The following is a 72,089-nucleotide window of genomic DNA, read 5'->3' as shown; positions in this document are numbered from 1 at the left end:
TGCTCCACGGTTGGGCAGACCAGTTGAAGTTAATAGTGATCAAATCGAGACATTACTTGAGGACAATCAATGTTATACCATATGGGAGATAGCCAACATACTTTAAAATATCCAAATCAATAAAGTTATTGGTGAAAATAAAAAATGTGTCTTTTATTTTACAGAAAAAACTAAATGGACTTTTTGGACAACCCAATATGTGTACCATATATTAGACAAATGAAAAGTACAGAACAAGATCATGCATATTGCAGAGGAAGGAACTGGGTAGTCACGGTAGACCTCTATGAGAAGGTGACATTCCAGCAAAGATCTGAAGGAAGTGAGGGGGTAAGCCATGCAAATATATGAGCTGGGGACCTTCCAAGCTGAGCTACCGGCCAGTAAAAAATCCCCTCACAAGAGTGTGTCTGCCACTCTGAGGACCATCAAGGGAGCAAGTGTGGTTGGAATGGGTGAGAGAGAAGGGGAGGAGATCCTAGGTAACAGGAATTCCATCTAGGGAGTCTCATGAGCCATTGTAGGGTATTGGAATTAAAAATCTGACTTCCAAAAGAATCATTCTTTGTTGAGGGCAGATTTCGGTGGAGGGCAAGAGTAGAAGCAGGGAAGCCAGTTAGGTGGCCATTGAAGTCATCCAAAGGATAGTGACCGTGGTTTGGACACTAGTGAAAACAGGGAATCAGTGAGAAGGGGCTGGATTCTGGACACATGTGACAGATTGGACACGAGATATGACAGATGCCCAACCTCCCCAGAAGGTAGGTGGACTCACCAAATTTTAAATTTTGGCTCATGGGACATAAGCAGAAGGAGGTGGGCAACTCCTCAAAGGAAAGGGGCGTGCCCTCCACTTGGCCTCTTCCCTCTGCCTTGCTGGCTGACATTCACCTGCTATGCAGGTAGTCATCTTGGATGTTACCACTTCGTTCACCCCAAGGAGGGCAACAATTAGGAAGCCACAGCTGCTGAGTGACCGAGGGAGGTGCTGCCACATCGGCCCCGGTCTGCCAGTACATGACTAATTACATGAGCAAGAGAGAAACTTCTGACATATTTAAGCCACTTAGATCTCTGCAGAGGTCAGGTGTCTGTCTTAGCTAAGATAATGGCCTTGTGGAGATTTTCATCTCATGAGCTTCAGCAAGACTTTATCTTGCAATCTGAGAGTCATGATCAACCCAAGGAAGATATTTTGATGGCAAAAATTAAGCCTTCTAGCCCTGGCCAGTATGGCTCCGTTGGTTGGAGCATCTTCCAGTAACTAAAAGATTGTGGGTTCAATTCCCTGTCAGGGCTCATACCTAGGTTGCAGGTTTGATCCCCAGTTCAGGAGCATTTGATCCCTGGTCTGGGCACATACGAGTTGAGTATTATTCTCTACTCTAGTGTGATCCCTCAGCAGATAGGAACCACACTTTTTGCTCATCCCTGTATCTACATTCCCTGTATCTTCAGTCCAGAGCCTAGCATTCAGAGGCATTTAGCAGAGATATAATTAGTAAATATTATACATCTACAATTGCTTTAATAACTGAAAAATATTTTGCCCGTTTCCTAGGTGTAAAAAAAATACAAAAAATTCAAAAAATTTTAAGGGACTTGTTCCAGGTCACACAGCTCAGAAGAAGTGAAGACAGAGAGCCATGCCCTCTGAACTGACACTGCTTTAGATTTTACCCAAAGGGGAGGCAGGGGTTGGGGGAACGATGGAAAAAGAGTCAAAGAGAAAGCTGAAGGAAATTTTTAAAAGAGAGGAGACAAGCGGTAATAGCACAGGCCCTACCCTTTGGCTGGAATAATATTGTCTGAAGGGAAGGGAACACATGTACACAGCTGAGTTCTTCACTTCCTAGCCCTCAGGCAGAGCATGGCCGATATAGAAGAGACACCTGCGAAGCCTGGGCCTCTCTCAGGAGACAAGAGCACCCGGGAGCAGGCACCTGCGCTCTCAGCTGTCTGAACTCCAGAGCTGCCACGAGTCACTTTCCCACTGCAGCTTCCCGACACAGATGTTCCCTTTGGGTAACAGATCCTTCTGTAAGGGGAGAGCACTTAAGAAAGCCAGACCAGCAAGGCATTAGTTGCTTGTGCTTGCCGGGAACAGAAAGGAGGGTGTTTTTTTTCTCTTAAATGATTCTTGTGTGATTTTAAACCACAATCTGAAGGGGAATTGTTCAGCCCCAGATTTTTATTTTAAATTGTTCTGCAGCTTTAGAGTGTATCTGCCCTACTCATTTGGTGGGGGAGATGTGGGCTGGGTCACATGATCTCAGATATAAAGTGAGCAGGCAAGACCTTGGCATTCTTTTCAAGCTGCAGCTGACAACAATGGACCCCAGAGACCAGAAGTCACAGAGTTCTCGCTTCCCTGGGTGACAGGAAAGGCCCGATTCGCAGTGGTCCTTGTAGCCGCACTTCACAGGGCTTGTGCCCATTTGCAGGAGAGGCTGATGTAAACAAAAACCTGTCACAGATGTCTTGGTCAAAACCAGACATGGTGTGTATCGCGTGTGCCCATAGCCAAGAACAACTGGGGCTACAGTTGCCCAGTATGTACCATATACCAGACACTGAGCTAGGCCTTTCCACTTATTTTATCTTTATTTTATATCATTCATCCTTCCCTCTGAGGCAGGGATCCCTCCGCACCATTACAGATGATGAAACTGAGACTCAGTGAGGACATTTCACATGTCCCCTGCTACTTAACGCAAAGCCAGAATTCCCTCACCTTCATTTTTACTCCATCCTTCACTCCAGCAAATAGCACCTTTTCCATTCAGAGACTCCACCTAAATAAACTCTTTAAGTTAGAGCATGCCATGAGCAGACAAAATGTAAATAAATATGATATTCCTGCAGCAGGAGTATAGGGTATGTGTGTGAGTGTCTGTCTCTGCTCTCTCAGGAGGTACCTTAGAGACTCTGTGTTGTCATCCAAAAGCCCAGGCGGTCTAGGCCTCAGGCCAGGATAGAAAAATGTAGAGCACAAAGACAAGGGGGGAAGGGAGCCCCTGCTCTGCAGCTAATGAGGTGTAACCACTGCACCCCAGGCATCGGAGCCTTCCAAGGTCTCCGGTTCCTTTTATGCCAGACCCAGACTAAGGCTGAAAACCCTAGTGATCATAGTATATTTTTAAAGGCTTAGTTGGATCAGTGAGAAGAATGCCCCGGAATCTTCACTAATGCAGTGAGGTCTGTTTCCAAGACATGGGTCTTAGTGGCCAAGAATCTAACTGAATATCATCTGGGCTGCTTAATAGAGGAAAATCACAGCAAGTTCAAGGTGTCGGTGACTGTGATGGAAATGGGCTCCAGTGAGCATGAAATTAAATCAAATAAAAGCGTGGAAAACCTTGAAAAATCCTTTCCTGTCTTAAATAAAAACCATAGAAAATGTATATGAATAATTCCTTGATGTCCAATTTTTTTTTCTTTCAAAGTAAATTCTTTCAAAGGGTTAGAAGAGTTAGGGGCAGCATGTGGCCTTGCAAACACACTCTCATATGTAAATAATTAATACAAAAGCTATGTTATCAAAATTATTTGTATTATCACGTTTACCTAAACAATGATTTATTTAGAAATGGTCTTTGGTTTTCTTACAAATGTGATAGAATATGATCCGTGGCATGGAGACAATCATACATAAAATACATTGTGGAAAATCTTCACACACTTAAAGTTTTCAAGTCAGTATAAACAAAAAGTTGGTAATAAGATATTTTTGTTGATGCCAAATAGTAGGTCTATTTCATTGTACTATGCAAGGTTCTGAGATGGATGGGGAAATTCTCATTTTATAAGATGGCTTATTGAATATGTCTGAGGTAGCTTTAATTTAATTTAATTTAAGTTTAGTTGGTATAGCATATTATATTTATTTCAGGTGCATGATGCAATGATTCAATACCTGTATACCTTACAATGTGATCACCCTACTAATTTTAGTAATTATCTGTCACCATGCGAACTTACCGCAGTATTATTGACCATCTTCCCCTTTGTCTTTTTCACCCATCCCTTTCCCTTCTGACAACCATCCCTTTGGTCTCTGAGGTAGGCTTTTAAAAGCTATGTCAAAGTGGGTAAAGATAGAGATCTACTCTGTTTAATTCAACAAACATTTGTTAAACACATATCAATCATACGTGTACCAAGAATTATACCAAGTATTAGAAAGAGTCAAAGTTGAACAAGTCAAATTCCTCCCCACCCCCGTGGCTCACAATCAGATGAGGAAAATGAAATTACAGGTATCAATTTTAAGTCTCATATTTTTGTAAATCCCCAGAATCAGGATGCATTTTACAATTGACACTATGTCAAAAAAGAATGGGCAGTGCTTTTTCTTTCTTAATGGCACACAAAAATAATGGAGTAGCTTTGTATCCGTTACAATGAAATTCAGATTTGATAAAAATATGGTAAGTGATACATAAGACAGAACACAGACAGTGCTAACATAAGGAAGTTTAAAGTTCCCTTTCGAGTCGAAATGCACCACCCCTCCCTGGAAGAGTATTTGCTGTTGAAGAACTTAAGTCATAATTGGTAAACAAGGTAGAAGTGGTTATATAAAAGCATTTATAATACTGTGTGTTCATAATAATAAAACAATGTAAATGCACTCCTTACTTTATGTAACTTTAGTAATAATGGATACTAAACCATTTATTTTAATTTACTTTTCTTTACTTCTTGGAAAATTTTCAAGATCCTCCCATTTCCATCACAGTAAGATGGTTGTGAGTTTGTTTTACATACCTGTGGTAATATGCACACAAAGTGCAGCTTTGTTTTCCAGAATTTGGTCTTTCACCCAAACAGTCAAGTTTGCCTTGATTGCATTTTTTAAAGTTATGCCCCAGTCTATGGGCCATTGATTTCCCAGAGACAAAGAACAATGTGGATACTTATGATGGAAACAAACAACACTTTGAGGGGGCATGTTTTCAATATCCTCTGCTTAGTATATCTGACAGGTATTTCTCAGTCAACTTACTACCAGTGTATGGTGCTGTCAGTTTACAACTCTGTGAAGGTGATTGCCATGGCAATGGCTGGAATAAAAGGTGGGTTGAGAAGATGAGAGGCAGTCTACAAGATGTGGCTTTCCTAACATGCACAGAATTAGCCTTGCCCCTCAGACCTCCATGATGCCTAACGGCATTTGTCCCGCTGCTTTGTAATGCTATGTTTCCATATTGAGTATGAACTTCTTATTAGTGGTGACAAGATCGTGTTCACCTCTGTGCCTACTGAAGCCAGCACAGTGACCAACATATAGACTAAAGACCCCTCAATGGAGTGAAAACACACACTTTTAATTAATGGGAAATGTTATGGCAGTTAGTCTGTTTCTCAAACAGTTGATACAACTGTTCAAATGAGACCTTATGATGCAGTGCAAAAAAAAAAAAAAAAAAAAAAAAAAGAGAGAGAGAAATAAATCAGATGGACTAAAAATAAACCAGCAGAGACAAAAATGTGATCTTCCATGATCCTGGAGAAAAAGGATTATTTTAACAAAAACATCAGTTACATTTGGCAGGACTTTTTCCTTGAGAAATCTGACCAAGAAAAGAAACATCACATTTATCATATGCTCAACCACTCAGTATATAATCCTAAGTAAATTTCAGTGAACTCACATTGCTAAAATCTATCTTTAATCTCACTAAATCCCCGCAATGACTTCTGGATTCATTATAAAGAAAACAAAACAACTACAAAACTATTGTCTTTACAATGACACTTAAAGCTCTACACAATATGGTCCTATTACCTGTCTGGCTTCTTCTACCACTGCTCTCCCCTTTGCTCACTAGTCTTCACCACGCTGACCTCCACCAGGCACACGCTGTCTCCTGACATCAGCTTGGCAACTTCCTGATCTTTGCAAGGTCAGCTCAAATATCACCTCTCCAATAACGCCCACCCTGAGGCCCTATTTAAAACCTGTAGCCCTTCACCACTTTGAACTCTTGGGTTTCTTATCCTGGCTCTACTTTTTTCTTTTTCCATAACACTCAATCACCTCCAACAGATATAAAAATAATTAATTATGTCTATTGTTTATTTTTCCCTCCCCTCTGCTAGGATTGAGTTCCCCCAGGGCAGGACATTTTGTCTTCTTTATTTATTGGTGTAACCCCCGAACAGTGTCTGGTACACAGTAGGTGTTCAATAAACACTTACTGAATTGAAATAACTATCTTAAAGCTCAGGAGACAACAATATTTGCTTCATAATGTAAAGGACATGTCATTCATTCATTCTCCAAACACTGGGAACCTCCTAAGCGCTGGGCATGGATAACTTAGACACAGTCTCTATCTCAGGAGGTCCAGGCTGGTGTGGACACGGGCAGGCCACAGTAGGCCAGAGTGACGGGCACTCTGACACAAGCTTGCACCGTGGCTGTAGGATCACAAAGAGGGAGGTGTGTGTGGATGGTCAGGGAAATGTTAAGCAAGGGGACAACACTAAAGCTGATTTTCATGTAGAAAAGGAGCTTCTAGACAATGAGAGGGAGGACACTGGATTGGACTTTGTACACACATATTCTATCATGTATGAGCGAGAGCAATGAGAGTCAGTACAGGTTTACATCTAATTTTAAACAGTCCTTTAGAATCAGTACAGAATGACTTTTGTCCTCAACTTAATTATTTGCCTTCTGCCGCCCCTTATTTCCCCCCCAAGGCATAAGTTAAAATAAATAGGCAGGCAGGAGAACTTCATGTGCCCCTCAGTAATGGGAAGGGACTTTGGGAATTTACTTTTTCCCTTATAGTCTATATTGAGTTGTGGACTTTATTGTCAGGGTTGTAATTCAATTGTTCTTTAAATCTCATACACCCCCCCCACACACACACACTCACACTCATACATATATATATGCATATATATTCACTTAAAATACCTACTGACTGTGTTTATAAAGTATATTTTCTGTTTTTAAAAATACTTTGGATGTATACTTCCTGGTTGATTTGTTCATTCATCCAACACTTATTAAGTGCTTACTATGTAGCAGGCATTGACCTAGATGCTGTGGATATAAAAAACAGAAGTATGTTCCCTGCCTTTAAGAAGCTCTTAATAGTGGGATAGAAAGATGTGTGAAAAAATAAGAATACTGAAGCATTCCATGTGATCTGAGAGAAGGATTTAGGGCAATAGTCACAAACTGTAAGTCAGATGGAGCTCACATAATGGTTTATTTGGTTCAATAATGTTTTTTAAAAGTCTGAATTGGTTTTCATAAATTAAATCTTGATTTCTGACTTCTCTTAAAAGAAAAATTAGAAGATCCGGCAACTCAAAGCCAGAGTTCCAAAATGGCAACAGTATGTTAGAGCTGAATCTAAACCAGCCCTTTCAGAGGGAGGCCTGAGGGAGAGAGGGAGGGAGGGAGGGAGGGAGGGAGGGAGGGAAGAAGGCAGAGTGCTTGAGAGAATGTGGATGGGCTGAGAATGGGAGATGCAGTACTGATTCCAGGCAGAGGGAATATTTTGTCTGGTTTATACTTAGCTAACCAGCTAAATATTTACAAGCCCATGCAAATTCCAACACTCTTATCCTCTTCTTTTGCCCGTGACAACGTTCAATAAATGTGAATAAGAACATGATCAAAGAATTTTATCCCTGGAAAAGATTATTTCATAGGCTACTTTACAAATGGAGAAGCAGGAGTCTAGAGAGGTTGAGTTCATTTGCCTGATGCAATGCTAGCATGAGCCTGTAGTGAACAGATTGCACCAAGGGCTAGAGGGAACAGGAAAACTATGACACAGAACAGTAGAGTGGGCATCTACTGTTTTGCCTACCCAGCATCCATTTCTCGTCTCTCTGGAAACAGTCCCCTTATTTTGCTTGGGGAGCCACCACTCCTCCCTATTTCATGTAGTCCTGGTGGATCTGAGTCCACTCGGCTTCTAGGATGGCATGTCACCCAACCCTGCCCACCACACCCATCCTCCCAAAGCTGTTGAGAAAGAGGCATAATCCTTCCACTGGGGGTTGCTAAGAAGAAAAGATGCAATCCCAAATGATGCTATTAGTACCCAGCCTAAGATGGCATTGTGTAATGAAAAGATAATAAGCTACATTTCCTTGGGTAAATTGTTTAAGTATTCAGGACCTTGGTTACTACATCTGTAAATGAAAACAACAATTCCTTAGCTTACAGGACTGCAAAGAAATAATGTATGTAAAATGCCTGGCACACAGTAGGAGCTCATTAATGTTGGCATCTTTTCTTCCCCTTCCGAATACTGTCAGACGGATGTAGCATTATTGTAATTAAAATGTAAGAAGTATATTGGCAGACTTTCCTTACAACATATTGAGAACAGCTTTTTCAGTAGCTACCTTATGTGATTTCAGGGAATTGGAGAGGGAAAATAAAATAAAATGCCACTTGCTTTCCTGGAACAATTCAAGCCATAGCCAATGCCTGCCAAGTGTAGCCTGTAAGTCTATTCTGCATTCATCTATTATCTCACCTTTCTGTAGATAAAGTAGTTTTCATTCCTGCTCACAGGCCATTTTATTTTTAAAATGAGAGCTCTTTTGAATCCCTGAAAATCATTTATCTGACAGTTTGAATTATAATGAAGTAATAACATTAGTGAGCAGTTGTATGACACTTCCCGTTTTTAAATCACTTTGCAATGAGCTAATTAGCATGAATGCTAACATGCCAGCTTTTTATGGATTAATATTGCAACTATACTTTGCTTTCTCAATAAAAATGCAGTGATCTTTTTCTTTTACCAGAAATGGGGAAAACCAAAATGAATAAGCTACCTCTCCAGTGGATTCAAATATAATGTAGTTGAAATATGAGACAGATGCCTTATTGTCTGAATGTTCCTCTAACAACCTTCATGAGGATTTACAGGTATGGCACCTCCTGCTAATTCTGTTTTAGGGTCACCAAAGGAAGTAAAGTGTGTTCATGGGGGAAAAGGAATTTGTAAACCCAAGACAAATTTCCAACCTTCAAAACACACTTTCTACTCATTTCTAGACTTAAGCACCTCAAAGAAATGAGAAAATTACTTCTTTCTGTGATTTACTGTGATTGTGATTTATTCTTTTTTCCTTGCATATTTTATTTTTATTGTTTTTCTACTACAGTTGTCCCACTTTTTCCCTCATTGCTCCTCCCACACCCAGCCCATCCTTTTTCCCAAAGTCAATCCCCACCCCATTGTCCGTGTCCATGGGTTATTTATACTAGTTCCTTTACTAAACCCTTCCCTTTCTTTTCCCCCTTCTCTCCCTCCTCCCTCCCCCCTGATAACTGTTATTCCATTCCTTGTTCAATTTAGTTCATTTGTTTGTGTTGTTCCTTAGTCTCCTGTATCAGGTGACATCATATGGTATTTTTCTTTCATTGCCTGACTTATTTCACTAAGTATAATTCTCTCTAGTTCCAACCATGTTGTTGCAAACAGCAGGAGTTCCTTCTTTCTTCCTGCTGCATAGTACTCCATTGTGTAAATGTACCACAGTTTTTTAATTCACTCATCTACAGATGGACACTTAGGTATTCTTAAACCAAATGAGATAATACCAGTCCACATAAGATTGAGAAATACATATTCTTTCTGTTGTAATATTTTCATAATAGACTAAGTATAGAATGAGAAAGATGGTTGGAATCCCAGGTCTGGTACTCAGTTTTGTAACTACAACTCTGTATCCTGGTTTTCTCACTCATAAAATGAGGGTGATAACACAGGGCAACAATTTTTAACATAATTCCTGTTGAGTTTGATTCTTCAGCTCTTTTAGACTTAAATAGGCATGCTGATTTCAAAATTGCAGTTAGTTTTCACGTCAAGTTTTTTTCTGTACAGCTTATCTTAATGTGACCATTCTAGGCTGGATCAAGCCTGGATAAAGGGAGGCACTAGTGCTCTCCTATTGGCTGAGAGCAAACCTCCCTTGAGTGGGGAGGGGTGGGGGACGACCCTGGAGACCAGTGATAGGTTCATGCTTGTCTAGGCTATTCAGTTACATATGAAACAGTGTGGTGAGAGGTTGTGTGCCACTCTACACAGTGAATCGTATTCTGAAATATAGTCCGAGTTCTTGTCTGTATACAAGGAGTTAGCAGAATTTATTTTTTTATTTAAATATGTACTTATTTCCTTTCCTTCAGAGCATGTCTGCCTCTGCTATTTCTCATCATGAGTGCCTATACAACCTTGATTTCATTGAACTACCCTCTTTCAAAAAACAAGAGTGTGGTGAAGAACTAAGTGACAGCAACGATGAAGATTTTGAAATTGAAGGTGACTCAGTTCATAAGGGATTTGATCAGCATGAGTTGAATGATTTGGCATGAGATTTGAGACTATCCAAAAATGCTTCAGAACTCCGAGCATCAAGACTGCATAAGAAAAACTTGCTTGAAAAAGGAGCAAAGGTATCCTACATTCAATCAAGAGAAAGTGCATTTCTGCAGTACCGTTGAAGTGACAGTGGCTTTGTGTATTGCTATAACGTACATGGTTTAATGGAGGAATTGGGAATTCCAATCTACAATGCAACTGAATGGTGACTGTTCATCAATAGCTTAAAGCAGAGCTTGAAATGTGTCCTCCTCCACAATTGCAATTTATTTGGTGCAGTCCCAATTGGCCATTCAGTTTGTTTTCATGAAGAATATGAAGACATAAAGAGAGTCATTGATCTGTTGCAATATCACTAGCACAATTGGATCATCTGTGTTGACCTTAAAATGGTTTGCTTCCTTCTTGGTTAGCAATGAGGATACACCAAGTATCCCTGTTTTCTGTGTATGTGGGACAGCAGAGCTTGTGAAATCATTGGCTGGAGTCGAATTGACCTCCAAGATCTGACCTCAAACCTGGTGATCCAAACATTCTACATGAGCCACTTGTTGACAGAAAGAACATTATATTCCTACCTCTGCACATAAAACTGGGTCTCATGAAGCAATTTGCTAAAGCTTTGCCAACTGAAAGAGACTGTTTCAAGTATCTCATTTTGGCATTTCCTAGCGTGTCATTTGAAAAGATAAAATACCTTAATATGTCTGTTTGGTAGCAGAACTTTACTACTTGTACACAATTTGACTTACAGTAACAATATACAGCCTTTATACGAATACAATAACTCTAAATAAACAGTATATTCAGGTAAATTTTTTTCTTTATTTTCCTTTGTATGTACATTTTGTACGATTTTTGAGACAAAAGGAGGGTATCCTGTACCTTAAAAAGTTGATGTGATAGAGAAAAACTGGGGTCATTTTTGGATTCAGATGCCAAAGTTAGTCAAAAACAAGTGCCAGATCTAACTTAACGAAAATTGTGTTCCCCAGTATAATACTTACTCTGCGGGATTCCTGGGAGGTATTCCCTGTGCTCTTCCTTCTTTTATGCAAATCCAGATTTCCATCTGATATCATCTTCTTCCTTGTGAAGAATATTCTTTAACATTTCTTGTAGTAAATGTAGGTTGATCCAAAAGAGATTTTGCCTTACACAGTATCTGAGATATGACAGGTCCACCCTCTCTGTCTGTAACACATCTTCCTCCCCTGCCCATCTAAAATTACTCTGGCATTTGTTCAGTTTACAGGAAAAAAGAGTATCGTAATAAATTCAAATGTTCTTCCTTATATTTGTGTTATATACTTTTAAAAATATAATTAAATTTTAAGGGGGATTAGGAATAAATATAAAAGCTCATTCTGATGGACAAAATAACATCACCTGAAATGAAATTGTAGAGATATCTAAGTTAAATTTGAATATTTTGTACAAAATTAGCAAAAACTGATGTGAGGATGTATGAAGTGGGAAGACTGCCTGTGACAGGTAGGCGGCATCCTGGAGCACACTTAAATGTCTGAACTGGCTTGCCTTTTCAATGTGTAGACTGGTCAGACCCTAGGAAGTTCACTCATACTACCTGAAAGACTTGCAAGACTGATGTGGCCACCAGTCTGTCTAATTGTTCCTTGAATTGAGAAGCATGACTGCCACATGTCTATGAAACTCACATCACTATGATCAGTCCATTCTCTTGTTTCTGTGGGAATATAATTCACAAAATCTAAAGGTTTCTTTCTGGGTGTGGAATCAGAATAAGGAGAATAAGTATGTTTCTAATATAATGACTTCATACCATTAGTCATGGCCTTTTGTGACCATTAATTCAACAATATTTGTTGAATATTGCTATTCAACAAAATGTGCCTGCTATGTAACCAGTACTATTATGCGCCATAGGAATAAAGCAACGAAAAAAACAAAGTCCCTCTTCTCATGGCACTTACCTTATCATGGTATAGATGGTCTAGCTAATGAGTGTAAAATATTAGAATCTTTTCTCTATCCATTCTAAAACTGGAAACCTGTAATATTCCAGCTTTCTTCTCCTTGGACATTGCTGGGAAAGATACTGACAGCATTTACTACTGTGAATTTAGATGTGCGAATTCATTTGGGCCTGAATGTCATTCCATTCCTTTAAGGTTCCTTGAATACCTCTGCATTGATTAGGTGAATGCTCCACTTCACTCTGAAGACAGTCTGATTTTGTTTATTTATGATCTTTGAGCTTCAATTATCGGTAGCCCCAAGAACTGAAAACATCCATATTTGATACATATATAAACAAGAGGAACAGTCTGGTGTGGGGAAAACAACATGAGCTTTAAAGCTGGCTTTGGTTTGGACCCCTGCTCCATCAATTCCTAGTTCTGAATCCTTTAGCAAGCTAGCAACCCTTCCTTTATTGCTTTAAAAAAAAAAAATACAAATAATACATGAATACGTTTTCATTGTTAAAATACAAACTTTGTTTTGTTCTTTTATTGATTACTTTATGGTTTATATTATACATATTTAATACATTACAGAGATAACATATTCAAATACTACTTCGTGTATGTATAATAATCTGACAATAATATACTTGAATTTCTCCATTTCTGGACTTTATATTATTGTTGCCATACATTTAACTTGTACACACCATTATTATAATTTTTGTTTAAACAGTTGGTTCTCATTTAAAGAAATTTAAATACTAAGAAAAAAATCTTATATTTTTATAATGCAGTTACCATTCTGTGTGCTCTTTCTTCTTTTATGCAGATCCAGATTCCCATTTGATATTTCCCTGTGCTTACAGGATGTTCTTTAACATTTCTTATAGTAAGAATAGGTTGATGATGAGTTCTTTCAGATTTTGTATCTTAAAAAGACATAATTTGGTCTTCATTTCTGAAAGATATTTTTACTAGGTATACAATTCTCTAACTTGACTGATTTTTTTTTTCCCTTTCAGTTATTTAAAGATGTTGATTTAACATCTTGCTTCTGTTGTTTCCAACAAGAAGTTTGTTGACATTCTTATCTCTTCCCTCTGTAGCTAACATGCCTTCATTCTCTGAAGAGTTTCCCTCTTTATCACTGTTGTTTTTGAGCAATTATAATGGGCTTTAGTGCTATTTTCTTTATGTTTCTTCTGTCTGGGGTCCCTTGAGTTTCTTGGATCTATAAGTTTATAGTTTTCCTCAAAGTTGGAAAAACTTTCAATTATTATTTCTTCAAATGTTTTTCCTGACCCCTATTTCTCACTTTTCAGAACTCCATTTGCACATATATTAGGGAGCTTGGAGTTGTACAGCTCATTGATGTTTTATTTCTTAAATTGTTAAATTTCTCCTTGCGTATAATTTTGAATAGTCCTCCTATGTGTTTAGGTTTACAAATCCTTCCTTCTGAAATGTCTAATTTCCATAAATCCAACCCAGTGTTTTTTGTTTTTTTAATATAAGGGAAAGGAGGGAGAAAGAAAGGGAGAGAAATATCAATGTGTGGTTGCCTCTTGCACATTGCCAGCTGGGGACCTGGCCTGCAACCCAGGCACGTGCTCTGATTGAGAATCCAACGAATGATCCTTTGGTTTGCAGGCCAGCGCTCAATCCACTGAGCCACACCAGCCAGGGCCTACCCAGCGTATTTTTTATTGCAGGCATTATGGCTTTTATCTGTAGAAATTCCTTTTCATTCTTTTTATATTTTCCATGTCTGTAACTAACTTTTGAACACACAGAATACAGTTATAATAACTGTTTTAGTGTGCTAATTCTAACATCTGCGTCAGTACTAGATGAGTTTCAATTGATTGATTGATTTTCTTTATCATGGGCTACATTTTCCTACTTTTTGCATGCCTAGTAATTGGACATCAAACATTGTGAATTTTGTCTTATTGGGTGTTGGATATTTTTGTACTCATTATAAATATTCTTGAGCTTTTGTGCGGGGGGGGTAAAGATGCAGTTAAGTTAACCTGCAAAATGTTTTATCCTTTCAGATATTGTCTCTTAAGATTTATTAGGCAGTACCAGAGCAGTGCTCCACCTAGAACTAATTATTCTCAACTACTTAGACAATACCCTTCTGAGTTATCGTTGGGTTATCCCATGAATCATCAGGTTTTTCCTGTCTGGCCAGTGGGAATAGGTACTATTCCTGGCTTTTTGTGAGTACTGGGCTCTGCACTATTCCTTCCAATGTTTTCCATTGCTTCTTTCTCCAATTTAGGGAACAGGAACTTCTATTTTGTATTTCCCAGAGTCTAGAGTATTGCTCTCATATTTTGACTGAGCAATATCATCCTCACAAATGTGGTACAGAAGAAGGTTCATTCTGAGATGACTGCCCCTCCTTTGTGATCCCACAACAGCCTGTATCAAACATATAATTTCACCTTAAAATTGTATATTTGATAAACTTTATGAGAGCAGACTGAGTTTGTCTTGTTCAATGTTATTTCCCCAGTACTGAGCACAGTAGGAGTACAAGTAATTGTGAAATATGAATTCTCAATTCTTCATTCTGCTTCCAAACTGCTTGATGAGAAAACAAGTCTTTAAATAAGTTGCAGACCTCTAGGACAGGAAATTTTATATAGATCAAGCCTCAGGAGTTCACCTGACTGTGAAATTATAATCCTATTCTGGCAGGTGGAATTCAGCCTAAACACTTATGTGTCTGTTTCACATTAAGCCAACTAACCAAGGAACATCATTTTGGGTATGTATGGGGAGGCTTCAGACTACTCTAAAGGCCTTGGGGCATATTTGAATCCTGTGCAGGCTTTTCCTTCCTTCTCCAGATATTTAGTGCTACTGATGCCTGGCACCATACCAGAAAGCCTTCAGTGCAGTGTTGCAAGAACTACTGTTTACATAGTGTTTTGTGTTATGGTCTAGGAGGTATTTGATATCATGTATTTCCAGACAGTACTATCAGTGTTCCCATCCTAGTCTGGCCAGTAGGAATCTACCAGGTCAATGAAAGGCATCTCTATTTTATATTCCCTTTTGACTATCTGGCCATGTACATCTTTCTAACCTTGGCTTTAAACTAAAATCAACAAACATTTTATAATACCTACTCTGTGCCAGGCATTCCAGTTACCATTGGGACTGGTCATTGGATAAGCCCTTTAACGACAGAAACAGCAGGCCCAAGGTGCCCTAAGGATGAAATAATATTCAGTTTCTGAGCACAGGATCTCTTTTGTTGCAAATCTTTTTCTCCATCTTCTGCCGTCATATTCATGGTGCAGCTAATCCTATGCGCTGAGCACAAACACTAGTGAGACAGAACAAGTTGAGAATAGTATGGAAAGTGTATTCATTCCCTTAATTGATTGAGTCACTCAGTTTAATATTTATTGAGCACTTATTATGTGTCAGACACCATGCTGAATGTTAGTAGTATAAAGACTAGTGGATACAGCCCTTGTCCTTAAAGAATTCAGTCTTGTGGTGGAGACACACAAGTGAACAATTACAAAAAAGGGAGTAAAGAATGCTAAGGTAGAAGACTTCAGAAGGCCAATATCTAATTTCTTGGGAGTGATGAGGGACTCAAATGTTGGAAAATTTTAGTTTCAGGTAAAAGCTAATAAACTTAGTAATCAATGTTTATAAAAAGCTATTGTTTCAGGAACTGGAGGTATGACCCAACTTGATTCCAGGAAACTATAAGCAGTCCCACCTGTGTGCCTCGGGAGGACTGCAAGCAACCAAGATGGTATCTGAGCCATTGCACTCAGGAGTGACTGCTGCACAGGACACAAAGACCACTGCCCAGGATACAAAGACCACCACCCAGGGCACAGATGAGGGAATGCTGCAGCTTTTATCCAATTAACCTTTTCCCTGAATTCCAAACCCCTTACCTACACTTTCTTTTCCTTATAAAAAGAGCCCATTTATAATGGAATGGGTCTGGTAGATGACCGGCAGCATGAACATCGGCTTTTCTGGTTTCAGGAGGACATAAATTATTTGAGAGAAATAGTGTTTATCTTTCACAGTTCGTAACAACATAATTTGTAAAAGGTGAGCACTCCATTAAGTCAAAAAACTGGAATTCCGATCCCAGATTTTTTTTTTTTTTGGACTAGCTGTGTATCCTTTGACAGTATTTTAGCTTTCTGGGCCTCACCTTCCTATCTGTAGAGTGTAACTGATGAAACCAGCCCTGCCTGCCTCACTGGGTTATTATAAAGACCAGCAGTCATAAGAGTGACTTTTTATTTAATTGTAAAGCTCTCTAGAAAATATGTAATCATAAGTTATATTATGAAAATGCTTTTTGAATTTTAACAGTTCATCAGGAAGGAGAGAGGGAGGGAAGAAAAGAAGAGAAGAGAAAAAAGAAAAAGAAAAGAACCCAGCAGGTAAGGGTCCCTCTCTGTAGCCTCTTCCACAGTTCAAAGCAGGTCTGGCTTGGCCTTTTCAACACTCCAGAAAGAAATTTACTATAATCTTCATTTAACAAATGAGAGACTCGAAGGGCCAAAGAATTTCTGCAAGAGCATAATCTATTCAAAACCCACGCCTGGGCAACTTCCCTACGTCTTTAAATGTCAACAAACCGCAGATAACACCCAGCCCCAGGCCCAAGTCGACTCCTCTGCTCCGGAGGCCCCGGTTCGGGAGGAGCTCAACGAGGCTTCAACTCCGCCCCGTGACGCTACAGTCCCGCCCCCAGGCTTCCCACCTCTCGCGAGATCTCTCAGGAGTCCGGATGGGGTCAGGCCTCATCATGGCGGCTGAGGAGGCGGATGTGGATATCGAAGGGGACGTGGTGGCAGCGGTAGCACAGCCAGGGTGAGGCATATAGACCGGCTCACGGAGGGGCGTGGGTGCACGGGTGTGTCAAGGGGCTGGGAGGTGGAAGAACATCCCTTGGGCCACGGGGACCTTGCAGCCGTACCAGGGCCGCGCCCATCCCGCTCGCCGGCTACTCCTGAGTCCAGCGGCGGGGGTTCCCGGAACTGGTGGCGGACAGCTCTTTCATTTTTTACCGGAATGCTGTGAGGGCGCCGACTCCGCCTTGCACGTTGCACAGTCTCCAACAATTAAGATTCCTTCTTCCATTACGTCCACCTCAGAATCTTGCCAGAATCCGCCCCTTGCCCCTGCCTAACAATAACAAGAAGGGCGGCCTCTAGGCGGGGCCTGAATTTGGGGATCCTTGTTACATTATTTGCAAGCCTTACACCTTGGGCGTGTCGTTTCATTTCTTTGGCCGCAGGTTTCTTCTTCCATAAAGGGATAATTGTGAAAAACTTCCTGAGAGGCAGCTTGACTTTAAGGATCAGGGCAGGACTTGAGCTGGACAGCTCTGGATTCTCCTGCATTGGCTGGCCCCGCCGGTTACTAGCAGTGGGACCTGCTAGTAACTCGTCTCAGCCTCTGACAGCTCATGTGTAGACTGACACTCATGATATGCACCTCATATGGTTATTCTCAAGAAGAAATGAAATAATTATGGGATGTATTTTTGCATGTGGTAGGTGTTCAGTGAATGTGTTCTTCAGCATCCCGTTACCCTCGGGGATACTAGGGTAGGACCCAGCTTGGAGTCAACCGATTTCTGTATAACAGGCCAATGTGGTTTTCAAACAGCAACATCCAGCTTGAGAGATCTAGCTCTTCGACTCTTTGCTTTTTGAGTAAGAAATTGATACATTCCATTTTAAAAAGGTGCTGCCAAAGTCTCCTTTTAGTAATGGAAGAGACCTAGACTGATGAGGAATCAAAAGACTGGTTCTAACTCAGACAGTTATGTTGCTTGTAACTGTGAAAGATTTCGTTAGAACTTGAGTAGATTGAAATGTGAAATTTCCAGTCATAGGCCATTTTTGCCTGATAAAGTGGCAATTTCATATGGTCCAACCTAATATTAGGACCTCTGTAAATAGTGGAGAAGAATACTAACCTTGCCCATGCAGGACAGAGAGGGCTTAAAGTGCTTGTGAACTCTAAAGCACTGTAAAGATGTGTGGAGTAATTGCCTTGGCTGGTGTGGCTCAGTTGGTTGGAGCATCATCCTGTAGCTGGAGCGCTGCAGGTTCCATTCCTGGTTGGAGCCCATACCTGGGTTGCAGGTTTGATCCCCAGTGCCCGGGCTTACCATCCCAGGTCTGGGCAAGTAGGGGGCCAACCAGTAGATGCTTCCCTCTCACATCGATGTTTCTCATTCTCCTTTCCTCTCTCTCTAAAGAACAATGAAAAAGAAAAAGTGTGGAGTAATTAAATTCATATACATGTATAGTCATTTTTTCCAAAAATCTTTAGGCAGAGCAGCCCAAAGCTATACAAAATGAGTAGAGTGCCTTTAATAACAGTCATTGTTCACATTTGTGTGGGTCAAGTTAATCTTGATCAAGCGCTTTTGCATGCATGAATTAATTTACTTTTCATAAGAAGTCTATGAGAGAAGTGGGCAGGGACACTTACCTGCAGTCCAGAGAGAAATAAAATAAGTTAACCTTGGAACACGAAAAATCATCTGAGAGCATTGGTTCTAATCCTTTTCCAAAGGTTCTTCTTTATTTTTCTGATTGTATTTAATTTTTCTCCCTTGTCTCTTTTTCTTCTCTTTCTCTTTCTTCTTGCTCTGTTTGAGCCTTAAATCTACTGGTGGTACCTGTGAGCATCTTACTTTTATGCAGGGAGGACTACAAAGGTTATTGGTTCCTGTTGGTCAGAGTCATTGCCTTACCAACTCCGAGGAGTATCAGTAACATTATATTCTGGGGAATAGTGCCCTTTGACATGATTTTCCACTTTACAGTGGTGCAAAAGCAATACACATTCAATAGAAATTGTATGTCTAATTTTGAAATTTGAACTTTTCCCAGGCTAGTAATATGCAGGTATGATACTCTCTTAGGATGCTGGCATTGGCAGCAAGCCACAACACCTAGGCAGGCACTGGATCACCAGGGTAAACAACAGATACTCTATAGTGAACTGTGTTACCAGCGTTTTTTGGATGTTGTGTTCTGAGCACATTGAAGGCTAAGCTGTGATGTTTGTTAGGTTAGGTGTATTCATTGCATTTTTTTGTCTTAGGAGATTTTCAGCTTTGATGGGTTTATCAGGACATACCAGTGTCTGTTTAACCCCTGGCTGGTTTGGCTCAGTGGATTGAGCGTCGGCCTGCGAGCTAAGTGTCGCTGGTTCGATCTTCCAGTCAGGGCACATCAGAGAAGGAAAACTCTGACTCCAAAAAACCTCCGCTGCCTTGCGGCATACCTCTTCAGGGGAAAGGCTAGGGGAGTAAACCCCGACAGAAAATCCGGAGCCGGAGTCCCTAAGGCGGTTTGACGTTGTTGTCAACACCGGAAACTCCTGCGGCGCACCTGAAGCCAAGCTGTATTGACTCCGTCTTTCCCTTGGACCCTTCAGCTGCGAAGAGAGGGGGGTCTGCTGCATGGGCAACAGCAGACCCTCCATATCACCCTGCCCAGGCTCTGTAGCTTCATCGCAAGATGTCGATTCAACACGGGAGGAGACAGATACCGTGTCACTCCCGAGTCGGACTGCACAGCCATTGTCGGCGGTGCAGATAGACTCTTAAGAAGCTACACCATCGTCTCTCGAGACGGACGGCTGCCGACGACGACCAGTGTCTGTTTAGAAAAGGAGGAAAATCCTTATAATATGGAGGAATTATTAGGCTCAATAGTATTAGAACATGAATTAAAAGTTTATCATATAACCTAAAATCTGAGAGTATACTGAGTTAATTTTTTAAATTTGTTTTTAGTGTTATGCTAATTTTAAATGAACTGCTACTTAAACCAGTTGTGTTTTCAGGGTACGCTATACTTCCTCTTAAAAGGTTTGACTGCCTCAGGGAAACTGGCTCCATTGCAGCACCATTAAAACTCCATCATAAGTTAAGAAGCATTTGTACTTACTAAGTCTTGGTACCCACGTTAGAAGAAAGCATTAAAACTTTTTGATTTCCATTCTACTTCTACAGTTTCTTCTCATCCTCTTATCTTCTGCTTGTCCTTTAAATGATAATGTTCCAAGGGGTTTTGTCATAAGACTTCTGCTTAGTAACCACACAGTCCCTGGTGATATCATCTCTCAAGACTTAAATTTCTGTCTGTTTGGTTGAACAATAGGAAATTTAGTCAATGTTTGACCATTTTTGTAGTTTCATAAGTTAACCTAATACGTACATGTTGATGTTTCTCAAGTCTGCTGCCATCCCAAATCTCTCCTGAACTTCAGATCCATTTATCCAATTTTCTGAATCTGTTTGCCCTTGGATGTTCCACAAGCACCTCAATCTCAGCTTATTAACTTGCCCCACCAAACCTGCCTCTCTGGGTTCCCTCTTTCAATAAATGGTTCCATGTACCCAGACACCCAAGGAACAGGCCTGCATGCACCCTTTTCCTTTCCTCTCCTTCCATTTCTTCTATCAGTTATGAAGGGTCTGTTGATTCTAAATATCCTCCCAAATGTGTTCACTTCTTTTTACTCATACTGCTTGTTCCTAGGTCTCAGTTACTGTCACCTTTTTATAGTATTGATACAATCATTCTTTCTTAAGTGCTCCTTGTCTCTGGCTGCTTCTACTCTTCCCTGAAGTTAGAGCATTCTTTCTTGCATCCAGATCTGATCCTGTTATTTTCTTCAATCCCCAGTAGGCTTTATGATAAAGTTTTGTACGTTCCTTAACCCCTAGAGACCTGTGTGATCCATGCTTCACCTACCTCGTTCATTCAATCATTCAAGAAATAATTAGTTGAGCACCTTCTGTATGCAAAGGGCTGGGTATAGATCAGTTACCAAAAATAAGTCCTTGCTGTCACAGAACTAACATTTTTATTAGATGAGATAGACAATAAACCTTTCCTTATGTCAGATGGAGATATGTGGAAAAGATAAAGGTAGAAGGTGGATGACTTGTCAGCTTTATCCTTTGCAGTTAACCAGGGAAAATTATAAGGTCTGAAACTGCAGGTCCTCAAAGGTCAGTGTGGATATAGTGTAAGAACTGCATTTGGAAAAGGGAGAAGCAAAAGAATTGGCAACAAATTGAATATATTAATACATTGTGAGGAAATAAAGGCAGGCCCAGGTTTCTGGCTTGTCCCTCTAGAGGAATGGAGATGCCAAAAACTGAGATAGGTAATGATGGGAGAGAAAAGGTGACCTCAGGTTTAACATGTTAATTTTTGGTACCTGTGGAGATGCAGGTAGGTGTCCATATACATACACCAGAGCTGTGGATGTTGCTATTCCTTATTGAGGCACACTGTGTAAAAAGAGTTCTAAGTAAACTTGAAGTGATACCAGTCTCACTTCCTGCACTCTTTCTTGGCAGACCTAGTTGGTTAAGTAAAGGTTTCCTTCTGCTGATACAAGCCTCAGAATCCTTTATTTTGCATTTCTGGTAGACCCTACCAAATTAGAGTTGACACTTGAGTTAAACCTTTTTGCCTTCAACAATTGAGGGACATTATTGCTTTTATTTTGTTAGCCCCACAACTCACTGTAACCACTGTAGGACTAATTGCGGATGCAAAAATATAAATGTGTGAATAGGTTTTTGCCGTTTAAGAGGTACACATTCTTAGCACTACACTGGGTCTGAGAAAAGTCAGTAACTTAACTAGGAAACTTTTAGAACTTCAGGAAATATAAAAGCAAATATTAAATTTAATTATATCATAGATTGGGCTTCCCAAAACTTAAATATTTAGCTATTCAGCCTTTCTGCATACGAAATGAAAATGTGACTTTAGGGAGTTCTTTTTAGTTTAATGAAAGGAGTGAAATAACAAAGTTTATTTCTCTGTGGACATAGAAAAGAACCCAAATAAGTCCCAAGTTAATTCGTTAAATTATGAGTTGTTACTAAAACATCACACTTTCTTATATCTTCATTGGACCATCCTTTAAGTATTTTCTATTTTGGTTCTTCTACTCTTGGATTTGGTTGGTTTTTATTTTCCATTTTAAGGGTGGTGCTATTTATTGATGGTAGCTTTTATGTTTTAGATAAAGCTAAAAAAATTAATTGTCAAGTTGAATGTCTACATACACATGGATATTTCTCAAAAGAAACCTGAAGTATAGGTTCATGACCACAGAGCACGTGTGGTTGCTGCTTTGAGGTATTTTTTTTCTTGTGAAGTTGTTTCTTCTTGGGAAACAAGAAGTGAACAGAGTTGATGTTTAACAATTAAAATATATAGCCATTCTATATTTCACAGGCCAAAGAGGTAAAGCAGGCATTTCTGCAACATTAAATCTGTTTGTTAAGGGGACAAAGGAACTACATATTTATTTAACATCTCAACCTGTGAGTCACTCCTGTGTAAATTGTATATATTAACTGGTATTACATCACTTTCATATCTGATTTCTTAATTATTACAGAAGCGATGAAAATAGAGCATCTGTTTTACAAGATCACTATCTTGATTCATCATGGAGAACTGAGAATGGTCTTATTGTAAGTATTTTATGAAAATATTAGGTACATTAAGCTATTATTACCCAGAGTACCTCTTCTTTTTTTTTTTAATTTGGTACTAGTTCTCAGCATTCAACAGCACTCAACAGAGGTAATATATTGAAACATTTTTCTTACTGTAAAAGTAGCAGAGAACTTATTCTTAACTTCTTTTGATTTTGAAAAATGTCCTGTAGGGAAACAACTTTGGGTCCCGCTGGATTAAGTACAAATCCTTGCTCTATCACTTACCAGATTTGTGGACCTTAGTTTTATCATCTGAAAAATGGGGAACATTGCAGGGTTCGATTCCTCCTTTAACAGCTATTTATTGAGTACTTACTATGTGCCAGACACTAGGGCAGATTTGGGGGTTACAGCTATAATCAAGACAGACATGGTTCTGCTCTCAAGGAACTTCTAGTCTAAAGGAGAGCCAGGTGATAACAAGTAGACGGACTAATTATAAATCATAAAGGACATTAGATGCTGATGAGGGTAACAGGATGGGGAACCTACCTTAGATAAAGTTGCCAATGAGGGAAACTGAGGAGTGGCATTTAAGTTGAAAAGTAAGAGAGGAGTAGATATGTGAAGAGTTGAGAAAAAACATTCTAGGCAGAAAGAATAGCAGCACAAAGGCTCTGGTTGGAAGCCAGTGTCTAAAATATGATAAGGGGGTGTGACAGCTACAACAAGGTTGGAGAGGCAGGTGAGAGCTCCATCATGTTTGCAGGAAGCAAGAGTGGAATCAAGAAACCAGTTAGGAAACATGTGTGTAATCTAAACAAGATTTGGAGGTAGCTTGGCCTGAGGTGGTGGCAGAAGAGATAGAAATGGACAAATTTAATTAAATTACATTTTGAGCCCTGACTGGTGTGGCTCTTTTGGGCGTTGTCCCACAAACCTAAAGGCCGCCGGTTCAGTTCCCAGTCATGGCACATGCCTGGGTTGCGTTTCTGTCCCTAGCTGGGCACTTATAAGAGGCAACATGTCAGTGTTTATTTCTCTCAATGTTTCTTTCCCTCTTTTTCCCTCCTTTCCCCTCTCTAATAAATAACATTTTTTTTTTTTTTTTTTTAATTCTATTTTGAAGGTAGAGCTGCTTGGTAAATTGGATATGAGATTGAGGGGGAAAAAAAATCCAGGATGATTCTCTGGTTTCTAACTGAAATAACTTGATGACAAGTAGTGCCATTTAGAAAGCTAGGAAGGCTGGGAAAGAAGCAGGTGAAGGAAGGTATAGATGGGGAGTTATCTTTTAAATGTTAAATTCAAGAAGCCTAGTAGATACGCAAGTGGAAATTTTGAGAGGGCAGTTGGAAATAACAGTCTTGATAGAGCTTGGAGAAAAGACCTGAGCTGAAAATTTTTAAGTTTTGAGAGTTGAAAATGAATGTGATCATTCAAGGAAGGAAAAAATAATTGTGAGTTTGGGGAATAGAAGTACCTAGCAAAATGCTGGTAACTTAACAGTTTTTCATACATAATAGCTATTATTACTTTATCATAGACAAGAGTCTGAGCCTTGGAATCCAGCAGACTTGTGTGTCACGTTTCTGCCCTCCCACTTGAAATGCTAGCAGCGCTATGGATGTAATAATGCCTATTTCATAGAGTTATCATGGGAATCAAAGATATGTCTTTGCACTCTGTAAATGAAAGCTGTTATTATTGGTAATCATTATATCATGTGTTTTCATTTAATGAAATATAGAAAGTAATTTCAAGAAGTAGTAAGTAAAAAGAAAAATATATTCTCTTTTTTAATAGCCTTGGACTCTGGATAACACCATCAGCGAAGAGAACAGAGCTGTCATTGAGAAAATGTTGTTGGAAGAAGAGTATCCTTTAATGATTATGAGGAAAGAAAAGATTTCAGGGTTAAAAACCTCTAAATGCAAACTTACAAAATGAGACCACTGGTAATTACTAGATGATTATATTTGGACCCAGACTGCTACTATATAATGTGTTACTTACCTATGCAAAAAGCTGCATTTTATTCCTCTGGTTCTGTTTTCATTGCTAAGTCTGAAATATGACTCAATATTTTTGAGTTTCTTTTGCCAGCCAACTCTTTATACTGTCTGAATCGTCGGCGGCGGCAGCTGTCCGTCTCGAGAGACGATGGTGTAGCTTCTTAAGAGTCTTATCTGCACCACCGAGAATGGCTGTGCAGTCCGACTCGGGAGTGACACGGTATCTGTCTCCTCCCGTGTTGAATCGACATCTTGCGATGATGCTGGAGTGTCCTCTCCAGTGAAGCTGAAGCTACAGAGCCTGGGCAGGCTGTCTGAATATTGACTTGGAATTAAAGAATGTTTCAAGTTAACTAGAACCTTTAGTCCCAAGATCATTTAGTCCAGTCCTCCATTTTCAGTTACATATTAAACTGAAATCCAGAGATGTTGATTTGTCCAAGGACACAACTAGAATATGTAAAAGTTCTTGCTTCTTACTCTACCAGCTTACAGGTGTTAGGTGAGAGGAATCTAAGTAAAAAGCACAAAACAAATACAAAAGGATAAAGATATTTTCCTACAGAAGTTGTGGATTCTAATTCGTGGTTCAGCCACGAGCTCTTTGTCCACAGTCCTTTCATCTGTATATGATGTTAGCAGTTTAACTTCTTTGGGATTCAGTTTTCTTATATGTAAAATGAGAGGATTGAAAAAAATTATTTCTGATTTTATGATTTATAAAGATTATTAATAATAGTCTAATGAGTAGCATTTTATTTTTAATTCTTTTATCTATTTCATGGATTTCTACCTCCTTTTAAGCCAAAAATTTTCTATTCCTTTTATTTCCAGTTATTGCTATGTTGATTTCAGAGTGTTTCCATACCTTTTAATTATCATAGGTTAACCCTTTCCTTAGGCTTTCTTATCTCTAACCCTCCCCAGACGTTATAGCCTGTATCATTGCTTTTAATAGAAAAATAGTGTGAGTTGCATATTTAAAAATTGTAGTAGCCTCATTTAAAATGGGTGAAATTAATTTTAATAATATACTTTAAGCCAGTATATTGAAAATGTTATTTCAACATTTAATCAATATAAAAACATAAATTGAGATCTTTTACATTCTTTGCTTCATACTGTTTGAAATTCAGTGTGTACTTTATACTTACTGTACATCTGATTTCGTGTTAGCCACATTTCAAGTATTCGGTAGTTAGACGTGTGGCTATGGGCTGATGTATTTGAACAGTGTAATTCTAGAATGAATACTTAAGTAGTCATTGGTTCACTTCCAAATTCGGAAAAAAATGAGAGTAAAAGCTGTGTCAGCTCTTGGAGGACAGGGATAATGTTTTCTTGTTTCTTTGTCCTCAGTACCTAGCATCGTGCCTGACATAAATGATACACAGTCAGTAATTGTTAGTGAAGAATATTTCTGATTAAGAGTATTGCAGAGCCCAGTTTTAAGAAGTTTGAAAGGAAGGCTTTCTGGTAGATTTGACGTAGTACTTGTTATTTTTATTAGGGTAGAGAATAACCCTCAACTCTTCCCTTACCTTGAGAAATATGAAAACAATTGGTTGTCCTAAATTACCCTGGGCCACCAGTCAAATTCATCTGTTACATTTGCCATATGTTTTAGGAAAAAAGAACTAAATAAAACATTGAGGATCTTTCTTCTCTTAGCCACTTCTAAAAGAGAAGGTAAGAGAAACTAGCATTTATGTAGCACACATTTTATAAAATGCAGGCACCATGTTGTAAGATTTTACATGTAACATTTAGTCCATATAACAACTCTGTGAGGTATAAATAATATCAAAATTTGTACAGATCTGAAAAGAGCTTTGAGAGGAATTGATTTAGCTAGGATTTGAGTATGACTTTCATGAGTATATGAGTGCTTACTTTAGATAAGTGACATAATTATGACTATTATTATTTTAAGTTTCCTTAATAATTACACAGGTATTATTTATCTAAAAAATCACTTCCAGAAAAATTCTGGCTTGATGAAAAGGAAGATGATAAAAAACACATGAAGAGGTAAAAATCAATTTATCATACTTTTAAAAGTCTGAGTAATATTTTTTAAAACTTCACACACTTTCTTATTTTCTTTTGTCATGTGGCGCAGTCTGCAGAAAACAAAAATCATGTATGTACTTAACGTTTTCTACTTTAAAACCTTCTTTATTAGTTAAAAATTATAGGAAAGTTAAACAAAAATTATAGTTGACCTTTGAAAAAGCCCTCTTGATCTTGAGTTATACAAAAATATGAAAATCTAAATTTCCTGTACACATACTGGAATGCCCCAAGGTAATTTTATGATGTTATTTGCCAGAATTTTTCTTTTGGTTCTATCAGATTATGGAAAAGATGCTGTCTTATGGATTTGTGGGGAAAGTTTTAAAATCTATTTAAAATATTAAGAATTAATTTGATACATATAGCCCTGGCAGTTAATTTTCAGTCACACTAAACAAAATTTGAATTTGAAGCTTTCAAAATTAAAGAAATTATTGGGTTGGCCAAAAATTTGTTATGTTTTTCCGTAAAATAAAAGACACATTTTTTATTTGCACCAGTAACTTTACTGATTTGGATATTTTGAGTATGTCAACGATATCTCACTATTGGCTTCCATTGGTTGAGGGCTAGGGATGCTGCTAAACATTTTCCAGTGCATAAGACATTCCCACAGCAAATAATTATTTGGTCAAAATGTCAGTAGTACCAAGAACCTTGCAAACCACTTTGACACCTTCTCCATACACTGCACAAATCTTTTGATACATTTTAGTTGTGTTTTTTACCTTTCTTGAAATGATAAAGCATAACATGCTGAAAATGTTCTGACTTTTATTCCACTTCAAAATTAAAATGGCTGCGGGAAAGTCCACCAATTTTTTTTTTTTTTCCCCACATGCACCCTGCTGATATGACAGCTGTCACAATGTAATTGTAACAGAATTGTTTCCAATGAAGTTAAAGACAACTAGGCACTACCAGAGCCATTATACGGAAAATACCTAGCAGACTTTTGGGCCAACCCAATATTAACTATTTTATTTAGTGTTTATAAACTTGCATGCTTATCGGTCCTTAAAAGGTAAAGTTCACAGTTAGCACTGAATGGACTTTAGCTTTTACATTTTGGTGAATAAACAACAAAAAGTGAAGTTAATGAAGAGATTAATGGTTTGCTTTAAATTAGTGAGCTTCATCACTTTTAATTTCTTAAGATACTGCAATTTCAAAAACAATTAACGTAATGCCATAGTTTTTTTTACTTTTCTGGCTTGATGTTTAAATGGACTAATGTGAAGGATCAAAGAGATATTTCTGGAGTCAGTTGAAACTTTTACATGCCATTCGGGATTTGGAAATGTATTAATGTCTGCTGCTTTGTGTCCAGTAAAAGGAACTCTAATTGTTTTCATACCGACTTTTTTTGATGTCTTTTAGTGTTATCTTCACTCATACCCAAGGATTATGTCCTTTGGGGCTCTTCCCCCTCCCCTCCCTTTTCCACCCTCCCTTTCCCCCTTCCCCACTTCCCTCCTTCCTTCCTTCCTTCCTTCCTTCCTTCCTTCCTTCCTTCCTTCCTTCCTTCCTTTTCTTACACAGAGTATTGAATATAGTTTACAGCCATCTATAACCTTTATGTGCATAAATATGGGATGTTCCATTTCTGAAATTTCTTTTGGAATTTCTTTTTTTCCCCTCAGGGTACAGTCTCCTACAAAACCAGCCAGTTCCTCAGTAAAGTGGACGGTAGAAGAAAAAGAGCTGTTTGAACAAGGGCTGGTAAATAGAGCTATTTTTAATTTATAATAAAATAATTCTAGAAGCAAATACTGACAGAATTATAAGGTTAAATTAATTTGTAGAGATCATATCTATAGTTTTTCTGTAGTTAGAGTGATGTTATTTGTAGTGTAGTACAAGAAAATATAACTCCTTTAAGTTATTAAAATAGATTTGAATTAATATTTTGGGTAGTTTTTACCCTTTTTTTAATAGTAATAAAACCCACAGATCGAGCTGTCTCTGTACACGACTCCAACTACCTGGATTAAAAGGCAAAATTATTTAGTTATCTAATATTTTCTTTTTTTTTTTTTTTTTTTTTTTTTTGGTTTTTCAATTACAGTTGTCCCCTTTTCCCCCAATTTCTCTCCCCCACCCAGCCCACCCCCTCTCCCGCAATCATATCCCTCCCCGCTGTCCATGTCCATGAGTCCTTCATACAGGCTCTTTAATTAAACCCTTCCCTTACTTATCCCCCTTCTCTCCCTCTCCCCTCCCCCCTATTGACTGCTACTCTGCTTTTTGTTCTATTTAGTTCCTTTGTCTGTGTTGTTCTTTAGTTTCCTGTATTAGGTGATATCATATGGTATTTTTCTTTCTTTGCCTGGCTTATTTCACTAAGCATAATCCTCTCTAGTTCCATCCATGTTGTTGCAAATGGTAGGAGTTCCTTCTTTCTTTCTGCTACATAGTATTCCATTGTGTAAATGTACCACAGTTTTTTGATCCACTCATCTACAGATGGGCACTTAGGTTGTTTCCAGCACTTAGCTATTGTAAACAGTGCTGCTATGAACATAGGGGTGCATAAGTTCTTTTGAATTGGTGTTTCAAGATTCTTCGGGTATAATCCTAGTAGTGGAGTCGCTGGTTCAAAAGGCAGTTCCATTTTTAATCTTTTGAGGTAATTCCATACTGTTCTCCATAGTGGTTGCACCAGTCTGCATTCCCACCAACAGTGCAGTAGGGTTCCCGTTTCTCCACATCCTCGCCAGCACTTGTTGCTTGTTGATTTGTTGATGATGGCCATTCTGACTGGTGTAAGGTGGTATCTCATTGTGGTTTTTATTTGCATCTCCCTGATGGCTAATGATGTTGAGCATTTTTTCATGTGTCTATGGACCTTCTGTATGTCCTCTTCGGAGAAGTGTTTGTTCAGGTCCCTTGTCCATTTTTTAATTGGGTTGTTTGTTTTCTTGATGTTGAGTCGTATCAGCTCTTTATATATTTTGGATATCAGTCCCCTGTCTGTGATGTCATTGGCAAATATGTTTTCCCATATGGTTGGTTTCCTTTTCAATTTGCTGTTGTTTTCTTTTGCTGAGCAGAAACTCTTCAGTTTGATGTAATCCCATTTATTTATTTTTTCCTTTATTTCTCTTGCTTTAGGAGATGTATCCGTGAAGAGATTGTTACGTGAGATATCTGATATTTTCTTGCCTATGTTTTCCTCTAGGACTTTTATGGTGTCACGGCTTACATTTAAGTCTTTGATCCATCTTGAGTTTATTCTCGTGTGTGGTGTAAGTTGGTGGTCTAGTTTCATTTTTTTGCAGGTCCCTATCCAGTTCTCCCAGCACCATTTGTTAAAGAGGCTCTTCTCACTCCATTTTATGTTCCTTCCTCCTTTATCAAAGATTAGTTGACCATAGAGGCCTGGGTTTATTTCTGGACTCTCTATTCTGTTCCACTGATCTATATGTCTGTTCTTATGCCAGTACCATACTGTTTTGATTACAGTGGCTTTGTAGTATTGTTTGATATCTGGTGTTGTGATTCCTCCTGCTGTGTTCTTCTGTCTCAAGATTGCTTTTGCTATTCGGGGTCTTTTTTGGTTCCATATGAATTTATGGAGTATTTGTTCTAGGTCTGTGAAATATGTCATTGGTATTTTAATAGGGATTGCATTGAATTTGTAAATTGCTTTGGGTAGTATGGCCATTTTGATGATGTTGATTCTTCCCATCCAAGAACATGGTATTTGCTTCCATTTATTTGTTTCTTCCTTAATTTCTTTCTTCAATGTTATGTAATTTTCAGAGTACAGGTCTTTTATCTCTTTGGTTAAGTTTACTCCTAGGTACTTTATTTTTCTTGTTGCTATAGTAAATGGTATTTTCTTTTTTGTCTCTGTCTCTGCTATTTTATTGTTGGTGTACAGAAATGCCTTGGATTTCTGTATATTTATTTTGTACCCTGCGATTTTGCCAAATTCACTTATTATATTGAGTAGTCTTTTAGTGGAGTTTATAGGATTTTCTAGGTATACTATCATATCATCTGCATATAATGAAAGTTTCACTTCCTCTTTCCCAATTTGGATTCCTTTTATTTCTTTTTCTTGTCTGATTGCTGTGGCTAGGACTTCCAACACTATGTTGAAAAGGAGTGGAGAGAGTGGACAACCTTGTCTCGTTCCTGAGTTCAGGGGGAATGCTTTCAGTTTTTGTCCATTGAGTATGATGTTGGCCTCAGGCTTCTCATATATAGCCTTAATTATGTTAAGATATGCTCCCTTTATTCCCATTTTGCTGAGTGTTTTCATCATAAATGGGTGTTGAACTTTATCAAATGCTTTTTCTGCATCTATTGATATGATCATGTGATTTTTGTCTTTCATTCTGTTTAGGTGATGTATTATATTTATTGATTTGCGAATATTAAACCATCCTTGCATCCCTGGAATGAAGCCCACTTGATCATGATGTATGATCTTTTTGATGTGTTGCTGGATCCTGTTTGCCAATATTTTATTGAGGATTTTAGCATCGATGTTCATCAGTGATATTGGCCTGTAGTTTTCTTTCTTTGTTGTGTCTTGACCTGGTTTGGGGATTAGGATAATACTGGCTTCATAGAAAGAGTTTGGGATTTTCCCTTCTTCTTGGATTTTTTGGAACAGTTTGAGGAGGATAGGAGTTAGTTCTTCCCTGAATGTTTTGTAGAATTCGCCTGTGAAGCCATCCGGTCCAGGGCTTTTGTGTGCCGGGAGATTTTGGATTACTGTTTCAATTTCCTTCTTTGTTATTGGTCTGTTGAGACTTTCCACTTCTTCTTGATTCAGTTTTGGAAGGTTGTATGTTTCTAGAAATTTGTCCATTTCTTCTAGATTGTCAAATTTCTTGTCATACAGTTGTCTGAAGTAATTTCTAACTATCATTTGTATTTCTGAGGTATCAGTCGTGATTTCTCCTCTTTCATTTCTGATTTTGTTTATTTGTGTCTTCTCTCTTTTTTTCTTGATTAGACTGGCTAGAGGCTTGTCGATTTTGTTGATTTTTTCGAAGAACCAGCTCCTAGTTTCGTTGATCTTTTGGATTGTTTGTTTAGTCTCTATGTCATTTAGTTCTGCTCTGATCTTGATGATTTCATTCCTTCTTCTTGCCCTAGGCTTTGTTTGTTGTTGTTGTTCTAGTTCTTGTAGCATTGTGGTTAGGTTTTTTATTTGAGATTCTTCTAGCCTTTTCAGATATGCCTGTATTGCTATAAACTTCCCTCTCAGGACTGCTTTTGCTGTGTCCCACAGGTTTTGGGTTGTTGTGTGCTCATTATCATTAGTTTCTAGAAATTTCTTGATTGCTTCTTTGATGTCATTGTTAGCCCATTCATTATTTAATAGCATGTTATTCAATCTCCATGAGTTTGGGTGTCTTTGATTTTTTCCTCTGAGGTTGATTTCTAGTTTCAAGGCATTGTGATCTGAAAAGATGCTTGATATGATTTCAATTTTCTTGAATTTGTTGAGGCTTGTTTTGTGACCTATCATGTGGTCTATCTTTGAAAATGTCCCATGTGCACTTGAAAAGAATGTATATTTTGCTTCTTTGGGGTGAAAAGTTCTATATATATCAGTTAGATCCATGTGGTTTAGTGTGTTGTTCAATGCCTGTATATCCTTGGTGTTTCTTTGCTTTGATGATCTGTCTATTGTTGATAATGGAGTGTTGAAGTCCCCTACTATGAGTGTGTTGTTGTTGATATCCTTTTTGTGGTCTTCTAGTATTTGCTTTATGTATTTGGGTGCTCCTATGTTGGGTGCATATATGTTTATCAAAGTCATATCTTCTTGATGGATTGTTCCTTTAAGTATTATGAAATGTCCTTCTTTGTCTCTTTTTATTGTCCTTGCTTTGAAATCCATTTTGTCTGATATGAGAACTGCTACCCCGGCTTTTTTTTCCGGTCCGTTTGCTTGGAATATTTTTTTATATCCCTTTACTTTCAGTCTGTGTAAATCTTTTGTTTTGAGGTGTGTTTCTTGTAGACAGCAAATATGTGGGTCCTGTTTTCTTATCCATTCCGTTACCCTATGTCTTTTAATTGGAGCATTTAATCCATTTACATTTAAGGTTATTATTGACGTGTATTTATTCATTTCCCTTTGTACCTCTGTTCCTCTCCTCTCTTGTTTTTTCCTAGAACAGTCCCTTTAGCATCTCTTGCAATGCTGGTTTGGTGGAGATGTATTCTTTCAGTCTTCCTTTGTCTGAGAAACTCCTTATTTCACCTTCTATTTTGAATGAGAGCCTTGCTGGGTAGAGTATTCTTGGTTGTAGGCCTTTGTTTTTCATTGCTTGAAATATTTTTGACCATTCCCTTCTGGCTTGTAATGTTTCTGTTGAGAAATCAGTTGATAGCCTTATCGGAGCTCCCTTGTATGTTATTTGCTGCTTTTCTCTTGCTGCTTTTAGGATTCTCTCTTTGTCTTGGAATGTTGCCATTTTAACTATGATGTGCCTTGGAGTGGGTTTTTGGGGGTTCCTCTTGATTGGAACTCTCAGTGCTTCTTGGACTTGCATAGCTTTTCCTCTCATCAGGTTCGGAAAATTTTCTGTCACTATTTCTCCTATCAGATTTTCAATTCCATGTTCCTTTTCTTCTTCCTCTCGTATTCCGATGATCCTTAAATTATTTTTCCTAATGCTATCCTGTAATTCCCTTACATCTTGTTCATATTTTTTCAATCGTTTTTCATTTTGCTGTATTGTCTGGGAGTTTTTCTCTACATTATCTTCTAACTCACTAATCCGATCTTCTGCTTCGTTTAGTCTGCTTTTGACTGATTCTACTGTGTTTTTCAGTTCAGAGATTGTATTCTTAAGTTCTTCCTGGTTCTTGTTAACGATTTCTATGTCTTTTTTTATGCTGGTGTAGTTCTCTGCCAGTTCCCTGTAATTTTCTTGGAGCTGCTGGTAACTTCCTTGAAGGTTGTCATAGTTGATTTTAAGGATGTCGAGTATATTGAGCTTCTTTACCACCATTGTTTTGAATTCCATGTCTGACATTTGGGCTATGTCTATTTCGTCTATCTCTCTTTCTGAGGATTCCTCTTTTCTTTTCATTGAGGGGTTATTTTTGCGTCTTACCATGTTGGATTCTTTTTGTTTTTATTTATTTATTTATTTATTTATTTATATATTTATTTATTGGGGGGGTAGTCTGCTTTGACTTCCCTCCTTTGTGGTGTAATATTCTTTATTGAAGGTCTGGGAGTTTCAGTGGTGCAGTCTCTTTGATATCCTGAGCCTGATGGTCTTAAGTTACCCTTTATGTCGTTTGTTTATGCTGTTCGGTTATATTTCAGATGTTCTTTGATAGGATCTTCCTTCTGGCTACTTGGTTGAGAGTCACTCTATCTGCTTTGTCTTGAGTTCTTTTGTGGATATGCTGTTAAAGACATAAACACACAGCCCAGGCAGGAGACCCACACCCTCAGAAAGTATCCCCCACTCTATCCTGCTATCGTTAGCCAACTAGCCCGTATTAATATAAATGTAAAGAGATTTGAGCTTTTATACTATAAGAAGAATAGATACGAGTTGTTTTTGGGGAGGAAAAATATAATTTTTGATAGAGGGGTTGATAGATTAATAATAGTTGAGACTGTGCAAGCCAGTTAGTAATATTTACATTGTATGTTAAGAAAAATAGAAGAAAAGGATAGAAAAATACTTAGTATAGTAAGAAAGTGGGATTGTATTGTATTTGGGTTTATATAGTAATTATATTGTATTATTTAAAGTAATAGGGGGGCTAAGCTAGACACACAAACGAATAAACCACTATTAAAGAGAAAGGATGAGAAGGAGAGGTTATATGCAACACGTTAGAGATAAAGTTTGTTATTATTGGAAGAGGTGGAGGAAAAACACTCCCCCAAAAAATCCCCCAAGAAAATAGGAGAAAGAAAAGAAGAAAGAGAGAAAGAGAAGAAAATAAAAAATTTACCACAACCCCCCCCAAAAAACCCCAAAAGTTTAGCAAGAAAGGAACAAAGAAAGATAGAAAAGAAAGAATACAGAAGAAAGAAAAAAGAGAGAGAAAAAAAAAAATTGAACCAAAAAAAAATATATATATATATATATATATATATACCCCCCAAAACCCCCCCCAAAAAAAACCCCAGGAAAAGAATAAAGAAAGAAGGAAAGAAAAGAAATTATTAAGAAGAAAGAAAGAACAAGGGAGAAAAATTTGGGAGAAAAAATTTGGAGAAAAAAAAAAAACGATGTTTTTACTGCGTTTTAGCCTTGGTGTGTTGCCTTCTTTTTCTGGGTCCGCAGCTGGTCTAGTGTGGCAGGTCAGAGGTTCTTGTTCTTTTGCCGGACTGGTGTGCGCACCCGGTTGCCGCTATGGTGCGCGCCCGCGATTGCCGGCGCGGCGCGCTACCTTGCTGCCCGCTGTAGCCAGTTGAGGTGCCCTTGCGCGTAAGCCCCTGCGCGCTCTGACGGCCCGAGAGTTTGCCCCGTGGTTGGAGCCCACTGCTGCCGGGCCGCGGTGGTTCCCCGTTCGTGCCAAGGTGTCTCTGTCCGCGCGGGCGGCCCGAGCGCTTTCCCCGGGATTGGCTCCTTCTTTCGCTGGGGCGCGGCAGTTCCCCGTTCGCGCCGAGGTGACCCTGCCCGCGCGGACGGCCCGAGCGCTTTCCCCGGGATTGGCTCCTTCTTTCGCTGGGGCGCGGCAGTTCCCCGTTCGCGCCGAGGTGACCCTGCCCGCGCGGACGGCCCGAGCGCTTTCCCCGGGATTGGCTCCTTCTTTCGCTGGGCCGCGGCGGTTCCCCGTTTGCGCCAAGGTGACCCTGCCCGCACAGGCGGCCAGAGAGCTCCCACTGACCCCGGGCTGAGGTGCTTTCACGCTCGCACGCTGCCCCGTGCCCTCAGTCCCGCTGAGCCGAGCTCCGGGAGTTGGTCTCTCGCCTCTTAGGGCAGGGCCAGGGACACTTGCGCTCAGTGGAATCGAGCGTCCGTGGGTCGCCGCCTCTCGCTGTTCCCGTGCTGCAGCCGCCCGCCTTCCCTCACCCGTCTGGGCGGGCACAAACAGAGCCTGCGCTAGTGGTCTGCTTTCCGGCCTGGGGCCCTACGCCCACGGGAGCTGTCTAGGGGTGTCTGTGCACAGTCCTCTGCGTGTTCAGTGGGCCCTCCCTGTGCCCGTTGGGGCACTGATCTTATGTCCGTTGGGGAATGTCCGAGGGACGCCTGGACTCACGGCCCCGCGCACCTGGGCCAGTGAATGAGAGCACTTCCCTATGTGCGCCCCCGCGACCCAATGGTAGGGTTGAGGAGTGGATTAGCGCGCCCCTGCGCCTGGGCTCCTCCAGAACGGCCTACCCCACCCAAACTTTCCTCCCGTCTCCACCATCCACTAGAGAAAAATATAAAGGAGAATTATGTTCTCACTTGCCCGGTAGCACGCTGTCTCCTGTCCTTCAGCGCCAATGCCACTTGGTCGAGTCCCGTCTCTGCCAGCGGGCAGAGATCCGCTCTCCGCCTGACTCCTCTCTGGGGTAGCCTGTGGTCGCCAAAAATCCTTTGTGTGCTTCCCGCCACAGCTCGGGCAGCCGCCCCAGTCAGGAATCCCGTTTCGTCCCCTTTTTCTCCGCTATCCTCACTAAACAGGTTGTTCCCAGGTGGATTTTCTCTAATCCAGCAGTGCCTTGGCTCAACTCCCGCCAATGTCCAGCTGCTCACTGAGATGTTCTGTCTGCAATTAGACCAAACTGTAGACGGGTCTCCGGAGCCTAAAACCGCAACCTCTCCTCACTCCTCCGCCATCTTACCTCTCCCCTAATATTTTCTTTTGGAAAAAACAAATGTGTAGTTGGAACTGTCTGGGTTGAGTTCTTTTTTATTCAGATATTTGGTATTGTGCATACAATCTAAATATTTTAGCGAATGTACTTGAAGACAGAACATTTCTTTGACATGACTTTCACTGAGATCTACATAAATGTCTATTACATAACATAAAAATATGCACACCAATTTCTAATTATGAAAATACTCCTTAATATGAAGAAACTTAATAAAATATTCAGAATTTTTTTTAACTATTGGGAATAGGTTATATCTTTTTCTTTAAGATATGTATTACCCAGTATTATACTAAATTAATTTTGAAATTATGTATACATTACACATATAGAATATTTGTATAATTTTGTAGGATTCATGAATGCTAATTGAAATATTAATGTTTTTACAGATGATAGGAAGTAAAATGTGTGTGTTTTTATATTTAGTCATGACATTACCATGGCATTTATATATTCTGTGATTTTTTTATATAAATACTACAACTATCTTGTGGGTTTTATCTCTTCCAGAGGGTTTTCTCCTGTGCTTTTATGTTTTTTATATTGGTATTTCAGTCTGTTGCATGATTATCATTTACATAATTAACTTTTAATTAGCCAGCCATTTATTTAAGATTGCTGACAACTTCAGTGTCTTAACCCTTACCAAAGACCTTATCAATACACATCAATGCAAGTGGATTGTGAATTTTTAGGTTATTATTGTTGACATTGGTAGTGGTTAAAGGAGCTACATCTGCATGGTTGAAAATTCAAAGGGAACCTAAAGTAGTGTTAAGTCTAACTTTTCTCAGCCTTTAGTTCTCTATTCCTGAGGCAACCATTTTCATCTCTTTTGTGTATCCTTTCAGAGACATCCCTGTATAAGCAAATGTGTATTAATTTATATACATAGATATCTATTTATATACATAAACTTAAGAATGTTTTCCCACAAAAATACATGAAACTGTTGGTTGTATTTCAGCCTTTTTGACCTTTTGATGTAGTCTGCTTATAGATTGATTTTCTCAGGTGTGAGAGAAGGGAATTATGTGGTACTGAATAATGAAGGAAGATTTTTCCTTCTCTTTCTTGGGCATAGGGCTCTCCCTTTGCTCTGTTTTAATATTGATGAATGTTTTCTTTGCTCCTCTTCTTAGTGTTCCCTCCTAAGTTTCATAGTGCTCAAGTCCTCACAGTCTCCACTGGGCACGCTTTATCAGGATCTTTCCTGTCTCTAAGTATTCCATGCTGCCAAGTTACCTGTTTGACTTTATCTCACAATAAACATACCTAGTTCTTCAATAAGTGGATCTCTGCTAGGTGTTAGTTAAGAGCAATATAAATAATTAATGTATACTTGCTAGCAACTTTCCCAGAAGTACTTTCAGTTTTAAGAAATTATCCATATATCAGATTTTCTAATGAATACCAGAAATAATTTTATAAATTAAGGCTTATCATTTGGGTCAGATCTTTGACTTGCTACCATAAGTTATAACTGCCTGTCCTGTAAATCTGCTCTGAGATCAACTTCCCTGAGTTGTAGCAGGGTTTTTTTGTTTTTCATAGCTTTAAGAATTCTTAAAAATGAGAATTATTGAGCTGCTTTGAGAACTAGAGCATATCTTGGGTTAGAGATACTATAACGGAGATTTATTTATGTATCAAAGGATAAACTTAATACCTAAAAATCCCTTTTAGCTTTATAAGTATATTTATTCCTTCCTGTATTTCACAGCACGCCAGAACTCCCGCAAATTCTTAGTTTTTTTCTCATCACAGTTTCAGTGTTAGCAGGTAGATAGCCTTCAACAGTAGAGGGAGGGGCATAGGGAAGTGTTGGTTGCAGGTCACCTCATTTGTTAATCACTTTAAAAAAATTTTTTTATCCTCGCCTGAGGACATGCTTATTGATTTTAGGAAGTGGGGAAGGGAGGGAGAGTGGTATGAGAGGAAAAAAAAACAAAATCAATCAAATGCCTCTCCTACAAGCCCCGACCAGGAACCAAGCCTGCAATCTAGGCATGTTCCTGGACCCGGTGGGGAACAGAACCCACCACCTTTTGGTTTATGGGACGATGCTCCAGCCAACTAAGTAAGGCACACTAGTCAGGGCAATGTGGTGCACTCTTCTAAGTCAGTTCAGTGTGATATTTGTGTAGAGTTATAGTATCTGCTATGGTACATATAATGGATATTGTAACAGATACAATTTGGGTAAAAATGTATTTTTAAATTAGTGTCAGAACATATTCAGTTAATTGCATAAATGGAAAAGCAACCTGCCTCCCTTTCAGATACTCTTAAAAAAATTACCTTAAGATAATATTTTCTTACAATTCGGAATATCATCATGTGAATACATACAGTTAGGAATATGTAAAAGTGGTGTACAGTAGTCCCTCTCTATCGCTGTTCACTTATTGTGGCCTCACTGTATCATGGGATTTTTAAAAATATTATATTTAATTATTTATCGCGGAGTTTTCGCTATATCGTGGGATTTTGCAGTACTATATACATATGTTGTTAAAGTTACATAGGTTTAAGAGTGTAGAATATGTTTTAAGAACATAAGTAGTGTTATAAAAGTGTGGAAAAAGTTAATAATGGACTGGGAATGGTTTATAAATGTGTGGGAGGGGTTTATAAAGCCTGAAAATATATGTAAATACTAAAATGTAAGGTTCCTACTTCGTGGATTTTCACCTATTGTGGTGGGGGGAAGGTCTAGAACATAATACCCACAATAAGTGAGGGCATACTGTATTTCCATTTAGCTATGAAAAGAAAACTAATTTCTAAACCACTTTGGTCAGTGTTCATAAGTCCAGATTCCAAAAGAAGAATGTGGGCTTTGATTTTTAAGTCTTAGCTATATATGAGGCTTCATTTTGTGCTTTAGAAAATAAAGATGGATTTTTCTTTTAGTTTGCTTTTTTATAAATATGTCAGTTGTTTAGAATATTAACAAGTTCAACAGAAACAATTTCTTTTTCATTTTGATAATATAGGCTAAATTTGGCCGAAGGTGGACCAAAATTGCAAAGCTAATTGGAAGTCGCACTGTTTTACAAGTGAAGAGCTATGCCAGACAGTACTTTAAAAATAAGGTAAGCAGAATATAACTATTCTAGTTAATAATAATATTTTAAATCATAATTAGTAAGAAAAAGTAGTTTTTAATTCAGCCATTAAAGTCTTAATATTCAAAGTGTATATTGAAAGTATTTTATACCCCAAAAGTACTTTACAGATACTTATCTTCAGAAATTTCAAATCATATCTACAGTGTTGGGAGTGTTCCTATTAAATAGGTATTATGTTATTCTACTTAATTTCCTACAGTTAAATGGAAGAAGAAAATATTAGTTGCTCATTTAAAATGTAGTAAGCACTTCAAAGAAAAATAACATAAAGGTACAATATACCAATGACATTTACTCAGTTTAATAACATTGTATTTATCTTTTTCTGCCAGTGATTAAATTTTAAATTTGTAATATGTATGGGGTTTTATCTTGATTTTTAATAAGGTAAAATTAGATGGTCCAGAGAAGAAAACACCGAATCAGAAGAACAGCAGTGATCTTCAGATTAAAAGTGAAGGTGAAAGCACAAAGGTGTGGAGAACATCAAGTTTAAGAGGACGCGCTGATCCCAACTTGAATGCTGTAAAAATTGAGAAGTTATCTGATGATGAAGAAGTAGACATCACAGATGAGGCGGATGAGATGACTTCTCAAGCACCCAAGGAGAATCCGAGCAGTGATCTCTTATTAGACATACCTAATAGTAAAAGTCATGAAACCTCCCAAGGAGAATTTATCACCTCTGACAGTCAGGAAGTTGCCATTTCTAAATCTTCCAAAGAATACCTTCAGGATTTAAAGCATGGTGAGGTGGAAACACTTTCAAGCTCAGGAATTAAATTTTGGACTGAAAAACAGAGCACCAGTGACAAAAAATCAGTTGAAGTAAATGGTCAGCAATCTAATAAACTGATAAAAAGCTGTGATAAGCATGATGGAAATGGAATAGTAGATGATACCAGGCTTTTACCTTCGCCAGAGCCTTGTGATGTTCAGAAAGATTTGAGTGATAATGAAATGCTTTTTCATTCCTACTGCCAAATGGAGGAGGAGCACCATGAGGAAGAAGAGCTTAAGCCACCAGAGCAAGAAGTAGAAATAGATAGAAATATTATTCAAGAAGAAGAAAAACAAGCAATTCCTGAGTTTTTTGAGGGGCGCCAAGCTAAAACACCAGAACGCTATTTGAAAATTAGGAATTACATTTTGGATCAGTGGTAAGGAAAAATTATATTATAGTGCTGTTTTAAAACCTGTGACACTCTAGGGTATTTAACTGGGGCTTATGCAGAATTTAGTATTTTACAATGCTAATGGTCCAGAGAGCTTTAACATAATATATTTCAATAGGCAAGACTTAAAATTTCTCATAGTGAAACGTTTTTGGAAAGCTTTGGTAAACCTTGTCATCATAGCTCTTAATCCATCTATTTGTTCATTACGAGTGTTTGGGCCTAAAAAGGAAAGGGATAGATTGCCGTAAGAAGCACTTTCTTAGAACAGTGGTAGGAAGATACAGAAAGCAGTACTGTTCTGGAAAAGAGGGATAACATGTTTTCTAGTTATTCCTGCACTTTGAAGTACAAGGAAAGAAAACAACTGTGACAGAAAGATAGTGTCATTAAATGTGGCTAGAATGCCATTCTCCCAAATAGGTGCCTTAAATGCTTTCAACTTTGAACCTGTGGCATAATCTGTTCATTCCCTCAAGCAGCTTCATCAGCAAACAGGAATTTTCTTATGTATGAAGTTTACCCTCTAAATTGTCTGTACCTTTTACTTAAAGTATTTAGTGAGGGATGGGGAACAAACTAAAAAAGTTTCTGCCTTAATAGCCTAAGTGCTCTGAAAGTAATTTGAATTTTTCATAATAGTTTAAGGCATCATTAAACATTCGTAATTGTTATTGCTTCAGGATGGTGTTGTAGGGCCATCCTTACAGAGGGCTTCTGCTGTAACCGAGGGAGATTAGCAAAGGAAAAAAAGGTTTACTAAATCAGTAACCTTCATTTCGCCCACTAAATATTAAGTGATTTGGCTTTTAAGGATAGCCATATTCTAAAAGAAGGATTTTTGTGCTTGTTTTTGCAGACAGTTGAGATTGCTAAAAGTATAAGTTCTGGGTAAGGGTGGTATCAAAGTAAAGAATACTTATAAAGAACAACTAACGTTGGCATAGTGCTTTACAGTTTACAGAAAGCTTTTATGTGTCATCTGATTCCTCACAACAATCCTGTAAAATAGGCAGGTGGTATTTTCTCTATTGGATCCTGAGGTCAGGAGCGGTTTAGGGACTTGCCTTTGATTATACAACCAGCCACTGACAGACTTCAGTGCGAGTCTTGACTCTATAATTAATCACTCCATTATTTTATATTATTATCCAAGTCACACTATTAAAACAGATGAATTAAATAGGATGTCTTCTGGTATCTAACTTTGATTTTGGAAATAAGAGGGTGAATGGCCCAAATTGAAGGACTATTATCAATCATCAGTGAGTATTTACTGTTACTTTAATCAAATTTCATATGTTATTTTGAATTTTGGATTCTATGAGGCAGAATAATTTATATAGATAGTATAAATTATATAGCAGTAGTTTCCTAATGTCATTTGCCTTAGTTCATAAAACCAGTTAAGTGTTGCTGTTTCAACAGGTTAAAAAGCAAAAAGAAATATTTTGAACAGGAACTGTAATGTTCTCTTCAGAAATAGAAGAGAGCGAATTGGGACTGGAGTTGGTGTTTAAAAAATGGAAGGAGAAGTTAGTGTTTTAAATATATAAAGAGGCCTGCTAGATATATTTGTAAGCTAAAAGATCCTTTTCATAAAAGCACTTGCAATCAACTTCCTGTTTAGGGGCATTTAATAAAAATAATAACCAATACCATTATTGAATGCCTACCAGATGCCATGCATTGAATATAAATCATCTCCAATTCTCTTGACAACCTGTCCTTATGTTTACAGATGAGGAAATTAGTTTCAGAGAGTAAAAGGACTTGTTACAGGTCACTTTAGGTGAAGGTGATTTCCAGAGTCTGTATAGTCTTGACTCATTTTTACACTCGCAACTCAGAACCTTGACCTAGACTTTTCATTCTGCCTTAGATGCTTTCCCCTCTAGATCTTGGTGAATCTTGCTTCCTCTGCTCAAGGGAAATTAGAGGCCTTCTCTGACCACTCTGTCTAAAATAGCTCACGTTTCTCCTTTCTCTCATTCTTTTACCCTGTCTTTAATTTATTTTAATAGAACTTATTACCACTGAAAATATATTTTTATTTTTGTATTGTCTCTCCGTTGATTCCCCAATGAAAATGCAGTCTCCATTAAAGTAGGGTTTTTTTCTTTGTTTGTTTGTTTGTTTTGTCTGTTTATTGTTAAATCCTTAATGCTTAGAACAATACTTGGATATAGAAGGCACTTTATTTGTTAGGGAGAAAGGATTGAATGAATGAGTCATCATTATATAGTGAACAGATATTTTGTGAGTCCTTACCATTTGTTCAGCACTGTACTAGATTACTAAGTTCTGCTTAAAGCCTTTTGATTTGGATAATCGTCAATGACTTTAATTCAGTCTTTAAACTCTTACAGTGGTTTAGTAGTCAGTTATATCATGCTTATTTCTGCTTCCTTGCCTTCATTTGTGCAGTTTGTCGTTTTCTTTCATAACATTTGAAATCTCAACTTTTTTTTTTTAAGAGTTTGGCTCTTTTATTTATATTTTTAAAAAATTGTTTGTTTATTTTTTAGAGAGAGGGGAAAGGAGGAGAGGGAGAGAAACATCACTGTGTGGTTGCCTCTCACTCACGCCCCCAACTGGGGACCTGATGTACAACCTCATTATGTGCCCTGACTGGGAATCGAACCAGTGACACTTGGTTCGCAGGCTGACGCTCAGTCCACTGAGCCACACCAGCCAGGGTTGAAATCTCAGCTTTTCAATGTAACTTTTAAAACCCTCCCACATCACAATTATTTTTACTTTCCCTGAGGTTCTGTAGAATTTATGATTTCAAATTTGGTTTCTGCTTAGAAAAGTCTTCCCTAAACATCCTATTTAAAATGCCTATGCTTATTTGTCTTACTGTATCCACTTACCCTCTTCCTAGCATTTATTGCTACCTGACAGTATAATAGATGTTATTCATTAATTTATTGATTCTATTTCCCCATCAGAATATAAGATCAGGAACTTTATACTATTCATCTCCATATCCTTAGTGCCTAAAACAATGCCTGATGCGGAGGATACAAATAAATATTTGTAGGCTAAAATAAAGATTGAATAAGAAATACCTATGTTATATGATGTATCTGAATACTTAGTTTGTAATCTGTTTACATCCCGTCACTTCCTTAAAGTGCTTTAATTTCTCTGACCTTTTTGTTTCTCATCACTAAAATGAGAATAATAAAATTGAGTATAATTGTGAGGATTAAGGATGTGTAACTTTTGGTATAGCATCTGGCATAAGCACATAGTAATTATTGTTTTCTATTACTCTTAAACTTTATATTGTACCGTCTAGCACGGTACATTAAATATATCCAGTAAATATGTGTTATATTATATAAACCTCTTTATTTCTTTCATAACCTTTGGGTGTTTCTTGATTCCTTTGGGATCCCCTATGATATCTATTTCTGTTTTCTTCATTTTATTTTATTTTATTGTTGTTCAATTACAGTTATCCCAATTTTTCCTCCATTGCTCTCCCCTGCCCCTGCCCACCCCTGTCTATTTCTATTTTCTACCTAGAGTAAGCACTTAATATTTATTGGCATTATGATTAAAAACAAATATAAAACTTTTAAGTATTTATAATGTAGTTTACAATGAATGGATACTGTCCAACAAAGTAAAAGTAGATGAACCTAAGTGATATATTAAAAATTCGAAAAGTCTAATACTAAATACTTTCAATATGTTATCAAAGTGCCCTTTTTATTCAGAGATTCAGGCTTGAATTTTGATCTGTAGATTAAGCTTCTAAATTAAAAGTCCTGGGATAACTGGAATTTATTGAATTTAATATTGGGGAAGAAATAATACTTGTAAAATTGCACTATTCTTGTAAGTTATTGTATCATTTAAAGATTTTATTTCAGAAAAAAAGTACACTTGAGTATTATGTATTAGTATTGTATTTACTACACATTTACATATTGAGAGGGGGTGAATTTTTAAGATATTTAAAATATTAAGTTTTTCCCAGAAATCTTTTTTTTTCGTGTTTTTATTTATCCAAAATAATTGTACTTCCATCTCTTAATTAGGGAGATATGCAAACCGAAATACTTAAATAAGACCTCAGTACGTCCTGGCCTGAAGAACTGTGGGGATGTTAATTGTATTGGACGGATTCATACATACCTCGAATTGATAGGAGCAATCAATTTTGGATGTGGTAAAAATAAAAACCCAACAACATCTTTTACCTGACATTTTTTATTCTTACGGCACCCATTAATTTCTTCAGTGGTTAGAATTCAGGTGACTTAGGTATATATAGAGAGAGATTCAGAGAGATTCTATAACATTTTGGAGTAAATGTACTAAGATTTTGCTGTAAAACAGATTTTGTTGATTAAACTATATTTCCCTTTGACCTGCCTACAGTGAAAATTAGTGGTGTAATTTTAAAGGAAAAATATGCAGTCTTAAGTAGTAGAAATAATTTAAGAATGCAATTCTTTGTCAAGTAAAAATAAAACTTATGAAAAATCTAATAGCCCATTTAATTTGCAAATACTGTATTCATACTAGAAATACTGTCTAGCAGTGTTTAAATAAAGGAAATAATTTATGAGCCTCTACGATTGAATGTAATAAAAGTGCCAAAACATTTTTCACAGAAGAAAGTTTTTTCACTCTAGTTTTCTCAAATATAAAAGTTGATGAATATGTATATTTTTAAATGTATTCTACCCTTCTATTAGCATGACACAAACCTTTTGAAGAAAGGTAATTCCATAGTTGCAAAGTGATAAGGTAATTAGAACCTTGCAACCCATGGTTTGAGAATAGTATTCTGCAGTTTATGTCTATGAAAAGACGAGTAACCATACAACTTCCTGTCAGAGATGATTTTATTTTATATAGAGGTAGATAGAGTTTACAGTCTGCCCTGAGGTCTTTGTTTTATTCTTTGTTTGCCCAAAGCATTGTATATTGGGACTGGCTTTTCCGAAAAGGTGTCGTAACTTCCTTAGCCACTAAAAGAAAAATGAATTCATTTTCTGTATTAGACTTCTAAAGTTAGCAAAAGTGGAGTTAATCAAAATTAAACAAATTACCCATTTCCTAGATGTCACATTTTATTGAAATTTCCTTATAATAAATAATAGAATTTTATGTGAGAACTAAGCGGCACATAAAATGTGTGATTGTGAAACAGGATAGAATCGTAGAAGCTCTGGTATAAAGACACTTAGAAATTGTTGGCTCACAATATATAGTCAGTGTAGATGTGTCTTTGTATTTAGCAAATGAATTCATAAAAAACTATAGATTATTTTGTTTTTCCTGAATTCCAATAGAACAGGCTGTATATAACAGGCCACATCCAGTTGATAAAGTACGGATCAGAGACAGAAAAGATACAGTAGAGGCATACCAACTTGCCCAGCGTCTTCAGTCCATGGTAAGCAGTCACCTCTCTCACTAAGTGATTTCTCCAAGTTACTCCTTACGCTGCTAAGTAAGGTATATCTACATCTCTTCTACTGTTTGGCAAATGGCCATTTAGTAGAAGAACATATTTTCTCTTGTATTTTATCTTGCTATTCACTTTTCTGGTTTCTGTTCAATTTCATGTAGGTTTATAAGGCAAAAACAAACCAAAAAAATCCTCAATTCGCTGGCAACCTTTACAGAGAAGGAGCATGGTGTTTTGCTAGAAAGGCCTTAGACTGCTTGGTTTTGATTTCTCAATCTAACATTTTTAACTATACAGTTAAGCTCTTTTTTTCTATTTCAGTTATTCTTGTTTAAGAATATCCATAAGATTCAGCTTTTTGGAATAGCTATCCAAAATACTTTAGCCTTTATTTTTTTAATTCTTGAGGTCAGTGAGTTCTATAATAGTTTAAAATTCATGAATCTTATTTTTTAAGAATGATCCAACAAGTCTCCTAAAAGGCAGTCATGTTGTGAACCAGTAAAATAGGTTAAATTGGTAATAGGTAGGATAAACTATAGTTGATAGAATGGCTATTTTTCTCAGAGTACTTGGGCTGTAAACCATTTCTACCTAGATTTACTTTAAGAAAGGGTGTTTTAAAATATAGCTGCTGGGGATGGTGCTTGTCAAACAGTGGCCTCTGGTATTGAGGTTTGCAAAACTGGATGTTAGTAATCCCCTTATCCATCTTTGTAATTTTTTACTGTTTGTATGAACTAAGCAATCTTTTTCTTTTTAAGGCTGAAATATAATTATTTTGCTTCTAGTTTTCAATGTTTTACCTCTTATTATGTATTGCAAATTTTCTACCACAAGTGACTAAACAGGAAGTCATTTTCTTGGTGGTTCTTTTGGTCATAAAAAATATTTTTTGTCTGAGTGTTTTAGCTCCCAAATAGTGAAAAGACATGAAAATTAAAGATATCCAAGTAGAATACTGAAAATAATCACTGATTTATTTCTGAGCAGAGTGCTAACTACTAAACATTAATCAAATAAAATTTAGTCAGGCATTGCTGATCAGGGATTATAATATTTTAATGAAGAAGTTGTTTTTTAGAAAATTAGTATTTTGGTTAAGTATATTAATGTGCTATGATTTCTCCAAGTTAATCTTGTTACCTTTTGCTTTATTTTAATCTCATCACAGCGCACCAGGAGACGTAGGGTCCGAGACCCATGGGGAAATTGGTGTGATGCAAAAGACTTAGAAGGACAGACATTTGAGGTAACTTTGAGCTTTTTAAGTGGCTCATTAGTGAAAGTTGTTTTGTCAATACATATTTGTAGAACTTAATGTCACAGATATTACACTTTTTTAACATGTATACATATATATGTCTCATTTCCATGTTAATTGTCTTCAGAACTTTGATTATCTATTCTCTAGCTCAAGAATATCTTCAAGGGTGCCAGGAAGTTGGTATAACCAGTTCATTTCAGTAAACATTGTTGAATGACATTCTGATATGCCAATTAAAATATTGTCTCAAGCATTAGATGTAATACAGATTTTGAAGTATTATTTCCACTATAAAAACTGTGGTCCTAAAAAGAAAATAGGCAGTGAGTGTGTGTACATAATATATCCACATGCATTCTACATATGTAACTTGTGAATAACTAGTGCAATAGAATGGTGTAATGAGCAAGGGAGCATCCTCAAAAGGAGTCACTCACACACATTTGTCACATCTGTCTCTTTACACAGTGTCAGATTTATTAGGGGAGACCTCCCCTATAAGCTGATAGAGTCACACATAAGTTATACACAACAGAGGGGTTATACACAAAGAAGTGAGCAGAGTGAGCTACCATCTCAAAGTCCTAGTCACTGGTGGGCACCTGCAGGTGGAGATATCCTGTCAACTTTGTCTTGTTCTCATGTGCCCTTAAATGTCGTTTTAAAGAAATATTTTTTATTAATTCTACTTATCAGTGTTTGATGGACTCTGATCAACTGGTGTTTTATATTTTAGCATCTCTCTGCTGAGGAGTTGGCAAAAAGAAGAGAAGAGGAAAAATGCAGACCTATTAAATCTTCAAAAGTACAAAGACCAATGAAAAGGTATAGTTAACATTATATAAATGTAGTTCTTTAACTTATTACAAATGATTAGAATATGTGTGGAAAAATACTTGAAAGAGCTCGCATTATATTTACATTAGGTTTAAAAATAAAGGTAAAATTTTTGAAATTTTTATATTTCACTGATTATGAATTTGGGTTACGTTGAGTACAAGTTTTAAATTTGTTCAGGTTCAATGAATATAGGATCTATAACCTATGTTGCAAAGGGGCCTTGTTATGACAGGTGATCATTTAATATAACTCAGGCACTATGAACGGATAACCTCATGAAATGACTGGTTGTCTCTTGGGGTGGTATTGTTAGCAAAGTATTTTGTTCTTTTATAATCTAAAATTTGTAACTTGTAACATTAAGGGACACCAAGTAAGTTCCATGCCTTGATTTTCTAGACCCCTCACTTTGTACAGATGCCCCCTTAAGTAAACTATAGTTTCGTCAGTGTCTCTTTTAAAACAAGACATCCAAGAATGCCACTGGTTATCTTCAAAGAAAAGAGCCCCGATACTTGTTGGTTGTTATGTTCCTGGGTAAGTTATGTAAAGCCATTATAAGCCTTAGGTCTTTGTTTATAAAATAAATAAAATAAATATGATGGCTAACACTGGTAGCTATGATTTAAACACTTCACATTATTAACTCATTTAATCCTCATCCCAACTCTGTGCAGCAGTTACTATTATCGTTCTCATTTTATAGTTGAGGAAACTGAAGGCACGGAGAGGTTGAGTAACTTGCTCATACCTTGTTAGTGGTGGGGCTGTGATTTAAGTCCAGGCATTAAGTATAAGCATCCATATTTCTAACCATTACACTACTGTACAATATTATCACCTCCTTAAAATAAAAATTAAAAGTACTAGTTGTGGTAATAAATGAGACAAACTGTGTAAAAAATATACTCATCCATAAGATAGGACTTCTCATCTAATATCCAGACATTTGATTTTTCTCAATCTAAACATGAGTCTTATATTTATTGTGATTTTTCAAGTCATTGTTTCAGTTTGTCAGGATTTTTTGAATCCAGATCCCCTTTTCTTATATAATATCCTTCATAGTTTTGAATCATCATGTCAGTAAATTTGTTTTTTCCACCATTGATCACCAATTAAAATGTTTCACTGAGATAAATGTAAACCTCAGACATTATTATTCAATCAGCTATGCACTACTAAAATGTAAGCAGACATCTTGCTTACATTTAGATAAAATCTGTTTGCATCTTTTTGGATCTACTAGTTTAGCACATCCTTCCTATCAAACGTGAAATTTAGGTCTACTTACCATGACTTACATTTTCACGAACCCATTATTATTCTTAGTAGTCACCTCTTCACTTGCTAAAGACTCACTAATCAACTATTTTAAATCTTACCTAGAATTTTTCTAATATTCAACATCTGATTTCTCTGTTTCTAAAACCTGCTTATATTGTGTTTTGAAATAAGCCCATTAATTCCCTACGCGAGGTCCACCGTTAATTCTTCCATTCTGTGCAGCTCCTCAGAAAACATGGTCTCATGTCATGGTTTGTCAGTGCTCTGGGATGCATGTGTTCTCTTGCTATTTTCTTGTCTATCTTGGCCTTTAGTTTCTTTTTATTAATGTTGATAAAACATTTTCTAATTTGAAAATCTTCTTTATTCAACAAATGTTTTTTGAATGCCCACAGTATGTCTGGCACTGTTCTAGGCCCTAGGAATACAGTATTCAGCAAACAGGGTGTGTGTTCTGGAGCTAACAGTCTCAGGTAGAATAGAAACTAAATAGTTCTGCTCTTTTTCAGCTGTGTTAACATGATGTATTCCTTGTTTGTTTCTTTGTTTTTTTCTCTGAACATAGCCTAAAGATCATTTTTATTCTTAATATATATCTCAAACCTTATTCTTTACTGGTCAAAGCCTTTCTAACATTTCTCTTAGATTTATTTACACATGTTTTTATATCTAGACTTGCTTAGGTGGCCCTATTCCCATCTTCTTTTTTTTTTTTCCACTTTAAAATATGAGTTTTTATGGGATTTTTTGTATACGTTAATTTCTTTAGCAGAACTGTTTGTCATTTATTCATTCAACAAATATTTATGAGTCCCTACTCTATGTTGCCTATATTATTGTACTGACAAGTATTTTCAAGCAACTTCCATCTTTTTTGAAATTTCTTTCAGGTCTTATGTCAGGGAATTGGATACATCTTCATTGAACTTTTTGAAATCCGCTTTCAGTGTAGGACACATATATATGGCCATTTTTAATGTTCTCTTTGGTTATTAATAGAAATTAAGACAACAGAATAACTTTCTCCCGAAGGTCCTGTCATTTCACCCCTCCCCCTTTTAAAAAAATCAAGTCCAAAAGACCAGTGCTGCTTTCCAAAGGGTTCTAAGGAATGTTTTAAGAAATTTTCCTTGTTTAATATTTTTCTCTCTCCAACAGTAGGTTTAGATTGTTGATACACATTTTCAAATTTATAAATAAATGTCATTTTCCTAATTTTATTGAGATTATATTAGAAATACATATTTTTCTTCTTTTTCAGCTCATTTGATCCCTTCCAACTGATACCTTGTAATTTTTTCTGTGAAGAAAAGCAGGTACTACCTATGCATCACTGAATGCCCATAAATAATGCCCTCCTATCAGACATAAAATACTTCTTTTTCAATACGTGCAAGGCATTTCTATGTGAATTAGTGAGCAAGGCTGGGCATATTAAGGGTCAGATGAGTCATACAGATGGAAAATGAGAGCTAGTGTTTTAAATGGTATGTTTTTGAAGTTTGATTCTCACTGGGCTTTGGTTGGTGGAAAGACCTTTGTATGATAGGTAAAGGAGAGGGGGTGGACATTCCAGTTAGGGAGAACAAACTCTTATTTTTATGCTCCCCCATTTTTTTTGTTTTTTTGTTTTTTTTATATTTCAGGAGCCATTTCAGGTGAAAGTGGCTTCAGAAGCACTTTTAATAATGGATTTGGTAAGGATAATCTCTTGTGTTTACTTAGTTATTCTGATTTGTATTCTTGTGTATTTTTATTGCAGGCATAAGAGAGAGTATGGAAGACCTGTATTTTGGATCTTAACTATCCTCTTTTACAAGGATTCTAAAAATAAGTCTTTTCTTTTGGAGAAAAGCCAAACAATTGCATGTTTCCATATTTTAGAGCAAATAAATTAATGTGAGTTTTTGCAGACTGTTTATCATCATTAACCCTATTTTATTTCCTATTATCCTTTGTCTGCTGCCTTCTAAATAACAAAAGAAAACTCATAATTTTGGAGTTTTGCACTAAACTACTGAGACCTGTAGTTGGGTGTTTATGGTCTTTTCCTATAGGAGTTTCTAGAGTGATTTTTTAATTTTGTATCTTTGTATCTTTCATGAATAGGGAAAGCAAATGGTATCTTCATTTTGTAAGTGAAAAAGTGATGCCATTGTTTGAATGTTGGTTTCAAAGCTTTTTAGCCAGCAGTGAATATAGGTCTGATATCTTAAGACTCTCTGAGCCTAGCGACTAGCTCCTCTAGCATGCTACTTTATATTAGAATAGCATAATTACCATACTGGATAAGTGCATTTTATTCTGATTTTTTTGGTGTGCTGGTGGGTTTGGGCTAATCTATCTTGTAATTTCTTTCAGCATGCTCATGTGTCTATGGCAGAAGTGATTGGTCTGTTAGGAGGAAGATACTCAGAAGTTGATAAGATAGTTGAAGTAAGTTCTCAATTTTAAAGATTTTAAAAATATTTTGTCCTGCTTCCATACCATAGATTTCAGTGAGTATAATTAAAATATAGACTTCCAAACTATGATATGAATGAGAGCATGGAAACGTAGAAAGGTATATATTCCCCAAAGTGACTAAACATTCCGTATATTGAGCACCTGTTTCATTTTACCACTAAGGGAAGGGGAACACTGCCAGGCCTTGTTTCCTCATCACCTTCCCCGGTAAAAAGCTTCAGCTCCTATGAGGCCAGGAAGCATGTGCTAATCTTATAGCTGAAACTTGGTTTACATCATTCTGTTGAAATTATTGTCATAAATAATAGAGGTCATTGAAAGAGTACATTTGTACAGATATTACATGGGCTGACCTGGAAAATTAACAATTATTATGACCTTGTTTAAGTAGAAAGTGGATCCACGCACTCTTGGAATATAATTCATTTGCAGGTTAAAAGCTCCCTGTGATATAATCAAATAAAAGGCTTTTGGCTTTAAATGTTTCTGTATCTGTGAAAGAACTAAAATACTGAAGTAATGGAATTAACATAATTTCAATGTAATCATACAAAGATTAATCCTTTATAGGTCTGTGCGGCAGAACCATGTAACAGTCTGAGCACAGGGCTGCAGTGTGAGATGGACCCTGTCTCCCAAACACAGGCCTCAGAAACCTTGGCTGTAAGAGGCTACAGTGTTATTGGATGGTATCATTCTCACCCTGCCTTTGATCCTAACCCTTCCCTACGGGATATTGATACTCAAGCCAAGTACCAGGTGTGTTCATAGGTATTATGTGTATGTGTTCTATAAATGATTGCACGTTCTCTTCCCCTCATTGCTTTCTATTATGTCAAAGTACTTCTAACATTTCTATTAAAGTGTTGCATTTCTGGTAATCTTTACATCTGGAGTTTTGAAGTAACTTGCATTTTTTTCTGATTACAAGAGTAATACATGTTTAAAATTTTGGGAAATCAGCTTTCAGTTTAATAAGTTTGACAAGCCATCAAAGTAACAGTGATAATTATTCCCAGAGCCTTTAAAATTTGATGGTAACAATTAGGACAGGGACTGGGAATAACTGAAATAATCATAAGTATAATATATATTTTGCATCTGTGACAAATACAGTTTTATTTTGCAATTTTATGTTTGATATGTGAACGTTTTGCTATGGGCAGCTGTTTGTAAATTATTAACATTGAGAACGATTACAGTTGATGGGTTGTGAGTATAGTCAGTAAATATATTCATGGGAAATAATAGATTTATTCTTTTAAGGGTGGGTTGAACACATTTTGGCCTGAAAATTTTATTGTGGAATGAATATATAAGTCATTTCATTTAGTTGCTATTTGGTTGTGAAGTTTTAACAGAGCTTTTTGTTCCCTTCTTCTCCATTAGATGTTTCAAGTGTTAATATTGATAAATATTGGCTTTTAAGTTTATGTGGTTGAAACTAATTATACTTTACTTTTCATTATAGAGTTACTTCTCCAGAGGTGGTGCGAAGTTCATTGGAATGATTGTTAGTCCCTATAATCGAAATAATCCTTTACCTTATTCCCAGATTACCTGCCTGGTTATAAGTGATGAAATTAGCCCAGATGGCTCTTATCGTAAGTTTTCAACAAAAACAACTTCTCCTTATTTCTGTCATCATTTCCTGGAATCTTACAAATCAAAGAATTTACAACTATATAAAACTATTTGATGGGAAAATTTGTGCCTCAACTGGGGAATCACTATTTGCCCTTTTATGATATCCTTCAAGATTCAAGTCCCTACTGTGTTACCATGGCCACTGGACAGAATGATTACAACATGAAGAAGAGTTAGGGCCAAGCAGTGTGTGTGTTAGGTACTGGAGACACTGGCACAAGCAATATAAATGCAGGCTGGCTTTCTCTGAGATGGTATACAAATGGAAAAAGAAAAATGAGTGCGCTGCTCCCAGCTCTCCGTGGCCTCTTAGTGTAGACTTAACAATGCCTGTTTTTATAGCTCAGCTTCCATTATTCCGTTATGAATTTTGTTGGTTTAGCCCATCATATGACTTGGCTCCTTTGAGATTTATGTCCACTCGTGGTCCAGTCAGCTCTGGCTGGGAATGAGTATAGCGGCCTAGGGAACGGAAATGTGGATGGAAAGGAAGTGATTAGAAGAAACAGTTGACATCTCTATGATCTCTCTTCTTTAGTCTTACTGCCACTGCTCTAGTGTACTGTCCTCTCTAGATAGTGCTGCTCGCTGCACAGTGTGCTCCTCCCCATTAGCTCATGAGCTCCTTGAAGGTAGATGTTATTATGGTATACTCATTTTTCTATCCTCGGTTTCTGACAAAAGCCTTGCATAAAGTAGGTGCCAAGTGAATGTTTATTAATTTCTCTTTATTCTTAATGATGTCACTCAAGTGCCCTCTCTTTGGTAAAGACTTCCCAGCACTGCTTCTGTGTCATTTACTATTGTTCTGTTCTTTGTGAATCTGCTGCAGTTATTTCCTGTCTTCATGGCCACTTTGTACCAGTAATTTATCTTTTGGGTGTGTCTCACTAAACTGTGCCCCCTGAAGAGCAGGAACTGCCTTCTTTGTGTACCTCTAGTAGCACCTATTCAATTACCTTCCACCTAGGAAATGATCTGCACACTAGGTTTTTGTTGAATGAATAGTGTTGATGTTAACTGTAGTTCAAATGCCCAGAGCACATATATACACCATTCTTTAGCCAGTATAATTTTACAAAAAAGTTACATAAGGCGGAATCACAATTAACTTTAATTTCTTAATCTCACAATCTGCTAGATTTGGGGAGTGAACCTCTACTCTGCTGCTGTTCAGAACAGTAGCTATTGGCTCCATACTGCTGTTCACCTTGTCTCAGCCTCAGTGTTCTCATTTGTTAAACAGGAGTAATGCTGCCTGCCTTATAAGAGTGTTGTAACCCTTAATAACCCGTGTTTTTAAAAAATTGCTAGAATGGAATATGTCTTGGTTTGCTTAGGTCACTCTCACTTTAAGCCTGTCGTTCTGGCTCAATTATTAGTAATGTTCCCTTTGACTCAAAGAGGCTTGGTTTGGTTAATAAATTGTATTATGTGATAATTTTACCTCTTACAGCTTCTTGCATAGAATTGTCATGCAAATGGCACTTTTTACTCTTCTTTATTATTATTAATTGCTCAACATTAATATGCTTGGTGGACCAAGTTTAGTCAGGTAATAAATACTTAATGAATGCCCACTCTGTTAAAGTGCTGTTCAGCTGGTCTGCCAAGCCATGGTTGTGAAAAGAGTGAAGGGAACTTTAAGTAATTAAAAGGAGATTGGAAATTTAAGAAATAGTTGATGAAAATGTGCTTCTTTATGCTTTTCTAGGTTTACCTTACAAATTTGAAGTACAACAGATGCTAGAAGAACCTCAGTGGGGATTAGTGTTTGAAAAGACAAGATGGATAATAGAAAAATACAGGCTCTCCCATAGGTATGTGCTGTGGTTTGAGATGGTTGCACATCTGCAGCATTTCTCATTAAATTATGTTTTAGAGAAAACCCAAGTTAAATATAAAATTGTGATGTATGGCATCAGAGATAGCTTATCGCAGAACTGATTAGTTTTATTTGTTTCATCAGTTTGTTTTCCTGTTTCTTCCAACAGCAGTGTCCCTATGGATAAAATCTTTCGCCGGGATTCTGACCTGACTTGTTTGCAGAAAGTAAGCTGCCTTCGTTTTAATTGGTTCCTTTGTTCACAGATTCTAAAGCTGTTCATCTCGATGTGTTTTCCCATGATGCCTAATGCTTCGTGGATACATTTTCTGTTTATTTCCTTTATTGCTTTTTTTCCTTTTTAATATAATTTCCAGGAGATAATTAGTAATATGTCTTGTTGCCTACACTTGCATATAGAAATAATACTATTTTAGAATAAATTTGTCAGTATTGGCTGATAAATTTCTTAGCAGGTTATTATTGTACACAATGGAGAACATTTTTCTCATTTTATTAAACTCAAAAGCACCATGCTTCCATTTAGCTTTAACAATTGATCATTTTTAAGAATGGTATTATAAATCTAACAATTAAACTTAAATGATCACCTTACTTTCTGGTAAGAGTCCTGAATTCTTTTATTTCACTTCTAGTTTTGTTTATGAATGTAATAAGTTAAGACCACCAGACTGGTAACATTTCTCTCTTTGTCTTTGTTCTATTTTTTTGTTTGTTTATTTGTTTTTCGGTAGCAGTTTGGAAATAGAAAATGCAAACATACTAAGTTTCTTTTTAATATTTTCACCCCCTTTTATTATAGCCGCTTTATCTTTGTTTTGTTCAAAGATTAACATGCACATTTCTCAGGAGATAAATAGACTCTAGCATCGTAATTTTGAAATGATAGAGTCCTGTGTTTATATGGACATAGATTTCTTTTTTTATCCTATAGGATTTTTTTGCTTTTTAAATGTAACAACTCAAAAAAGAAGCATAGTCACAAATTTGTCCTAAGTAGAAAGCATCACGGGCTTGTACAGTCTCAGGTTTGTTGCCTTATATAAATCATAAAGGAACTAAACTAAGCATTCAACAGTGACTTCCTATACTCTGGCTATAACAATTAGTGCACGCAGGTTTATCTTCAACCATATTTAAGAAGAATGTTTCTCATTTGAGCACTAGAAAATGTGAGATTTATCATTAACTAAGGATAGTAATATAAACCTTCTTGTACTTTTTCTGTGTTTAAATATAAAACTTTTCTTTTCATCTAGCTTTTGGAGTGTCTGAGGAAAACTCTGAGCAAAGTGACAAATCGCTTCATTGCTGAAGAATTCTTGACTCAAATAGAAAATTTATTCCTTTCCAATTATAAAAGCAAGCAGGGGAATGGAGTAGCTGAAGAAAACTGTGTTGTGGATTCAAAGGAATTGTTACTATAATGATTTTAAAGTAAGATGTTTTAATCTTGACACAATAGATTCTACTGTCACTTATAGCCTTGAAATTACTGTAATTTAGTTAGCAGTGGCACAGCTTTGATATTCTTCTCTCGTTCACAAAATCTGAACTTTGCCACATAAATCATGTGACAAAAAAGAGATAGGGACTTGTGTTCATATAGTGATTGTCAGAGTGTTGTGTAAACCAGGGTCTGCCATGGTGCTGCAGTCCCTGAGCAGTGTCAGTGAGCAGTGCCGCAGACTCTTGCAGACTGTCCACATGACTGTTGTATTCAGGTTGATAAGTGCAGTCTGTCTCTCAGTTTTATTTCTCCCCCACCAGTCATTCATTTTTTCTATTTTGTGTCTCATTAGGAGCAGTTCCATCCTTTCCTTGTGTTTTGGTGAGATGTGTTTATTATTGCAAATGAGATACGAATGGGTGGTCACTGAAGTAATTAATGTGGCTAAAAACCACTGATGTAATAAATCTTAACAACATGCTCTATGAGGCCAGGGATGCCATAAAGAGAAAATCTTAAAAATAGAGAAGAGACCTAAATGAGAGAATCAAATTACCTGTTTCTTAATTATAGATATTTGCTTCCATTTTATTTTATAACAACAATACTATAGGATATGCCATTTTCTCAGATATCTGAAATATTATGTATGGATTTCAGATACATAAGATACTTAGCTTCAACTGTGTGCCCATTTACATTAGTATGTGTATGATAAAGCCTCTTATAACTGCAGCACAGATCATCAGCACCCTCAAACGAGATGGTTTTTCCTCCTACCTGCTATCAGTAAAAAGAGGCAAATTGCAATATAGCTTAAATAAATCAGAAATTTAATTTTAAAAACAGAAAAGCCTTCCAGGACATACTACATATGCAGCCCAGTTTCATATACTTTCTGAATCTAGAACAGAGGTCAGCAACCTTTGCGTAAAGGGGCAGTAAGTCAATAACTTAGGCTTTGCAGGACACATACTATATCAGACATTTTAAATATATTTTTTACAACCTTTCAAATGTAAAATCATTCTTCACTGATAAGCCTCACAGAAAACATTGCTGGTCATTATCTTCCAACCCATGCTCTAGAGAATTGTAAAGAATTAGAAATTTTCTTCAGATGCATGAGCCTGAGACTCTGAAAGATATTTCATCATTTTCAAAGAACAAAACTCAAACTTGTGATTTATTACATTTAGGTACATTGTCAAGTAAAACTTCACAATTTTGCTGCCTGATTTATCCTAATAGGTGGTAGTTTATTTTTATTAACCAAATTAATTTATACCCATTCTCCAAGCATTCTTATTAACAACAGGTTTATTACATCTAGTCTGGGTGTGGTTCTGTATTTTCACCTTTTTTGGTGTTAATCAGTAGCTGAGGAAGAGTATAGCAGTATTGGAAGGCACAGTGAGCCAGTTTTAAATGACCTGGGTCTTGACTCAATCTTGTGGCTTTGGCAGATAAGGTTACCTTCTTTGGGCCTAAATCTTGTGTCTCTGAGGTCTCAGTTATCTTTCTAGGTCTAAACTCTTAAACTTCATTTGACTGTTTGACCACTCACCTGGAACTTTATATTTTGAGATTGCACTGTTCCCAAATTAGCAAATGTTTTTAAAGGAAACTGGTAGTATTTTCCATTTGTCTATATGCATTTAGGGTAAGCAACAAAACATAACTTAGAAAGCAATTACTTTTGGGACAGGACTGGGGGTTTAAGAGCTGTAGACCAAAAATCATGAAACTGGAGACGACCTACCCTAATTCTGTTACCAGCTTTGCTGTGTGACAGTGATAAAAATCACATAACCTATCTGGACCTCAGGGTTTTCATCTATAATTTAGTGGTCTAAATTTTATGATTTAGTATTTCTAAGTGCAGAAAATCTGTGATTCTGTAAAAGGTAGTAATTCATTTCTTTGTACTCTTCCTTTTGACATATTTTCCTCATTATACATTGGGAACAGATCCTAGAAAATGTCACTAACTAGCTTTTGTGATTGAAATTTCCCTATAATATTGATAAATCTCAGTGATGGAAAATAGTGGACATTTTTAGAAGTTCTATTCTCAAATCTGGGTCCTCTGCATGTCAGTGGTTAACTATATTTATTAAGGCATACTCTGAGGAGTTCAAAGATGTAATCCTCAGAGTTTAGAGCTTTGAGAACACAATTTTTTAAATAAAATATTTTTTTAGAAAGGGAAGCATAAAAATATCTCAGTCCCACTATCTAGTTCCCATGGCTTTAGATCTATAGACTTGAACTTAGTTCTTAAAACTGAAGAGGATTGCTGGGACCATCCACCCTCAAAATAAAAAAGATAGGCGGCAGCAGTTAGTTTTAATTTTCAGGTAGACATTCTTGTTCTGATCCTTAGTCTGTAGTTTCAAAACTCATCCACATATCCTACTGTCTTTTCTCCCTTCATCTCCCTTAAGCCCTTTCTTCATCTCTACTACCTCTACTTCTTACCTGTCAGCATGTAACTATGGGGTCATTTATTCCATCATTTCTTGAAAGCAGGACCTGAAGAATAGAGATGAACAGACCCATTCATATTTTCCAGAACCTGATCAGTAGTGACCCAGCCTTCTCTGTAATATTCCTCCCCCACAGGAGTGGGGTGAGGTCTGTGACATGCAGACTGTAAGCAGGATCAGAACCTCTATAGCTCTCTGGGCAGCAGAAGAGACTATGGCCTCAAGGTGCCAACCTCAGCAGCCTCCTGCTCTTCAGTCTGTCTGCTTCCTGTGTATCTTGCTGGGTCCTAACAAGGTGAGCTGTAGGACCTGAAAGAACTGATTGAGTCAGGATGCCCTAGGATTGATGCCTTGTGCTGTACCGGCATAAAAGCCGAATGACACCTGAACGCCTGAATACCCGAATACCTGAATACCTGAAATGTAGCTCCCTGCCCTCCAGTCATCAGCAGATACCAGTTAATGGATTTTTCAATAGGAATAAATCAGGATACACAAATTTTTTATTTTTTATTTTTATTTTATTTTTACTTTCCTCTACTGATAGCTAGAGACTAAATCTAAAGTCACACATTATGGCAGTTAAGAAAACTTACTTCACTCAAGCACAGAGGAAAAAGCACATACATTGTACAAATATTGTACAAATTTGATCTGCATCTCCAGTTTACCAGTAGTTTAATAATTTTCTTACAAATTAATACTAGATTTTCTAATATTTCCAGAAAGTCACTGTGGAGAATAATGTAACATACGTAATTCCTGACCTTTTCCTAAATGGTTTTTATGCATGCCGTTTCCCCAAACCATCCCCCAGCCTACATTTAAACTGTAATTTGTGCTTTCTGGTACTTTTCTAATCTTTTAGGTCACCTTAAACCCTTTCTGACAAGACGGAGAAGTGTGGTTCTCTCCCTCCACCACATTAATTAACTGATGATATCTTCTTGTTTTTATTTGCTTCCTTTGAATCTACTTATGAATATATTCATAAGGACTGTAATTTCAGGGGAAAATGCCTGATTTGCTATCTTTGAGGTTTCCTGAAGTAGTCTCTTAGGAAGTAAGAAGAATGTTAAATATGATTTTATAGTTTATATTCCTGTTTCATGGGGTACAACAGAACATTTGTTTTAACCTATGGATTATAAAATAGTATTTAGATTCTAGCATGATTTAAGTAGATTACTTATATATATCTTTAAATTTGTGGATTTAACATGTAAATTGTATATCATGATAAGTTTACTGTGATTATTGATAAACCTGTTGCTGGTTTCCCAAAATGTTATCAGTGTTTATGGATTTCTTTTATTAGTTTGAAATTTGGAATGTTATATAACAAAATATGATGTAAGCTATTTTGTACATTTAAATATGATTCCATGTTGTCTATATCTGTATTAAGGAATATTATAAATATTAATGTTCATACAATTATGAAAGCTTTTTCTCAAAATGTCTGAACTCTCTTCCCTATACTTAATTGTGACATATTATAAAATATCTGATTTTAAACTCTGGGATTTATCTCATAAAATTTAAAGGAAAACATTCTGAAGATTCTATATAAAGTTTTGAAAATAAAGTGATGAATAATTTTGTCTTTTTAAATTATTAGCAGCATACCTATTGAATGGCAAAAAAATATCTCATTAATTCAGCGTACCTTGGTTGAGCATCTATTATGTTGAGCATTGTAAGGGACACAATGATATGAATAAATCTTGGTCTCTTCTCATGAGAAGCCTATTTCCTAATAAGTAGGAAACACATAAAACTTGACCTGGATACCTAAGACTAAACTGGAATTGATTGTAAATGCCTATAAAAGACTTCAGGGATAACAAGTGTTTAGACAAATGGGAAATAACTCATTAAAATGTGAGCATTGACATTGATTTCTTGAAAGAGATCACCTTTAAATACCCTGGCAGGGTTCCGGTAGGTGACATTTGGGTGAAGATGTTCCAGAAAGAAGTGATATAGCACTGGGGACATGGAGGTAAGGAATGAGAAATATTCCTTATCCCATGTAAGGGTAGAGTGTGTGAAGATGTTAATTATGAAGATAATTCACATTCAACGAAAGATAACAGGAGGTACAAAGTAAGAGAAAAATCTCATCTTAAAATCAGAATTAACTCATTAACTAGCCTTTAACTTTTTAGTTAAAGGGTCATTTTATACACAGACACACATGCATGAGCCATGTACTTGAACAATAGAGATACTTACTGAAGAAGATACAAGAAACATTGTATATAGGACAATGATGCCTCATCCCCTTCAGAGTAGGCACCTTGGGACTTCACACCATTCACTGAATCACCATCAACTGCCTCGTATTTTCCTGAACCTTATCGAAGATCTGAAATCTTCCCTTTCAAAGTTGATTTTAGTTTTGGGAAAAGCCAGAAGTCACAGGGTGGGAAATCTGGGCTACAGGGGAGCTGAGTCACCTGGGTGATTTGATGTTTTGCAAAAAAACAGCGCAAGACGTGATGCACAAGCAGGTATATTGTGATGAAGCTGCCCATCACCAGTTGCCCATAGCTGCAGCCTTCTGAATCATCTGAATAGTTTCTGTGGAGGAATGTTCAAGTTTAATGCAAAATTTGATGCAGATTTATTGTTCTATGCACTCAAACTGTTCTCATTATAGTAACAATGATTGGACTTTCTCTGGACAGGCCTCATATATATGTGATATGAATATTTTTATATATGTATGTATATGTCTTCAATTTCTATCCTCATTGAGGACTTCCCTCCATAGCAGCACATAAACATCTATTCTTTGCAAGAGGTACTTAGCATATTCTGTAGTACAGATTTGCATAATTGATCAGTTTTTAATAGATGTCCTCTAAGTTATTATCTTCCTATGCAAAATTGACCTTTTTTTGCACACTGCTCATATTTCTCTGAATAGATCACTAAAAGCTTATTTGCTAGATCAAGATCTGTATACCTCTTTTAATTTTGTTAGTATCTGCAGAACATTTTTCAATGTAAGTTAATTTTCCTCATAGTAATGTAGTCGCATACATCTTGTTTACAGAACCAATTTGAACTTGAGCTCCTAAATGATGATAATTTAGGTGGCAAAGTACAATAAAACTAAGAATTCTAATTCCACAAGGCATTTATTTCATTGGAAGTTCGTTCCTCTGTACAGCTGTTACGGGTTCTTGCTAATTAAGCATTTGCTATAATTTTCTGATTGTACCAGCATCATACTCAGCCTATGGCTCCAGACCAGCATTGTCTCAGTTCTATTTGTACTGTAATGGGTTTTTCTTAGTGTTGCTGATGTGTTTCTACATCACTGATTCTCAGTGATCTTCCCGTACAATGCTAGCTTAAAATATTGTCAGTATTTGCAAAGATATAGCTAAATAAGAAACTTTGCTTCCATATTTTTCCTGCAATCAAAAATAATTTCAATTTTTTAAAAATTCTCACTGAGGATATGTTTATTGATTCCAGAGAGAGGGAGAGAGACATTGATCAGTTGCCTCTCATATGCGCCCTGACCAGGGATCAAACCCACAACCTAGGTGTGTGCCCTGACTGGGAATTAAACCTGCAACCTTTTGGTGCACAGGACAATGTTCCAATGAACTGAGCCACCCGGCCAGGTCTCAAAAATAATTTCTTGTCAATAACTAATGCCTGTCACTGGATATAATCAATGACTCCTTTCCCACTTTCCCCCATTAACAAAGTCATCTCAAAATGTAGAATTAGAAAGTTTCAGAAAGCAAGTTAACTGCTTATTTTATCTACACCAGTGATTATTGAGTTTTCCATTGTTTTGAAATACTTGATAAACATGGCTCAGCAATAATTGTGGCATTTATACCCATCAACAGCCAGAAGATTGTCTACATCAGACTCCCATTTGTTTAACAGATTCTAATAGTTTAAGGGAAATTTTGGTAAGACCTTTTCCAGAACAACTATGTCTTATTAATCATACGACATACTGAGTAGACTACTTTTGCCCCCATTTATCCCCCCCCCCCCCAACTAAACCCACCCTTTGGGGAGAAAGAGAATTTGCTCTTATACAAGATCAGTTTGCTTTTATACAATGCCTCAAACTGGATTCCAGAATTATGGACTTAGTATGTTAGCATAGTTAAAGCTGGCTGCTACAACAAACCACCCCTAATTTCCAGTGCCTTAATACAGTGAAAGTTCTCACTCACATGAAGTCCATTACAGGTGTTCTGATTGGGTGGCTCTCCTGGGCAGCGAGTCTCCAATAAATAATGCAGATATCCAGGTTCCTTTCACATATGGCTCTGCCATCTTTGACTCCTCCATCTTGTGACTCCAAGTAGCCCACGTTTCATCCATTTGAAGATGAGGTGAAGGAGAAAGAATGGAGGGCACACATTTGATATTGAACTATCTTGACAGAAGTAATACATTTTTTTGCTCAGCCGTTTGTCATGAACTCTATGATTCCACACACGTGCAAAGAGGGGCTGTTAAATGGAGTCCTAACTGGGCAGTTGTTTCTCTGCAAATTCTTCACTATGAAGCAAGAACATGAATCTTTGTTAGTGACTAGCGTTCTCTGTTATAGCTGGCTAGGGCTGGTTTTGTAAAATGTTATAAACAAATGGGCTTCAAACTTTTGTGCTTGAGACCCCACATTTATAAAGTTGACATCAAGTTTCTTTGAAGGCACACTCTAAAATTTAAAATAAAAGGATAATTTACCCTTTCAAATCAAAGAACCTCAAAACTGGAAAGAACCCAGGTTTAGAGTCCCATATTCTAATATGAGGAAACTGAGGTGCATAGAAATAAGCAACTTGCCCAAGTTACACTGCCAAGTTTGTATAGAAACCCTCTAACTCTGCTATCGCACCATCCTTTTGAGTGATTCCAAATTATTTTCCGTTTTGTGGAATAAAGAACTAATCTGGAGATTTTATGTGCAATTCAAATGTTCAGTGTAATTTATGTTTTCATTTAAAAAGTAATTTTGTCTTAGATCTGCAAGATCTAATAAATGCCCAGAACACGACTTATGAAAAAGTTGACTAAGGAATTACTATTAGAAGTGATGTAATTAATGGCACTTAACCAGCTTTATCTAAAATTAGCTTTATCTAAGATTAACAACCCCCCCAAATCCTTGCTGTTTGCTTATAAATCCACAAAGCTACGTTTGTTCTTCAACCATCTTAATGAAAATGTTACTATGTAAAGCCACTAGGGGTCGCTCTGTTACAGTGTGTGAGAACAATCATCTCAGCCTGTAATGCTGCCTGGTTTAACGAAGTCAGAAAAGATTGCACATACGGCTGAATGTGTAAACATCGTAAAACATTCAGTTGTCTAGTTCCTTGGCATTGTGTGATCAAAAGGTGATTTTCCTTACTTCATGGTGTCTCTAGGTTAGCCATTTTCCATTTCTGAAGCTATTTTATAAGCATAGCATCCATCCATTTATAGATACATACAGTGCTAAATGCTTTACGTATTTTATCCCCACAAAACCTTGCAAAAGGTTTTATTGTTCCCTTTTAAATTTAGCCTTAGAGTAGTTAAGTAGCCAGAAATGGCAGAGACAATTCAAGCTGAGACCTATATGATTTTCAAATCAGCTCACCGAACTATTGTGTTACTGTTTTCACAGCTGTGAAGAGCCGAAGGAACAATCGTGTTCAAAGTCCTCACTTTTGGGTGGAAGAACCAATACCCAGATAGGAGAAATGACTTGTCCCTATCGAGGTCAGATTGTAAAATCACAGTCTTCCCATTGCCAGTGTTCCTAGATTACAACTCGGGGAACTCTCTGTCTCCTCTGGGCAACCAAAGAAATCCTGTGCTCTAGATCTGCACCATGCTATACCCTAACGTAGTAGATGAAGCCATGGGATTGTTATTCTGTAACCTAGGCAGTAGAAGAAATGGGCTTTATGGATAGAAATTTTGCTCCAACCTGGTTCTCTATCCTGTATAGGCCAAACCCAGGAGAAGGGACTACATAAGAACACTTCGCATTTTCAAAAGTAATCTCTCTGCCTTTAACAGGTCCCCCACCATCCTCTGCACTGCAGCCAGAGGGATCGTTTTAATGAATCACAAATCTGAGCATGTCACCTCTCTGCTTAAAACTCTCAATGGCTTGCCACACTTTCTGCACCAAGTCCAGCATGGAAGCTTAGGAGGCCCTCTCCGTTCTTGAGTCTCACCTTTTGCAGATCCTCTCCCCCCTTCTAACATACACACACACACACACACACACACACACACACACACACACACACACTTGCACTGTTAGCTCTAGCCATGCTGACCTGTTGGGTGAACCCAAATACGTGCAGCACCATCTCTGCAGGCCTACACGTCTTTTGCTTTGCAGAGAACGCATTCCCTGCTCCCACCTTATTTCTATGCCACCTTCAAAATTCAAACATCACTCCTACCCAGAGGCCTGTCTCACCTCTACACTCTTCATTCCAAGACTGGGTTTGAGCCTTTGGGTTGAGCTCCTCTCGCCCCCTGTTCTTACTGCCCCAGCCACACTGGCTTTGATTTGTCTATTTACTTTTCTGCCACCTTCACTGAGCAGACCCAGGATGGACCCTGCCTTTTTAAACTTCACATCCCCAGTGGCTAATATAAGACCTAACATAGATTTAAAAGGCACTTATTAGCAGTTTGGTGAATGAATAAATGATTGAATAATGAAACCAAAGAAAGAATGGAAGGCAGATCTTTTGGGGTCGGGGAGGAAACCAGTTCTATTATTACACTGAGATGCCAGATTTTCTTGTTTCCTGCCAGAAGGTGGGGAGAAGGACTGTTCGTTTGGAAAAACGAGCCCCAGAGTCTGGGTGGGTTGCTGAGAGCCCCGGAGAAGCAGCATCTCTTCATTAGCATGAGTGCAAGAGAGCTCCAGAGACATGAATCCACAGACTAGCGAGGGCAGCTTGCTCCAGAAAATGTATTCTCTGGCAATTTCCCAAAATACAAAGGCAGGTGAGATTATAACACAATAAACATAATCACACTTTCTAATAAAGAGAGCACCGTAACCTGGATAATTATGAGACATCGGTGGCCCTGCCACCCCCCATCCTGAGTATTTGAATCACTGTGAGCGGGGGGAGACGACTCTCCAACATTCTGACCCATCATCACCTTGTGTTCTTTCCTGTGGCTCCTACACTCGGAGAAAACCACTTGAAATGAGAAAGCAGGCAATAAGGTAGCATCCAGTTTCAGAAGACAGAAGTGCCTGGGAATCTGAGGTCAGAGAGGGAAATGGGCTTTGCGTTCTTTGGGCAAGTGGTGTATCTCTGTCAGGGAAATGGGCACCTGGAGTGTGTCATCCTGAGACCTGGCTGAGGTGGCACCAGGTCCCATCCAAGGCCTTTCTCCACTTTGAAGGATGCTCAGGGAGTCTGCACAGCTGGCTTCTCTGCCCAGGGCCAAATGGAGGGCATAAGCATGCCCTGGGTGTAAACATGCTCCAGGCATATCTGCCTCTCTGGACTCAGGATGGAGTTAGCCTCACTTCCTTAGGCAAAAACCAGCATAACAAAACAAGAAGCAGGGCTGGAAGGCTTTCTATTTATTTATTTATTTATTTATTTATTTATTTATTTATTTATTTATTGCTACAGGAGAAAAAGAAAAGGATTCTGCCATGCCCCATGCTTTAGGGGGCAACTGCCCTTCCTCTTGACCTGCCACACAAAACCCAGCTCCCATTAGGTAGTGGCCAGTGTCTTCTGGTTCTGGAGAGGCAGGGCCATGCAGAAGGAGCTGAAATTCCAGTTTCTAGATTTCTCTGTAAAACGGAGAGCAGGATTTGGACAGTCAGGGGAGAGAGATGAAGAGGACCGAATGTCACCATCCTGAAGCTGCCCTTTTTGGCAAATTGATATTAAGTGTTTATTAAGGAACAAGACTCAGAAAGAGCCTTTGGCCCTCCCCACTCTCTTTCCCAAGAGATTCAGACAGAAACCTGCTTCAGGAGGGAGATGTTAGGATGCTGCCTTAACCTATTTTGAATTAAATGTGGTCAACAGAGGGCTTCAGGCCGGGATCTGTTAGCTAGGAACTTCCTGTGTCTTATTGTTTCTGAGCTGCCTCGCAAGGATTTTCCTGCCAAGAGTATTCCCCCTCTTTCTCAACTCCTTGTAAATCGCCTGTTACCACGTCTGAAGTCTAACACTCCATTCCCCCACTTTTCCTCTTTGTCCAAGATGTCTTATATCCACACTGTTGCCTCGGTGCCTTTGGAATCCTCATGCCTAGGAGAATTCCCCATGTGCATGTATTAAAAACTTTAGTTTCTCCTGTTAACTCAATTATTAGCCCAGCCAAAAGAACTTAGAAGGTGGGAAGAAAAGTATTAATATTTTTTTAGCCCCTGCAGAGAATAGACCTCTAGGCAGAAGGTCTGGGACAGCTGTGGCACAGAGACAAGAGAAGACAGTGGCCACATGAAGCAAAGGGAAGATTTCCACGGGGGGGTGGGGGTGCCTGCATGTGGCTGCTAGTCAGGGGCCACCACTCACAATGGGGCAAAGGGGTCAGATACTCAAGTGTCACATGCATTTTAGAGAGGGGGATATTCATGATCCTCATGGAAAGAGGTTCGGGTAATCAACAGCCACCCTCTTTAAGTCCTAAAATGAAGGGGTTCCACTCAATTGTTGTTGGTGGTGAAAATGGTGCCAGATGTTAGACCAGACCTCAGTTCAGCAACCTCGGTACCTGAGTCCTGGCTAAGAAAGAATTCAGAACCAATACACCAACTGTAAGAGAAAGTTTACTTAGAAAGTCACGGAGGTAAAAGAAGTGAGCTGCAGATAAAAAAAGGCTCAGGAAACAAATTACAGAGGCAAAAGAAGGGCCCTTGGAGCTTGGGAGGAAGAAAGGTAAAGGTAATGCACCTGGGGGAAAGGTGAAAGGTCAGGTGGTCTCCAGCCTACTCCTGGGAGAGCAGCTGGGTCCTCGGTCCTAAGGGCTCTTAAGGGTGGAGATTTTAGGGGCCGTCCCAGGGAAAGATCTCAATAGAATGTTCATCGGCTTTCCAGGTGTGCCCTTTCAGGGTTGTGGTCTCCCCTGATTGGTTAACACCAGGGCAGCAGTCATTATTTAAGGCAGGTGGTCCTGAGGAAGCCCTGCTGTCAGGGTGTTGGTGCCAGAGGCGTGTTGTGGTGTTGCTTCTCTGGTTTTGCTGCTTTCCGGGGCTCCAAGCTGAAACAACTGATGCCTAGATGTATTTGATACAGGTCAGAACCTCCTAGTCCTGGGGGCTTAATGCTTAAGGGCTATTCTGCATCCCCCTTGTTCATTTCCCCTTTAAGGTGGTCTAACTCACATGACTAGCAACACGCCAGGAGAGGAAAGATCAAGAGAGGGCCAGAACTGTATGACCAGCGATGTGAAAGGTCAGGGGGTCTAGACCACAGGACCAGCGATATGCTAGGTGAAGAAAGGTTATTCTGTGAGCAAGGTCCTTGTTTTCCAAGTTTTGCCCGTTGCTAGGCACCCAGGGCTTTCCACCCTGGTGGCCCTGGTGGCGCTAGTGGCCCTGGTGACCTTCTGTGCCTGGCTTATTGTCCTTGCTCTGCCTGTGTCTTTCTAACTGCCTCCCACAAAGCCAGTTGGGTTCAGGCTTTTCATTAGCTAGAGATCTCTATTTAAAGGCAAGCTTGCATCAAAACCGAACATATAAAACAGATAAAAGCCCAAAAGTAGAAACAACCAATTGGCTATCCACTGAAAAATGGTTAAACAAAATGTGGTTCATCCATAGGATGGAATTATATTCACCCTTAAAAAGGAATGAGTACTGATTTACGCTACAACTTGGATGAACATTATGCTAAATGTCAGTGTAATGCTAAGTGTCAATTCTTATTCAAACATAAAAATTTTTTACTTCATTTGAGCCAAACCGATGACAATTGCTGGAAAACAAAATTTCAATAGGTTGAGAAAATGCTCTGGAAAATGGCAGTTTTACCACTTGGCGTATTCATCAGAATCAAAGTGGAAGGTGTAAAGGGATCACGTGAAATTCATCAGTGGGAGATTAGGGAGGCAGGAGAAAGCAAAGTGGGAAATCTCTGGGATCCGATAAAAAATAATACAAACAGACCCATACTTTTCATTTGTGGGTATAGGATAGTTAGCAGTTAACAACTAACATGACAATGACAATGAGGGGATGTGTGATCTCGGCTCTGGTGCAGTGGTTGTGCTTTGAGGGGTCTGGAAAAATAATTCCTTTGCTATTTCCAAAAAAAAAGACAACAAGCCCAGTTAATGTAAAAACTGACCTTTGTTAGGGAAAAACACCAGCCTAGGACATGACCACCCGCCACCACCCCGTGAGCTACTTTTAGTTAATGTTATAATTTCGGCCCCTCCTATGTGTTTACTGTAGGTCTCTAAGTTTGCAGGATCACCAGGTAGGCCTCCCCGGAAATTGTTAGGTTTAGTATGTGGCCCGCTTTTCACCCACATAAGTGGAAGAAGCCAGTCACAAAGGACCACATAGTTGTATGATTCCATTTATATGAAATATCCAGAATAGGCAAATGATAGAGACAGAAAGGGTAGTAATGGTGGCTAGGAGTTGGAGGGAGAAAGGAATGGGGAGTGACTGCTAATGGGTACAGATTTCCTTTTTAGGAGTGACGAAAATATTCTGGAATTAGATAGTAATGATGATGGTAGTTTTACACACTGGGAATATATTAAGAACCACTGAATTCACTAAAAACCTTACTTTAAAATGTTGAATTTTGTGGTATGTGACTTTTGTCTCAAAAAGAGCGACCACAGGTAAAGCAGAACTGGTCGGGCGGAAGGAGGACGTGCGCTAAGGTGCTGCAGCCCTCCCAGCTGCCGGGTCCTGGCCAGTCTCCCACCCAGAGGTTTGGAGCCCGGCTTCCAGAGCCCTGAGGAGCTGAGTAGGAGAAAATGTGAAGGGGTTGAGGGGTGTCTGAAAACTGACTATGTAAACTTTTACTTAATTCTCCTGTTTCCCCCAGTTCTGAAAAATCTGCTTTTCCCTCTCCAGACACTAACCAGGCAGTGACCTCGTGGTGGGTGGGGGAAGGCATTGAGGGGTAACTGCTTTTTAAACATACTTTGACCAGTCCTCATCTTTTTGGCCCCATCTTCATTTCCCATCCAGATGTTCCAGGTGCTGTAAATTTCTGAGCCTTGGTCGATGGGTCTTCTCCCCCACTTTCCCAGGTCTGCTAAGGCAGGCCTCTCCTATATTATCTGCTATGGTCCCATCTGTCAGTACAAATCAGCCACCACCATCTTGCTGTGCTTTATTGATGTTCCAGGAAGGGATGGAGGTTAATCCTGCATATCCAGCCCTTCATCTTTCAGTCACAGCCCACCCAGCTTGTCTATATTTCTTAAAAGTCCCTTCAATTAACATATGTAATTTTTATAATTAAAAAAAGGTGGACATTTTGGAGGTTGCTTTGAAAGAATGTGGAAACTGCAAACAGATGTGAGAGCCAGGCAGCAGTCTGCTGTGACTCAGAGAGAGAGGGAACAGGGGCGCCACTGGCAGAAGTTTGGACTCAGATACCAGAAACAGGTGCAGTGGTGATCAGCCGGGGTTTACGTGGCTCTGTTCTTAGGGAATGGATTTGTCTTTGAGCTATGACCATAAGGCACGTGGGGAAAGACCGACTTTCCAGAGTGACCAAGCAAGGCCTGACCCAATGCCCCAGGTGCCCCGACCTTGGAAGTTGGAGCTGCTTTTCTTCCCTCCCCACTTCAGCTCTTCTCTCTGTTCTACGATCAGTTCTGACCTCAGTGGAGGCGGGGTGATGTATAGAACATCGTAGGCTCTGGAGTGTTAAACATCCAGTAAACCCAGCCACAGACTCCTCTCCGACTCACACAGTCCTTATAATAATCATCCAGTAGATACGGCCCCACCTTAAATCCCAGTTCCAGCACCTACCTACCCAAACATAGTGGGGTGGGCAAAAGTAGACTTAAGAGTTGTGGGTATGTGGAACACAGTTTATTCTTGTATTATTATTAAGTATTGCATGATTTTCCATACAAACAACTGTAAACCTACTTTTGCCCCACCCTGTACTTTTTAAACCAGATATTGTTGGGCCTTCCACCAGGACCTGGAATCTAAGCCAGAACTCAAACCTTTAGCTAGATTCCTGTCACCGGCTGCCAGTCCTCCACTCCCCACCCCCACCCATTTAGAACCAAAGTGCTGCTGTACCCAAGTACATTGGTGATCAAAGGCAGTTCAAATAGCCAGCATCATCTCC

General features: G+C 38.0%; 1 protein-coding gene across 2 annotated transcripts; it reads left to right on the top strand.

Moving 5' to 3' along the window:
• The first annotated feature begins 17,114 nt into the window (after positions 1-17,114).
• Positions 17,115-61,810, top strand: MYSM1 (Myb like, SWIRM and MPN domains 1). 2 transcript variants are annotated; one of them, XM_090269541.1, is made up of 19 exons: positions 17,115-17,197; positions 22,784-22,859; positions 24,633-24,703; positions 26,795-26,872; positions 28,561-28,639; positions 39,731-39,829; positions 40,253-41,025; positions 45,096-45,226; positions 46,359-46,462; positions 47,652-47,729; positions 48,481-48,569; positions 51,133-51,187; positions 51,518-51,568; positions 52,233-52,307; positions 52,908-53,096; positions 53,809-53,941; positions 55,699-55,804; positions 55,982-56,036; positions 57,090-61,810. In XM_090269541.1, the coding sequence occupies exons 1-19, from the start codon at positions 17,115-17,117 to the stop codon at positions 57,255-57,257; spliced, it is 2,493 nt and encodes an 830-aa protein (XP_090125667.1). In that variant the 3' UTR covers positions 57,258-61,810. The 2 variants fall into 2 exon arrangements, with proteins under 2 accessions (XP_090125667.1, XP_090125666.1); XM_090269540.1 differs by having other exon boundaries at positions 55,979-56,036.
• The last annotated feature ends 10,279 nt before the right edge of the window (positions 61,811-72,089 follow it).

The sequence above is a fragment of the Furipterus horrens genome, unplaced genomic scaffold, assembly GCF_987537825.1.
Source record: "Furipterus horrens unplaced genomic scaffold, mFurHor1.1.pri manual_scaffold_3, whole genome shotgun sequence".
In the NCBI taxonomy this organism is placed as follows: Eukaryota; Metazoa; Chordata; class Mammalia; order Chiroptera; family Furipteridae; genus Furipterus; species Furipterus horrens.
This window is presented reverse-complemented; position numbering and strand designations above follow the sequence as displayed.

Bases quoted from the DNA above. Each gene is read 5' to 3' on its own strand.
- MYSM1 (XM_090269540.1), top strand. From the start codon at position 17,115: ATGGGGTCAGGCCTCATCATGGCGGCTGAGGAGGCGGATGTGGATATC. The intron at 46,463-47,651 runs GTAAGCAGTCAC...ATCTCATCACAG, and splicing joins CCCAGCGTCTTCAGTCCATG to CGCACCAGGAGACGTAGGGT. The intron at 56,037-57,089 runs GTAAGCTGCCTT...CTTTTCATCTAG, and splicing joins ACCTGACTTGTTTGCAGAAA to CTTTTGGAGTGTCTGAGGAA.